General features: G+C 44.8%; 3 protein-coding genes across 5 annotated transcripts; 1 reads left to right on the top strand and 2 right to left on the bottom strand.

The window, feature by feature from the left end:
* The first annotated feature begins 3016 nt into the window (after nucleotides 1–3016).
* Nucleotides 3017–3817, top strand: C1H21orf140 (chromosome 1 C21orf140 homolog). The gene has a single exon (XM_065626843.1). The coding sequence runs from the start codon at nucleotides 3056–3058 to the stop codon at nucleotides 3815–3817; it is 762 nt and encodes a 253-aa protein (XP_065482915.1). The 5' UTR covers nucleotides 3017–3055.
* A 6629-nt stretch (nucleotides 3818–10446) lies between these two features.
* Nucleotides 10447–20061, bottom strand: SMIM11 (small integral membrane protein 11). Of its 3 annotated transcripts, XM_065652029.1 has the most exons (6): nucleotides 20009–20061; nucleotides 18307–18368; nucleotides 17578–17633; nucleotides 14237–14352; nucleotides 12390–12569; nucleotides 10447–10638 (listed from the first exon to the last, which is right to left on the bottom strand). In XM_065652029.1, the coding sequence occupies exons 4-5, from the start codon at nucleotides 14255–14257 to the stop codon at nucleotides 12402–12404; spliced, it is 189 nt and encodes a 62-aa protein (XP_065508101.1). In that variant the 5' UTR covers nucleotides 14258–14352; nucleotides 17578–17633; nucleotides 18307–18368; nucleotides 20009–20061; the 3' UTR covers nucleotides 10447–10638; nucleotides 12390–12401. The 3 variants fall into 3 exon arrangements, with proteins under 3 accessions (XP_065508101.1, XP_065508084.1, XP_065508093.1); XM_065652012.1 differs by lacking the exon at nucleotides 17578–17633; XM_065652021.1 differs by lacking the exons at nucleotides 17578–17633; nucleotides 18307–18368; nucleotides 20009–20061 and having other exon boundaries at nucleotides 14237–14463.
* Nucleotides 20062–22430: 2369 nt separating this feature from the next.
* On the bottom strand, nucleotides 22431–22874 carry KCNE2 (potassium voltage-gated channel subfamily E regulatory subunit 2). The gene has a single exon (XM_065658555.1). The coding sequence runs from the start codon at nucleotides 22806–22808 to the stop codon at nucleotides 22431–22433; it is 378 nt and encodes a 125-aa protein (XP_065514627.1). The 5' UTR covers nucleotides 22809–22874.
* Nucleotides 22875–71617: the final 48743 nt, after the last annotated feature.

A 71617-nucleotide genomic window follows, 5' to 3' on the forward strand; every position in this document is an offset into this window, starting at 1 on the left:
GGTGAAGGGAAGCCCTACCTCACTCTTGTACCGAGGACCCTGCCTGGTTGCTACCATTGTTGCTCCCCTGCTCTGTTTCCTACTGGTGTCCATTCACAATCAGAAGGTAGCTACAAAGCAAGAGTAACAAAAGCAATGTGCCTTTTTTGTGCCTCTCTCAAAGATGTCATGCTCCAACTCATGCACAATTTAGTAAATCCTCTATGGGGAGAAGAAAAGGAAATGACACCTTCAATTTAGGTAACAGGGAATATGACCTGCAGTTCCAGTGGGTTTCATGGATGGCAGGCTGATCAAAGGCACCAACAAGAATTAGGGAATAAGATTCCTGTACAGGTAGTTCTTTTGACACTTTACATCCAGTTGCTGAACAGTGAAGTCTCTAAATCAGCATTCTGGGGGACCTCAGGCCCTAATCAGGCCTCTAAACATGTGCATTTTTCATAACCAATAAGCATCCAATAACTCCAGTAGGACTACTCATGTCAGCTTATGCTCCTGGTATACATTTATTAAGGACAAAAGCTGACACTAGAAGAGAAAGGTATACCACAGTGTGAAATACTAATAAACATGAGTCAGTAATATTTTATGTTGCATTCTCATATGAATATGTACTGCATATTCAAGTATTTTTCTTCATATGTGTACAGTCTGAATCTGCCATCATTTTGCATCTGGCTAACAGTTAAACCGTAAAGGCTTCTTTCTGGGAGTATATCCTTCTTCTTATATCAAATTTCCAGACTTCTGCTCTCCATGTGATGCTGCTAACATGATGTGCCCCATCAGTCATCTGCCTCAGCAAGGAGAGCATCCAGACAGTTGAGCTTTGACTTCAGTTTCCCACTGTGTTAGGGGGAAGAAAAACTGTTCCAGAGGGACACAGACCATGGAGTATCTCAGTTTCAAAGGTGGGCAAGGAAATGCATGCTGTCAGCACAGACTGCCATGTTTGTGCTGTTCAGCCTCATCTGGCAGGCTGACAATGCTGCCAGCATTTACTCCCAGCCTTGCGGGTTGTCGCGGTTTAACCCGAGCTAGCAATACAACCATGACAGCCACTCACTCACCCCACCCTCCACCCCCGCTCCAAATAGGGGAGAGAATCGAAAGGGAAGGGAGAAAGTTGGATTGAGATAAACACAGTTTAATAAAATAACAAAATTCTAATACACTACTAGTAAATATATATATAAAATAGAAATAAAATAAAATATATAAAATAAAAGATATTCAATGCAATTTCTCACAAACTCTGTCCGCACTGAGCAGCCAGTCCCAGGCAGCACCATCTGGTCCCAAACAGCTGATCCCAAAGAGAGAAAAGAGTAAAAAGGCAGAAAGGCCCAGAGGCCTCTGCAAAACAGTAAAAGGCTGAACTAAATGTCCTGAAATGAACTCTCCCAGCTCCGACAAAAAGAGCAATGAAGAACATGAGAGAGAGAGCACGAGAGCACCCGAGAAAGAGACCGGAAGATCCCGACTCCTCTTAAATATGAAGCATGACACTAGTGGGATGGAATACTCTTATTGATCAGTTTGGATGTCAGTTAAGCTCTGCCCATCTACGCCTCCGCTTTCTTGATGCCTCACACCTGTGGGCAGAGCTCAGAACATCCTTGGCTCTCAGACCAGAGCCATTAAAAACATTAACTCTCTCCCAGGGTGTTATCTCTTGTTCTCAAACTAAGTCCAAATAATGACCATGCTAGCTACGAAAGAGAAAGGTTTCTAACTGCATGAAGAAAATTAACTCTTTTTCAGTCAAACCAGCACACAGGTACAGCTCAGTGTGAACTATTTAACAGTCTTGCACTGACCAGCTTGTTCCTGCAGTAAAATTCTGCATGTGCATCTGCAGGGAGAAGGAGGAACAGGTGAAAAAGCAGATGGGTCAAAGTAGTCATAAATTTCTATTGTTCCACAACCTTCTCCAGCCAAACACTTGCCCTTGAGGGGACCGTGCACACTCACACACTTGCACACGCACATGTGCCCATCTTCTTCTGACTGTTCCCACCTCCCGAAGCTGGCTGCAGCCCTCACTTTGCCACGTGCCCCCGTGACCCCGTTTGACTCTCCATGGCAGCAGGGTGGTACCCGTCCACCCTTCTGCTCTGACCTTCCTTTCAGTCTGTGTGTTCACATAACACCACATGAGCAATCTTCTTTTTCCTCCCACAATCCCTTCTGTTTGTCTGAAGGTGTGCTCTTCCTTGGAGGGCGTGATGATGTTGGTGTCAGGCCACAGGTCCTTCATGGGTTCGTCGGTAGGTCCAGCACAAAACAGAGAAGTGGGTGCACAAAGTGGGAACCTAAGAGGACTCTACAAACCAAATTACTTCTAAAAATACCTGTCCGAGGCATCACTTATTTCTTCCCCATCCAAGGCCTTGAGCTGGGCAGGCTGAGCGTGGTGGACCTTGCAGAGGCTGCTTGTGCTGTTGGGTACCGGTCACCAGGAATCCCCTTGCAATGCTGCCAGGATTGGGCCTGCCCATCAGAGAGGCTTGTGTGGGGGTCCAGAGGTCTTCCTTCCCACCATAACAAGACACCTAGGGTTCAGCCCTCCTGGGGTTCAACCCTCCTCCACCCAGCGGTAGTTCAAGGCCACATCTTCCATGAGGCCAGATGCACACAAAGAAGGGAGGGAAATGTTTTCTACCACTAGTCTCAAAGCTCAGGTGTTAGCTCAGTCTCCATGCTGACTCTGGGCAGCTCTTGCCTCCACATCCCCATCCCTCTGGACCCTTTTCAGGCATGCCTGGCTGGCCCACACACATACACAGAGCCCAAACATCCACTCAGTGCTGTGAGAGAAAGAACCATGATGTTCAAGATGAGCAACATCCTGATGCCAGAAGCTGCTCGCTGCACGGTTGCAGCCTACAAAGCCTGATGGGACCTTTGTTTTCCAAGATGCCTTTCGATGAGCCCCCTGAAAGCCCCTAATGGTGCTGCCTCTGTTTGGGTTTGATGCCGCGGGTAACGCCGGGGCAACGGGTGCATTGTGAGCTCTGCAAGCGTCTCTCATCAGCCCCGAGATGCCAGCATGAAGCGCTTCACAAATCCGCTCCTCAGGCACATAATTCACAGGGGTGGCTTCGATGCTGCTTCTAAGAAGCAGTGCCTGCAGTATTTAAGATCTCTGAGGGCGCTGCAGCTTAATGGTTTCAACACCATTTTTTTAGGTGAAACAGATATTCCAGAAAGTCTTGTAACAGGAGAAAAAACGGGTGAGGTGTCCGGCCTGCGCTGGCCGGTATGGACACTTGTTCACGCTGGCAGCAGCCAAGGGTGGGTGCCCTGGAGGTACAGACTGCTGTTAAAAGGTGATCTACCCATCCATCCACAGAACGGTGTCTTTCAGGAGTTGTGTGACTCTCTGACCACCTCCTATGGGAAGTGTGTAATTGTGATGAGGGACCAAAAGCAGCTGATGCACATGGGGGCAAAAGACGGCAAGGAGCTGGAGATGGAAACTCAGCCACCGGTCCCACCAGTGATCTGCATGTCCGGCATCGAGTGTTGCCCTGAAGTTGCTAGAGCCAATGGCCATGAGCTTCTTGTTGTGCCTTCGTCTTACAACTATCTCTACCCTATGGATGTTGCCTGGTCTTCTTTGAAATGGTTTATTATAAACAACAGGAATGACTTTGGCCTGAGGTCTATTGAGCAGACCCACTCCTACAGGTGTATCCTCTTCAGTGACTTGATTGTTAAAGGAATAGAGAAGATGACTCCAAACAAATGGAGGATGGTGATTAACAGAGTGAAGCGATGGGAGAACTACTACCTTGGCACTCTTTCTTAAATGGTTCTTCCTGCAGTCAGGCTTCAAATGGTGTTGAATGAGTTACCCTGTTCCACCTCTGCTGAGCCCTTTCCTTCAAATGGCGTAAAGCTAAAAAAATGCATGTCAATAGCACCAATAAAAGAGATAATTCTAAATCCAAATGTTTCATTTTAGGTGTATTCCAGGATTAGTTTGATATGCGCTACGCTTGCACCAGGAAGGGGCAGTTAATTTGACTAATCACAAAAATGGGTCAAAGCATACCTCAGATCCAGTTTAGCCAGCCTTCTGTACAAATTCCTCTGTTACAACAGTCATGAGACCATGCCTCAGATGTAAATGCCCTCCATTTCAAGAAAGATTGGGCTGCAAAATGAATTCTGTAGGTCAGGCCTGTCTTTGACCCGCACGGGAGATCTGCTCCAGACCAGGGAATATGCAGCATTGTGACTGATGCCAAAGTCCATGACTTAAGAAGTCTGAATAATATAATGTGACTTTTGCATGATATACACATTAACATCTGATATCAGCTCAGTAGCTCATTACACTGAGTACCTTACTTCCAACAGTGGTCTGCAACAAACATTTCTGTGACAGGTAAAAAAAAAATCTTTCTAAAAGTGAAGTTCATTTCTGAAGCCTAACAATTAGCAGTTGGTTCAGGCTTTAAAGCATGAAGAGTTCAGTCTCTCAGGATAAAATATGGCACTTATAATTGGAGATTTTCTTTATCCATGACATCGATTACTGAGATGTAATGATTTCTCACAGAACTGAGTTCAAAAGATTATTTATGAGCGATGCAAAGCAGTATTTCTTAACAGCAGTTTTTTCAAGTTCATTGAACACTTTCTTGGTTTTTTGAAAGTGGCTCCCAATTTAAATTCTCTGTGTTGCTCATTACTGGTTATTTATTTATTGTGTACTTCTAAGAGAACTAAGATCATAAAAACATAAAAGAAGTAAGTTATGAGATGATTCACAGGTTCACTAAAACATTTCAATACTCTGAGGCAAATCTGTGCAGTTTTTCTTCTGTGTGTGGAAACCATCTAAATGAGCATTGTTAACTTGGTGTGGCAGAGAGGTATCTAAAAAAGGGAGTCTCGTCTACCTTCAGAAGAATCCTTGCATGTAATTCTTTAGAGCTGTGAATATACAGAGAAAAATAACCATATTTTCTCAGCTTCATATTAATCAGCAAAAACATCTGCTCATTTTTTACAAATATGGATGTAGCAGAGAAAGGAAAATTAGGTGCTTCAAGTGCAAGGAGGAAAGAGTGGGGGCAAAATGGGAGAGACTGGAGAGGGGCAAGAATTTTTTAATTGTCCTGGTGTTATAGCCCTGAACATAATTCCACATTGGCTTGAAGCACCAATTATTCCACTAAATATCAATGAATATTAAGTGGTATGAAATCATCCTGAGGAAAGAAACAGGTCCAGTGCCTCTTTACCAGAAGAATCAGCAGTAACTGCACATTAGCTCAGTTTTCTTAAGAAACAAATGATGCAGAAACCATTTTCCCAAGAACTGTTTACCTTCACCCGATGACACTGCACTATACTACTGGGGAGAGGTAACAGTGTGCTATAGGCAAACCAGCACAAACCCAGTGACTTCCTTGCTCTGTTCTGGATTCACATGAAGAAGGATGAAACCAAACCTGAAGGGAGCAGAGTCCCAGACTGCTGCCTCACCGCAGCTCAGCCTCACCGGTCCCTGATGCCGTGGCTGACGCAGCTGCAGGTTTAGGGCCACATTGCAAGACTTCATTTGTAGGGTGTGTCTTCTGCCATCCCTAATTCACAGTGGAGTCCATGCGACCAGGTGCAGAATCACCTGCTTTCCATCTATGTTAACAATGAGGAAGAATCAAAAGGAAGTCATTTCTGTCACAGGAATTTATCAGTCTTTGCTCTTTGTATTCTTTGGTAAAACGAGGGTGAAGCCTTTGTGAAGGGTTTCACGGAAATGAGCATGAGGAAAGAGGAAGTGTTTGGTGCCACATCTCCCAGAGTATCAGGGAAAAACATCCTTTCCCTCAGCAAAGGGCTGGGAAAGTCTCACTAAACACCTTCGCTCTTCCCAGCCTCCTCCTGGGAGGCTGAGAGCTGGCAAAACTTTTCTACCCAGTCCTATTTAATGTGTATGGAAATCTGTGGGCAGGAAAAAGAACTGAGTCTGGAATCAAATGAACTTTGGTATTTTATATAAAATCCTCTGAGATGAGTCCTTTCTTCCTCCCTCCCCCTTTGCTGCTGCATAAGGGTAATTACAACCCATGTTTTCTACAAAACGTTGTAGCCCTTTGTACCAAAGAAAAATATTGTGGCTCATGCAGTTCTGACTCAACTGGTAATTTAGGATGACAAGCAATTCCTTTAACATATGACTAAACAAGCTAATAGGAAGATGTTACCAAATAGTATGCACTTTATTCAAGAGCACTTGAAATAGCCTGCATGAGTCTAATATCTTCTTGGTAGGATTTTAAACACCTATTATTTTAATAGCTTTGCTAGCAATAGCTCTTGTAGTGGGGCTCAGTACACTTGACCATTGCAGGATGTCAAAGCAAATCTCTTTGTTCCCACTCACGACTCTCTCTGTGTAACTGAAATGCATCGGTACAATAAAATGATCAAAGTATCTTTGCATAAAGAGCAGAGGCAGATGCAAATGCAAATGTTGATGAAGAAGCTGTAACAGATGTGCCTCTACTCTAAGCTAGCTGGAATACAAATCACCTGAATTTTCATGATGTCTCATTGACTAATTACTTCTAAATCCTTTTCCAAGCCTCGTCTTCATGGAAAAAAACACTTCTTTTCCTCCAGCTCACGAAGCGGGCCTGTAATGACTGGCTCAACACATTTTTTTCCCCTTTTTTCAAGTCCTCTGTCCTAATAGCATGCTGCATCCTAGCGTACAGATGGGACAAACATGCTCAGAGTAAGAGCCTACAGAGGCCCAAGCCAGGGATGTAATGGTAGGACACAAGGTGTGACCTTCTATGACTGAGCAGGCAGAGTGGGGCCCATTTTCTGCCATGCCTGAGAACTGGGAGAAGACTGGCCAGGTAGTGGAAAGGCAACCAACATCGCTTGAAGCCCAGCCTCTGCTGCGGTGAACTCGTTCCTTGACATTTCCTTTGGCAGCAACCATGTGAAGGAGGTATGGAGAGAATGGCATAGAGGAAAGAAGGAAGCATATGGGGACAACAGTCTATGCAAAAAATGCAAAAGAAGAAAACTGTCTTGGAAAATAAGAGCTGGTGAAGGCTGAAACAAGAGAGGTTTGTTTCTGTTTAGTCCAGCGATTTCTCCCGTGACAGATCTGGGAGGGGGGCTATAAGAAATTTGCTGCAGTGCTCCTCTTTGGCCAGAGCTGAGGCCAGGGAGTTGATGCTGAGTGTCACAGGTTAGAGGTGGGATCAAGGAGAACCATGAAAGACTCTACCCCAGACAGAACATCTGCAGTGCCTTTACTGAGAAGGGCAAGAAAAAACATCTGGAATTGCTGATCCCCAAGAGGAAAACTGAGGAAGGAAATGTTGGAAATAGTTGTTTGCATGTGAGGCTCTTGGAAGAGCTCAAAAATATTTAGCTCCCTGACTGGCAGCACAATGGCTGGAGTGCAATCTCTCCTGCCCTGGGGCATTGCTCAGGGAGCTTTGCCTTCCTTCAGCACCAGTGCTGCTGTGTTTTTGGTAAAATTATTGTGGCCTTCAGCCTAAAAGCGTTCAGTGGTACTGAAATCAAGCTGAGTTCATTTCAGCCAAAGTCTAAAACAGATAATGAGAAAACAGTCCCGCTGAATGTGTCTTCACTTATTTTTCACTTGAAAGACCACAGATAGCCCACAGCCACTGAGCTCCTTCAGGCTGGAAGAGCCCTAATCCGGAAGCTGCTTAAGTCATCTCAGAACCTGTAAGAGACTTTTTTTTCCCTTAAAATCTCAGCAGCTCCTTTCTTTATTACTACACAAGGATTTCAGCTTTTGTTAAATAATATGCAGCCTTCACATCAAGTAAAAGTAAGCCCAGAGATGCAAACACTGGTAGTTTAAAAGCCAGTAATCCTTTTATTTTCTCAGTCTCCAACACCCAGCACTGGGGACAATGACATCTGATAGTGAAAGACCTGTGCAAGCGAGGTACTGCATAAGGTTAAGCTGCCCATCTATACAACATGAATGCTCTTTTCAAAAAGAGTAATTTTATGGAACAGGGGAGAAGGAGAGAATTTGTAGTTCTGCAGGCATCAGAAGAGTGTGACCCAGCTCATTTTCTGGGATGGGAACATATACAAGAGGAGATGTGTAGAACCCCTGCTGTCGAACAAGCTGCACATTGACACACACTGAGCAGTTCAAGGCTCTCTGTCCTTACTGCCTTCTCTCACTTGCAGAAACTCAATCAAACTGAATTCTCTGTTCCTCTTTTAAACTCACCAAAACTAATCTTATAACCCTTCTTTCGGTAAGAAACCAGATTTCAAGGTCTGCATCTGGTTTCTGAACAAGGAACTGAAACAAATCTGAGCTGCTGTCTCCCCCCAGTGTCAGTATATTCTCTTGTTCAGGGCTATAACTGCAGCAGTAAAAAAAAAAAAACCAGCTGTAGCCTACCCAGTGATAGACTAGGTCAAAACTCTGGTATGTCAGAGAACAGATACTGGCTCAGAGCTAGGAAAGATCTCTTCTCATTTTGGAAACTCTGGGACATCAGCCTGCTGTGACACCCATCACAAGCTCTACGGGTTGCCTGTGCTGTAGCACTACTCTGAAGTTAAGGAAAACAGCAGCAAGGTTGGACTAGATTCAAAGTCTTACACATATAAAGAGGTTTTCCAATCTGGCTGTAGAGACAAAAAGGTGGTGGTGTAGAGGACTTCTGAGGAGACTCCTCACAGCTGCTTTATCCCCCATGCAAGCCAGGAGATAAAAAGAGGGTTGATTTCCTTCTTGCACATGTTTGGCAAGGTAGGGCCCCCAGATTTGAACGCCAGTCTTGATTGCTTTGGGTGCTACCTGGTGCCCAATTGCTTTGATGCTACATGACTTGCTTTACAGAGAGATGGTGTACTTTCCATTCTGCTTACAGAGCAGTTCTACTGAAGGGGAGAAAACCTCTGCTTTGAGTTTAGAATAAAACCTAACAAAACAAAACAAACCCTCATTATTACTATTGGTCTAGAAAAAATCTACTCATGGTTGAGAGTCTAGAAAAATCTACTCTTGGCTGAGGATCAGAAAAAATCTAGATTGGGGCCAATATTCAAAGGCAACAGGTGACTGCACAGAGCCAAGGCATTGCTTACTTTTGAAGCTGATGGACACTATCCAAGCCTGACAATTTCCTGGTAAGGTCTGGGTGTGTGGCTTAGCTAAGTATCTTGGAGTGTTTCCCTCAATAGCTGTTTAATGGAGGTGGTTAGCAAAGTCTGTTCACACTGAAGACCGCAGAGCCATTTAATTAAATTACCACTCAATTCCATGGTTGCATAGACAGAAGACTGCTGAGACAGCAGAGGGAAGCTGCTGTTTTACAATGGCACTACAAATTCCCTTGCCTGGCAGTCCCGAGACTGCCACAGCAAGGATATTGCTCTGTCCCGGGAATGGGTTTCTCCAATACTTACATTCTCCAGCCACCAAGGTGACCACGTGAACTGCAAGATTTTAAAAATGGCTGCAGTTCCTGGTGAGTAACTCCACCACAGCAAGAGCTCTCTCAGCATCAGCTGCACACGGTCAGACAACGCTGGTGAGAGGGACACTGAAGCATCAGGCGCTGGTGCGGCCACCACGGGCACCTCAGCCCCCAGCCGCAGGGAGAGGGCGGGAGCAAGCCATCCCAGAGACCTCCGGCATCCAGATGGGCTCCCAAGGCTTCTCTAGGGGCCGTACACCTCTCCTCTTCCCTCCCCTCTACACTGACAGATTTCAGCTTCATCTTAACTTCTGGAAAGTACAAGGACCTAGGAAGTATTTCGCAATGGAAATAGGAAGGCAAATGTGAAGGCAAACATGCCTGTTGGCACTGCTATGCACACCTAAGCTTTCATTTGTATAAAAAAAAACCTGCTCTGTTGATTAACCTACCGTGCCCATGTTAGCTCACCCTCCAGGATCCAGGTGTTATGCACATGCAGGAACAGCTACAGATGGTAATGAAAACCTCTCTGCTTCATAGGCCAAGTAGTTAATAGAGAGGCAAACACAGTTCACAGATACTGTGCATAGCAAAATCACAGAATAAACCTCCTAGCATGAAACTTCCTCAAAGGTTTTCATACTGACACAGTGATTTGCATTACTGTAAGGAAGTCCTAGGTATGGAAAGCAGCTTGAGAAAGATCTGCCCGGAAAAGTTCCTCTCCTGGGTTTGTTCATCTGGATTCAATAAAGGCCCACAAGTCTCAGACTCGCACCCCTGCAAGAAGCCATTGCTATGAAGAAGCTCCAGAGCCCTCCTCATTTCTTCCTGTCTGTCCATGAATCTCGTACGCATCCAGGATTGATTCAGAGTCTTTTCCTCTTTAAAACCAGCCACCTCCTTGCAACTAATCTCTAAAAACTGCCTCCCCTGCAGCTCTAACTGTAGCATCTGAATAAGCAGTAACCAAGGCCATTACTTACTTTTTGTACAAAGGACTTTTTATTGCATAAATAGATGCTTAGATATTTTGCCGTATGTATAAAAAGTTGAGATACAGTTTAAGCGAATGTTACTCTTGGTTTTACTCCTTTGACGCATCCTTCATCTACGGGAAGGCTTCATTCTCCCAGGAAAGGAATCCAACACAAGCTGCCAAGTGTCAGAAAATCTGCAGGGTGGGGAAACAGCAGTGAGAACAGCAGGCAGGACATACTGGCAGCACATGGCCTAAATCTGCCTGCCCACGTGGCACGCTGCAATCGGAGCTAATCACAGCGCTGCAGTGCTGACACTGGAGAACATTTTTAGGGTAGGAGAATCCCCCCCTACTCACAATCCCATCACAGAAAGATATGGCTGGCAGTCCTAGAGATGGCAGAATTTAGGAAGGATTAGGCGGCTGGTGGGCAACACTTGGGTGACTGGGCAGCTGGGGTATTTTCTGCCAAATCAGAGATGCTTTAAGGCCAGTTGTTCAACAAGGTCAGCATCCCATGCCAGACCCAGAGGTCCTGTGGGATGAGCTCGTTACGCTGGCACAGCAATCGCTTGGGCTATGGATCCTGCCAAGAAGAACTCCCTGGGGCCCAGCGCCGCACACACCGCACGGTACGGTCGGCTCATTGCCCCCAGCCAGCTCGCTCACTTGCAGGGCAGCCCACCTCTCATTTGTTTAGCAACAAAACTCCAAGCAACTTAAGCTGACTTATTCTGCAAAAATGGAAAGAAGTGTTCTCATGGAATTTTCCAGTGGCTAGCAAAACTTATTGAAAATAAAAATTTAAAATGGCACAAGTCTGCCCAGAGACAAGCCCTCAATCTGATGGAGGTAGGTGACTGAAAAACACCTTTGTTTTTGTTGGTTTTTTCCTATGCGAATGAACCACTTCGTTCCCATGGTAATTTCCAGGGCTTCATTTCTAGTCACAATTTCCAATCCTTGTTGCGTGATAGGTTTAAAATCAAAACTAGTAAACGTTTCTAAAAATTGAAATTCTCTTCATATGTGAGGTGATGACCTCAAAAGGGGAAAGTAAGTTTTGTAGCTTAATAAAAAGTAACATTACATCAAACTCCCACTGAGCTCACCAAGGGCAGGCAGGAATAGAATTCCCATTTTGTTGCAGAACAGAGAGATGTGAAATGAATTGATACAAAAATCAAGTCAGGCAATATAATCTTAGCACTAGGCAGTACTCATTTTGCTAATGGACTTGATCTAATACAGCAATGCTTGCTTAAACTTTTAAAGCAGAGGGAAGGAATTTGGCACATGGGAAATGAAAACCCAAAACTTTAAGGAATTTTGTAATGTTCATTTTGCTCTTTTATGCGGAAAGATGTCCATTTTTCTCAGTGAAGGATATATGGTAGACATTACATAGCATAACCTGTAGCATTTCTGTTTCCTTAGGAAGTTCCATGGCATGAGATTTAGTGCTTTCAGCTAAACTACTTACAACTTGTCAGGTATTTAACTCATATGGAATGGCTGATTCTTTTCTATCTTAATTATGTGATTTAAGACCAAGAGGTCTTATTGCATCATCCTGTCTGGCATGCCTCTCATGCATTTTCTGCCCAATTTAACCATCTCCTTATGCATCGGGACTTCCTGTGCAATTGATTGGGCATAAAAATTCAGGGAAATTGAGAGCAGAGAAGGAATACTGTGCTAAAAACTCCTAAATCGCTAACCATGGCTGCCAAGTTTTCTGGTGGTAACTGCAATTCCTACAGAGAATGGGCATGATGCAGGTGTGCAAATATGCTGAAACATCACAGGAGACAAATACTACAAGAACTCAGATAATGGTGACAGTTCTAATTGCACAATCCAAATGCATCCAAGCCAAAACGTAATGGGATTAATATGTCAACGTTGTTATCGAACACCAGTATGCCGAACAAATTCTATACCTGAGAGACTCTTCAATCATCCTTCTTCTCTGCTTCTTTTTTCAATCTCACTTCATGTTCCCTCTTCAGTTTTTCTTCAATTCTTTTTCTCTGGTACATTTTTGCTGCAGCAAATGCTAAGCAAAGAATCAATGTTTTAGCTGCCAAAATGTACATCAGCAATGGGAAATTCTCCAAAGCCTGAAATGTAAAATAATCTATTTAGACAGTTACTGGAACACTTGGACAATTAAAAATGAATCTACAGGGATGCTTATACAGCTTCCTACAGCAACAGTATTATTCAAAACAATGGTAATGCTCCTCTGTTCATGCTTTTTTTTTTCTGTAGGAAACTTTAAACTGGGCAGATCAACATCTAGGGGAAAGGCAAAACCAAGTTCACTCCAGTTTGTTTATGAAGACCCTTTGAACAGGTCTTTGCTGCTTCTATTTGCTTTACAGAAAACTGAATATTGGGATGATCTGGAGCCAAAAAAGGGGAGAACTTAATATCTTTGGATAACTGTAAAAGTGGAAACGTTTCTCAACAATTATCATACAAGCAATGGATCTGTGCATACCAGTTATCAGATGTGATCCCCAAAGACACTTTTATGCTCCTATAAATTTTAATATGTGGTAGCTTTGCAATTAACTTGCCCAGATCTGCAAGGTATAGATAAATGCCTTTAAACCAGAAGAAAAGTAAAAAACCCACAGCCTCCAATGATTCAGTGTCAGGAGTTTTTAATGCCTGGAATGACCAAAATTGCACAACATTTTTGAATGTTGTAAAATCATGCTATCATAAAGTGCACATGGAGTGGAAAAGAAAATGCAAATGGGTAACACTGTGAACTGAGAATACAAACATAACGAAAATCGCACAGGCACTCAGCAAAAGACATCAATTTCAGAAAGATATTGAAGGTACATGAACTTCCCAGCCTACTGTTTCAAAGAGCTACACAGCCAGCACGATTGGTCTGTTTTTTCAGTGGTGCACAGTAGGTTCACAGTGCCAGCTCCCCCTTAGCAAGCCTCCCAGTACCCCTGTGTACCCTTAGCAGCATCTCATAAAGCTGTTTGGCCATTGTCAAACTGCTGAATTTAGAAAAAGCCTTGTATCCATACATCATTAGCAAGTCCCCTTAAAGTGCACAAATCAGAGGCTCAAGTGGGGCCTTTTATAACACTGATCTCAACAAGCTGCATGTTACCTTTAACATCAGGCCACTCCCCTCTAATTTTGCAAAAAAAAAAAAATCACCCTCTGTCAGTCTCTCCAGACATTAAAAGTGGCAATCTCTTTAAACCACAGCTCTGCAACACCAGAAGGGTAAAGCCAAGGCTTGGGCTTAGCATTGCTTTCTTGATAAATTGTTTGATTTAACATGTTAAAATTGTTAATGCATGAGGTACTTACTCAAATATTTCTGTGCCTTACACACATGCCCTGCAGAATGTTTATGGCCCCAATACCCTAAAAGACACAGTGGAGAAAACACCCTCTAGTAACAAAAGGAGCTGAGGAACAAGCAGTGGGAAAAAGGCCTGGAAAAACAAAAGCCAGGAGGCGCACAGGGAGCAGAGCAGAGCTTGCCTACCAGCGCTGTGCTCAGGACTAAAGTACAAGGCCCTGAGAGCAAGCCCTGGGGCCAGCCCACAAGGTGCAGACACATATGGCAGGAAAGGACTGTAACGACGAGTCCTCTGTCCCTAAGGTGCAGCGAGTGTGGTGGTTAAACAACCTTCACCTGGGCAAGGAAACCATCTTTCAATCCAGGATCCACTCAACCACATCTTACATGCATCTGCTTGAAAGAGCAGAAAATCACTGCTTTACGAATGCGAAACATCCTCACCTTCCAGTTAAATGCCACCATCTTGGCTGCGTAATAATGTCGTCCGTCCTGCAGCAGGCTGTGTCCAGCACTGACGAGCGTCACGCTTCTAAAGGCAGAGACCAGGGCAGAAGCATCTTCAAGAAATGGAAATTTAAAAAGAATTAGCCAATCTGTTTCTACTCAGCATGTCCAACCTGCACCTCTCTAGCAAGCTCATCTGCTGCACAGCGCCCAGCAGCATATCAGTGCCACATGGTTCAGAAATGACCTATGGGGGCCTTTTTTGGAGCTGAGTGACAGGAGCAGCGTCAGTGCTGCTAAAGGACAGGGGTTTGACAGGCCCCGGGCAGGTGCCACGCATGCGCAGAGCAGAGGCTGCGCTTCCACCATGCGCTGCACATCCCAGCAGCTGCCCAACCAAAACCACAACCCTGGCTGCTTTTGAAAGCTTGACACGTGCGCACATCACACCGCCTGGCTGTCTGAGATGCAGAGGAAGTGCACCCAGAAAAGCTGTCTTGTGGTTTTTAAGCCCACCTGCCCTGTTTGGAGCCTGAATACCTAATGAATCCTAGTATCTAACGTCATTTACCAGTTCTCTCTGATTTACTAATAAATTAAATTATCCATGTAGCCCATAATAACACAGAAGCGAGCCAACCACTCACTGGATCCCTTGAGTGGTCAATTTATGTTTCGGAGCTGAACTTCGAGGCTGAGAAATGCCTGAGGGGATGCTAGAGGCTGCAGCACAGGGTCACAACACTGCCCTCCAGTCTCTGCTTGCTGCTCCACCAGCGCTGACACAGTTTCAGCTGCTGGATTCCAAATTAAGCACATTTCCCTGCCTGACCCTTTCAAGGTGTTTCCTGTATGTGTAACAACAGAGTCATGGTTGAAAAGCAGGAGAAAGCCCTACAGCTTAGTCCAAATCTTTACCAACAGCTGGGCTGAATAAATCACCACCAGGCCACAACAGCTGCTGCTGACCTTTCTTCAGAAACAAGGAGTCAAGTAAATGTTCTTGCAGCTCCTGCACTGCTCAGCCAGCTTCTTCATAGATGCCCCTATTTCTCCAGCCCGGCCAACCTCTTGTCTTCTCCCAGTTACAAATTCTTTACCCTGCAGAGACTACCCATGGAAAGACACCACCAGAGATCTCTGTTACCAAGATCAAACTATACCAAAGCAGTGGAACGGCCAACTCGTCTGTCATTCAGTATTTATTTACTGTGTTGATCCTGAGTTGTGCAGCTCCCTTCTCCTGTTGATAAAATGTCAGGGCAGCTGTGAACTAATGAGTCAGTAGTGTTACACATTTTAAAAAAAAAAAAGACATTTTAACTTCTGATATTTCCTTCAGAATTTCAGTGACCATTAAGATTTGATGTCCCCTGCCAGGCCACAGCAAAAGTCCCACATCAGAGCAGAATCTGGTTCTCCATGCATGGCTCACGTGGCTGCATGCTTCTCTATGCAACGCAAATTACAGAAGCCTGGCCTGATCTGAAGGGACTGCACTGCCTAGCTGCGGTGTCCACATCTCAGAACGCTGACTTGGGTGGGGGCTTCATCAGACACAGTCTCCACTCTTCTCCTAAATTGCTGTAAATTCCGTGCTTCAGTCAGAATCAATTTTGCAATATGTTGTAAAATGGCAAGAACTCAGCCATTCAAACACTCACTAGCATCTGGCATACAATGCTGAAAATGGGGTCTTAGTAATTTTTTATGTACAGAAAAAGTTTTAGACTCAGCAAATGTGCATTTCAGACTGTTATGTGAGCCCATCTGTCAGGTGTGATAGTAGGGTACTGTCCCACGAGAAAGAAGCAGCATTTAATGTGTATCAGTGTGCACTTCTGCAAACATTCTTGGTTGCAAGTCAATTATTTAAGCATTCAGTCCAACACTTCTGTAATATTTCTGCTCTGCTGAGACATGAGCCTGAATCTGCCTGAATTGTGTATCCACCAGGAGTAGCTGCACTGAAGTCAAAAAGGACGGGAAGTAAAGAAACTCCCTCTTTGTTCTGAAGAGTGCTGTTTTAATCCACAATGTTTCCCATGACAGCTGATACTTCTGATGGTCTGTCCTCACAGTGTCTTCTGCAGTTGGAACTGAGCAGGGAAGCCACCAGTCTCTCCACATTGCATTCCCACATCTTGTCACCAGCCTCTGGTGGTCAAGCACTTCCTCCCAATTTGCCTCTTGACCCTTCCAGTCTCCATCTTGATCCAGACCTTATTAAATACAGCTGAAACCCCAGCACAGAAAAAATAGGTGGAGCTGGGGCATGGGGCAGGGAGAAGAAAGAGGGAAAAGGAGAGAAAATGGCAGGATTCACTTTAAATTTGAAAAACAATACTTGTTAGCGCTGACATTGTCAATTCAAAAGCAAAAAGCTCAGACACTGTACTTTCAAGGTTGTGATATCTTAAAAGCAAGCAGGCAAATAAACAGCTGAAGTTTCATGTTTGCCTTTTCAGAAGCAGATAAGGCACAGATAGGAGTTCAGAACACATCTACAGTCAGGCATTGTTCGTTCCCTAGGAAAATGCAAGCTCCCTTAACAAACACAGCGCTACTGGGAACAGAGACTGGGCCCCACAGAAGGTCACTATTACCTTCACTGACAAGCAAGAAGGTCTCGTGTTGAGCCACGTGAGAAAGAAACAAGAGCACTAGTCTCTGCCTGAAGCCCTAGCAGAGATTCTGTGACAGATACTCCATAAACTATCCATCATGTAACTGTAGACTCTTCTGCAGGGTAGGGATAAAATGATATCACTCTCACATATATCGGTGGCTCTTCTCCACCGCGATTACACCTCGCAATCACTATCCTATTTACACTCAGACCTCCCCTATAGAGCAGATCAAACTACTGCAGATGGGAAAAAAAGGGAGAGTCTGCCCGCATCTCACACCTCAGCCCTGTATGAGCAACTCTCCAAGTGCTGTGAGGTCTTCTGGGTCCAGAGCAGGCAGAGAGAATCACCAACACAGCCCCAGAGGCTCATGTCCTCAGCAGGGCTATACAGCCATCAGGGAGGGCTGCACCAAGTTCCCGAGCTACACTTCAGCTGATACCAGTCCCAGGATGTCTGCACAATGTTGTGTTGTGCAACACAGACCACCCCAGATAGACTAAGGAGTTGGGCACCAGTCAGATGGGAAGTCTGCGGTGGAGCACAGAATTAAATCCAGGTCTCTCACCCACAGAATTACAGCTCCAGTCCACCAGAGCAACCACAACACAGTCCAGCCACTCGCACCATTGTTTGCTCGTGCAGCAGCAGAGTATCGACTGGCCTGCACACAGCAGCAAACTTATACACAGACATCTGGATACTCACAAACCGACTTGAGTTGTCTTGGCTGAAAGGCTCACTCATACTGCCAGTAACTCCATCTATGCAACAAAATGAGACTCGAGATATTCTTTTGTCTGCTGGGGATTTCTGAGCAACTCAATTTTATCCACTTTGTCAAAAGCCAGAAAAGTTACTGGCCACAAGGTCTTGGAAAGTAGCAAGTTACTAGAGTTATTTGACTGCATTTAAAATGGAATGATGGCTGAGTATGTCCTGAGCCAGAAAAGGAGTTTCATTCCACCCGTCTCTTATTGCTGATTTCTTCAATGCACATATTTGGGGAAGCAAAATGCATGCTTTCCACCTGAACAGTCACTGGAAGATCCACCACTACATGTGACCTGCTGTGTCATGCATCAGCCTAAACATCTGCAAGACAAGATCAGGCCTCCTCAAAAAAAAGACTACTGGATCATGGGAAAACATGGTAATATGGCAAAGCCCAAAGGCTGCAGAGAAACACAGCGGAAGCAACTGTGAGCCAGAACTGCTGCAGTAAGAATCCATCACAAATCACTGCCACAAGATTAATTAAGTCAGAAGCACTCAGACCTGTGCACATTTACAGCCCGTATATGTAGGCAAAACATCACTCCATAGAAAGACCTGCGTAATCAGTTTATACTAGTGACATCAATAAGGTAATTCCTAAGCTAACACCAGCTCAAGGAACATCAAAAACATAAAGCCATATAAGATCTTTCTTCATACCTGAAGACGCAGAAATGAAAATATTAGTGATTCCTCTGGCAGATCCTCACATGCTCCAGACTCTGGAAAATAAGAATAAAGCAGATGGTATGAATCAATCATGGTGCCTGGATCAAAATCCAACGAAATCAAACCCAAAAATGTCAGTGGCACATCAGACTGTTCCACCGTGGGTCCCAGAGCATCATTTCAGACATGTCCCAGCATTTCAGCCATGTCCCAGGGTCCTTGCAAGCTGCAGACCCCTGCTTGCTCCCACCACCTTGCCTTAGGAGGGTCTCCTGGGCTGGCAGCCTCCCCTACCTCCATACCAACCCCAGCTCTGCCCCTGTCACCCCTCCTGGTCCCTGCAGCACCACGGCCTGGCATAGCCAGCAACCTTTGAGAAAGCAACTTTTTTTCAAAAAATAATAACTTCAGATCCCTCTTTCTTACTTTTGCTTAATTTCTGTTTAAGAAAACAACAACACTTGAAGATTCATGGAACTCTTTCACAGAAAGGGTTGTCAGCCAGTGGAACAGGCTGCCCAGGGAAGTGGTGGAGTCACCATCCCTGGAAATGTTTAAAAGGCATTTAGACAAGGTTCTTAGGGACATGGCTTAGTGCTAGAGTTAGGTTAGGTTATGGTTGGACTCAGTGATCCTGAGGGTTTCTCCCAACCAAAAGGATTCTATGATTCTACGAGTACAGCGCAATGCCAGGTAGCCGCACGCTATGCCCTGCAGCTACACGGTCGGGAGATACCCAGCCCAGGCCTGCCCGTGCCAGAGCGTCTCCAGCAGCCGCTGAACCTCAGGCTCCCTCTGCCCAGAGGGAGAGGCGACCGAGAGGCTGCAGGCTATTGCAAGGGAGCTTCTGTGGGGGTCAGGCAGGCAAGGCAGCAGGTGTAGGAAACTATTACCTTGCCAATATAATAGACCCAGGCAGGATCTCTCAGCAAAGCGTATTTTATTAACAATTTTGCAAGACTGGGTGTTCTACCTAGTGGCAGGCACGCGGAATAGGGTAAAAAGCCCCTGCGTATATCCTCCCCAAATCCCGGGCGCAAATCCCCTCCCCTGCTCCCCACTGGTTGGTACTGCAGGGTTTACAGACTGGCTGACACCTGCCTCAGTTTGCCTCTCTCATTCATCTCATTCTAACAACCCCCTCCCCCTTATCGATTTAAAGCATGGGTTCCAGGCTCTCTGGCTACCCCTCCCCCTAGCTTAGCTTTTTAAATACAGGAATCAGTCTGCATTCCGGGATTAGTTTGAAGAGACTTTATTTTACATTAAGGATTCATAGCCTGATGTCTCTCAGTCCTTCCCCCCGCCTGGGGCCAGGCGCCAGATCAGTTGTAAATACAACATCCCTCCTTCAATGGCTCCTTACAGCGGGCAGGGCGGCAGGCAGGACAGCAAGGAAGCAGGGCAGGAGAACGGGCACAGGCAGGCAGGCTGGTCAGGAGTGGGCAGGCAGGGGGGCAGGAGAAGGCTGAGGGGCAGCCGGGGGCGCTGGAGCTGGCAGGCAGCAGGCAGGCAGGAGGGCAGGCCGGAGGCCCGGCAGCACCGCCGGCTGAGCAGGCCGGGGCGCGGGGAGGCCGCCCCGCTCCTGCCGGACCTGGACCCGCCGCCCCCGCTTTCACTCCCCGCCCCGTCCCCCGCCGGCGGCCACGCCAAGGATGGGCGTGGGGGAAAGCCCACGAAACGCGTGTCCTACCTCACGGGGCGGCCATGGCTCCGGGCCGGAGGCCGCGACAAACTACATCTCCCGGCAGCGGCAGCGGCAGCGGCGGGGCCGGGCAGGAGCGGCCGGGTGCCCCCGCCTCGCCCGGGTGCCTCGCCAGCCAGCCCGCTGTGTGGCGCCTGAGGCCCGAGCCGAAAGTAACCGCCTGTTTCTTCCACGAAAATAATAATAATAATAATAATAATAATAATAATAATAATAATAATAATAATAATAATAATAATAATAGTAATTTTGAGGTGAAGCAGTTCTCCCATGTCCTAGGGGTGAAGGTCTGAGGGCAGAGCAGCCCGGGTCCGTCTGCCAGGCCCCGGGACGTCTGCCAGGCCCCGGGAGCGGGGCCGGGCGAGACGCGGCAGCTGCCGCCTGGTTGTGGCGGGCAGCGGGGCCTGAGCGGGTCGAGCAGCCCCTGGGGATGCTGGTGCACCGGGACAAGTTCTCCAGGGGTGCTCCTCCACCGGTGCCTTTGCCAAAAGAGGCTCTCTGTGACCATGGCCGTAGCGCCAGGCCCAGGTGGCCACAGGGTTCCTCCAGCTGCTTGGTGCAGCACAATATATGTGCCCCAAGGGAAAGGAAGGTCATAGAATCACAGAGCAGTTTGGGTTGGAATGGATCTTCGAAGGTCATCTACTCCAATCCCGTGCCATGAGCAGGGACATCTTCAGACAGATCAGGTTGCTCAGAGCCCCGTCCAGCCTGGCCTGGAATGTCTCCAGGGATGGGGCATCTACCACCTCTCTGGGCAACCTGGGCCAGTGTTTCACCACCCCCAGTGTAAAAAATTTCTTCCTCATGTCTTGCTTGAATCTCTCCTCCTTTAGTTTAACACCGTTGCCCCTTGTCGTATCGCAACAGGCCCTGCTAAAGAGTCTGGGCCCAGATCCCACAGCCTGGACATGGAGCACAGCCATGGCAAGAGCAGTGGGGCTGGCAGACATCCACAGGCCACCCAGGGACAGTGGGAGGAAAGGGGGCACGCTGGGTGGGGAGAGGCTCACCAGAAGGCTGTGCTGGGACCTGACAAGCCTTCAAGGTTATTCAAAGTTATTCAAAGGCTTATTACTACGCCAGCAAAAGGCACATCTGGACCATGACAGCAGCTGCTGTGCCAAATCTCGGGACCAGTCTCCAAAACAAGCCAAAGCTTCCCAACAAAGAAGCCATTTTCTTTTTCATTTCTTTTTAACATGAGCAAACCAAAATTGTCAGAAATGCTGGTGCCAGACATGGCTGAAGTGTTTCAGCCAAAACTTTCTAAAAACAAACAACAAGCCCCCACGATAGACAGCCAGCATGGGAACTTTTAGGTTAAGTGATTTAAGTCTGGCAACATGAATAGGAGATAAACTCAGAGTCTTACAAAAGGATGCACATTTTAATCCTAGAAGCATCACCAGTTCTGCTTCTGATTATTCCCTGAGAGCCAGTGCTGTGGTACTTTAGCAGCACAGGAGAAGATAAACTATCCTGAAGACCCATTTGCCAGCCAGCACAAACCAGTACCAAACATGGGAAACACTTAGGAAGCACAGCAATGGGACAGCCTTGATAGCTGGCTATAGAAGTCCCTCCTCTGAAAGCCACAAGGCAGGATCTCAGTGGTTTACACTGAGCCCTGGCTGATGGGATGTAACCAGCGCCTCCATCACCCAGCTTGCATCCCAGATAGACAGATTGCTCTGGAGAACCAAGTAGCAGGAGAAGAGACAGCTTGGCCAGCTATGGGCTTGAAGACAGATGATGAACCTCTGGAAGCTGCCCTGGACAGCCAGGACAAGCTCCTAGATGAGACTTCTGGTTTAGCAGCTCTTCTGCTATAAAACAGTCCTTGGTAGACAACCATAAGTCAGTCTTTGCTGCCAATAAATAACGAAATCAAAATGAGAGCCATATCATAAAAAAAATAGTTTGGCATGAATGTGTGTAGGTATAGGTCACCTCCTATGATTCATACCATAACACATTGTTCAGTCAGATAGAGATTTTGATATTTTACTGTACATTTTCAAGTTATTTTTAAGATGGGCTTAAGTCATACAGTTTGGATCTAAATAAGCACTTTAAACCACTAATTCACAGTTATTCTGAGGTGGAAACACCCAGATCTACTTCTGGATTTCAAAAATGCTAAAAAAATCAAGTTATTCATTCTCTCAGTTTTATTTTCCTGAAGAACTGAATATCAAAGCAAAGCACAATTACGCGTTTTTCTCAGGTGTTCCTCAAGCAGCTGTGACGAAGTCCTCATGGGCAACAGTAATGTTGATTTCCTCAGCACTGTGTTCCACATTGGCCTCTCCGTTAACTAAATGAGCGGTTTCACAGCTACTTGTAATTCCGGTGAGTTCCCTACATGTGGCCTAATGATTTCTTCATTACTGGTGTTCCCAAAAAGTTAAGGTGATCCAGGGCTTGTTTTGTCCCTTGCACCAAAGTTTTCATGAATCACACACTTCAGGTCGTCTCGATTCAGGACCTGGCTTTTATACTTCTCACCCCAGTCCTCAACAATATACTGATGATAGGGGTCATTGGAGTGCTCTCGCCTCTTGGATTTCACAGTACTCACCAAGATCGCCACAATAATGAAGGAGAACATCCCAATCATCACCATCAAATAAAGGATAACGTAGTCAAAGTTTTCAGCATTAACCTTGGCTTGCAATTCATCTGCTGCTTCCGTCATGTTTTTCCTCCAGCCATTCATGTAATTGAGGAAGGTTTCCTTGAAAATATCTTCTACTGCCCAAGTGAAGTTTTGCATTTCAGCCATCCTTGCAAGTTATGGTTACTAAAGACAAAATGATGCTTATTTTTATCTAATATCTCTACTAAAACATTTACATTGGTTTCTTTAGTCTGCATTATGACAATTAACACCTGCCACTTGCCGGTGAAAATGTGATACCAATTTTAGATCAGCTCAGAATCCCCATCTCCGAGTGGTTCAGTATGTTCAGAGACCCAAGGAGGTCTTACTCATATCCTCACCCAGGTCACTTTTGGTCTGTGGGAAGCCAGATAGACTTTGGTGAAGGGCAGTGAGCATGGGGTCCCATGCGCTATGTTACAAGGGTCGAGACATCCTGCCTTCCCCACTGAGGCAGGAGCTCTCAAGAAGCTCAGAGAAAAGCCACTGTCCTTTTCTGCCTTTCCTAGGTAGAGGAGGGTGTGAGTGGATTGCAGCCTGCCAGCCTGCGAAAAACAAAGGGTCTGCTACAGCATGCCACTCTGATGCTCCTGTATGACACCTGTCCTTCAACGCTTCAGGCCAACCAAGCCCTACAACGTGTTGTGAAGTTTCCACTAAAAAATCACTCAATCTCTGTGCAGTCTTCAAGCAAAGATGAGCTCACTGCAGCCTGTGGGAAATTGTAGTGTCTTTCCAACAGGAGTTCGGCAAACTACTTTCCTCTGCTTGTTGGACCAGCCTTGTGATATCAGTGTGCACAGAAAAGGCACGCACACACAGAAGGATGCAGGTACACGCGCGTGTACATCTGTGTGCAATTATACACTTGCACACACTCACACACAGGGGATAAAGGTAATCTAATGAAATTAAGCAAGCTGTGAGAAGAACCAAATACAAACTGCCTTAATTCTTTTTGTGTGTAAAGTCTCTCTGCTTTTTCTTTGATTCAGAACAAAAATGACTATGCTTTTTCATTAGGAAGTAAAGAATTGCCAACAGAAACTTACCTCTCCTGTGCCCTTCTGCAACGAGATTCACGGTAACGTGCAGGATTTTAAAACTCCACTGGATAATATGATGATACTCTCAAGGAGCAGAGATATCTTAAACTTTAAGTTGCCTCCAGCCTACACAAGTCTATAAGCAGTTGTCTGTTAAATGAGTGCCTTGTGCTGCACGCCTTATGTTTATCTTAAATTTAAAGCTAAATCTAATCTCACCTGGAAAGTCAAATATTGGCTGACAGCTTACATCAGTCATCCTGTCAGATGCTGAGTACTACTCTTTATGCTTCTTACTGCAATTTCATATATTGTAAAAGAGCCCTGTAGTGCTTTTTAGGGGTGAACATTGATGCAGCTTGATCTTTGTTGACCAAGACAGAAGGAGAGTAAAGGTGAGCTCTACAAAATAATGGTGACAATAATAATGACAATAATTCCCTTGGCTGATACGAGCACGAGAGGCTGAGCACTGAGCAGGCAGTGCAAAAGGCCTGCCAGGCTGCTCAGCACCCAAAGGGAAGAATTTTCTGCTCCTTCACTTCCCCTGGGAGGTTGGCAATATATGTCTTCTGTGTCTTTCTCTGTTCTTCCTCTTTCCTGCATTTCATATTTGCCCTGTCCTTTGCCATAAGCTCAGCCTTTCTCTCCCTTTCCCCTGGATTCCCCACATGATTTTCCTTTCATTTCTTCCACCAAGAACATGCTTGTTAGTAACCAACCCTTCCATGAAGCCCTTGCTGTGAGGAGCAGGTCCTCAGACATGGCCAGGACTAGCTTCTCTGAGCTCTGCTCTGTGTACACCTCACTCATGAGCTGGAGCAGGAAAAGGCAAAAAAGTCATTTTAAAAAAAGGCAGAATTAATTAATGTTGATTTTATTTCTAGCAAATAGCACATGCTGACACCTAACTGAAAGGCTCTGAGTCACAGCTTAGAAAACAGCAGTGTGCTCAGTGAAATTAAACAGCAGCAGTTCCTGGCTATGATGGGGACATCCAAGGGAGGGAGACTGGGGTGGGATTGTGATGCAGAGTGCTCCACAAGCACATGGGCTGGGGCAGACTCTCTGTAGAACATATTTTCATATTACAGGTAGTCCTGCCTAAGCAATTTGCAGGGAAAGCAATTTCTCAGATAGCTCTGCCTTGAGGAAGATAAAGTGAACGTGGACTAACCACTGAATTGACAGCACACATCACAAAAAAGGGAGGTATGCTCATGGTACAGAGAAGTCTTAATCCCTGAGGAAGTCCTTCTAGTGCCGTGCTGCTGACATTGTCATGGTTACTGCTGTCATCTCTTCTGGATGTTTTTCTGTGCTTGAACACCACCCAGCACGGGGGCGAGTTGGTAGCAGCATTTCCTCTCTGATCCCCTGCTTCTTTCTGGTGGTTTCCCACGCACCCTCAGCTCAGTCCCTGGAAGTCGAGGTACCTGACAAGCTGCTTCTCTTTGCTTTGATGAAATCTGAAGGCCAGAGGGACCACAGCAAGTCCAGCCTCTTGCATTGCACAGCCAGAGGCATGCCCTGGTTGGTCCTGGCTGGATAAAGTCAGCTGGAGCCACTGGAGGAGCTCCCAACTGCAGGGCTGTGAGCCTGGCTGTGAAAATACGGCAGGAGACATAGTCCTGGAGATCCCCAAGCAGAGTAGCTTGGGAACTGCTGCTCTGGCCTGCCAATTACCGGGTGAAAGGATTTACCCCTCCTCCAACCAACCTCTTCTACCGTCTGTTCCTGGCCAGTCCTGTTTGCTCAATACTTGCCAGCATGCACGCACACACACAGGCATACCTACATGCATAAGAGAGCCATATGTCAAGCAGCCATTAAATTTAATTGTCGACTCTGTTCTCAACCACACCAGAAGTGTCCTTGAATAATCCCATTCTGCTGCGTGTCCCCCTGAAGGTCACATTTGCCCAGGGTTTGCTTAGTCTTTATAGCAATGTGTTGATCAAGGACAGACAGCGTGGAACTGGTTAAAAAGAAGGAGGGGCAGTCTTGGGCAGGAAAGGTGACTGCCTTAATATTAGTCTCCCAAATGGAGACTGGTATTAAGCAAAATGCTCCTGATCTCAGTGGAGAGAGGTAGGAATGGCTGGTTGAGCCTCCTGTCTCTAATCCAAGAGTGGCAATGAAGATCCAGGAGCTGAGGCAGGGTCAACCACACCCCAAACCGTGTGACGATTAAGGGACAAACCCTTCTGGGAGCCATTATCGGGCATGTGGAAAACAAAAGGTGATTTGAAATAGTCAGCATAGATTTACCAACAGCAAATTGTGCCTGACCAAGCTGATTCCTTTCTATTTTGAGATGATGGCAGGACTCATTCAATGGGTGAAGGCAGAGTGGTAGTGGTGGTTTACTTTTGCTTTAGCAAGGTTTCAGCATGGTCCCTCAAAATATCCTTGTAGCCAGGTTGGAGAGATATGGACCAGATGTGTGGACTCCAGAACTAGCTGGACCACTGTCATGGGCAAGAGAGTAAATGGCAACCCATAGCAGATCTAGATACTGGGCTTTATGTGAGAACCAAGGAAATGAGTGTCAGCTCCATCGCAGCACCTGACCATTCACTGATGAGGCAGTGCTGTGGCAACATCTGCTCTTGCCTCCCAGGTGTTGTGGAGCAGGTGGGTCCATCCCGTGACAGGGTGTTGTCATCAGCAGGATGTACACCACATGTAGACATACACAGCGTTTAACAATTAGTATTAACAACCTTACGATTGGATGTATTCTTACATGTAATAGCCCTGTGGTCTTGAATGCACCATTCAAGGAGAATGTTTTCTTTTTAGAGGTACAATAGGCTCAGAACAGAACAATATTCCATTGTTCATAACCTTCATGGTTGATAACACTTCTGTGACTGTTTAGCGTTGTTGACTATGTTACAAATCCCTTGTTAGTGTTACTGGTGAGATGGTGAAGAAGGTAGCAGACATACTGAAGATCTTGTGATTAAACCCAGATCTCATAGGAGTGTTTGTGTGAGTTCATTACAAAGTCATCCCAACATTTTGCAATATCTATTGTAAACACATCGAGGGATAGTCATAAATAAACACAAATATGCATACACACAACATACATAGATCAGTATCTATAGGACTGGAGTGGGGTGCTCAATTGTCTGTTTCCTTCAGAAGATAATATTAACAGAAGAATGTTACTAATAGTGATCTTTGTTCCCCAGACTTTTCCCCTCATAGGAGCTTCCAGTATACCCAGTCACTTTTTTCCAATCTTCCATCAGTTTTTTCCCATATTCTCTACAGTAAACAGACAGACTTTACATTTTCTTTTGAATCAGCAGCTGATATATTTACACACAGATTTTGCCATCTTCTTATTCCTTCCTTTTCTTTCGAGTAAGGAAACTAACTGTACATAATCCATGAATTATAGGGTTCATTACTTAGTATGATGAATTTTATACAGTTAATTCTTGGAAACAAAAGAATATAGCTGCTGAGTGTGGTTATTGGAAACTAGTATCCTCTTATATGTACCTATGTAATTTTCCTTCTGTATTTCTTCTGGTTGAATCATAATATATTATTCAGTGTGCCTTACAGACATAAACCTTTATACACACAGACTTAACCCACAATCTTCTCAGCCTTTAACTACTGATATGCTATACTGCTAACTACTGATACTTAGAGTGCTGATAGCATTTAATTGGTTTCCCCACTGCTTTAAACTTTTTACCTTCTTGATAGCCCTCCTAGATTCCTTCTGGTATTTACACATTTGCTTAAAAGAACGTAAGTGCAATCAACTGTTCTATCCCTGGGTCTGGCTGCTGTTTTTCAAGTTGTTGTCTGTCAGTGAATCACCCTGTAAAACAAAAAGACCTACCAAGGCCATTAGGTTTTTATAGTTTGGCTTTAACTGTGGCTGCTGAAACCTTTCCTCTTAAGATTACTCAAGATTACATCTATTAATTAAGTTTGAACTGTTTCTTTACGTTGATTTTTATTATCAAATTTTTACTGCATCTTGGGACACTTTCCAGCTCCTTCTGGTTTCTCATAACAGTGTTGGTAACTAAAGATACTGCCTCTTTATTTTTCATTTTGCAGCTGTGCTTCCAGGTCTCTTACCCATTTCTTGCATTCATATGCCAAGCCTCTGCAGAGTGTCAGCCTGTGTAAGCTACCACCTCTCCAGGAGCTTTGACTTCCACCTCTCGAACATTTAACTCTTTTGCATCTGCTTGCCATTCCTCTAAGCAAATTGTAATGGTTTCATTTTCTTTCTGCATTCATCCCTTGCATGATGGATGTTATTTTCCTTCCCAGGATAAGGGAGTCAGGTTTTGTATATCATTTCGTCTCAAGGGTATGGTTTTCAGCACGACTGGGAGTTTTGATATCTTGCCCTGTACAGGCTGGGTTTTCTTTTTAAGTGAGGGAATCCTGTTGCAATTGTTTATTTCTTGTGTGACTGTTCTTCCATCTTCCAGGAAGCAGCATTTAAAGGTTTCATTCTTAGCCTATTTTCTTGGTCGTTTGTCTTCTCAATGGTAAATATATTTGGTGGTTCAATGGTTAGGGTGTTCTGTTTTTCTGAGAGATACTGGGAGTTAATTGCATGTTATACAGTTTGATCACATAATATAAGATTTTTGGTACATTTGCAAAAGTATTAACCCCCATCCCTTCATATAGGGTCTGGCATGGGAACCAGCTGAGAGGAATGGCTGTTCTGCTGGGAGGTTGGCTGCTATTCAGAGGAATCTTGACAGGCTGTCCCTAAAAATGTTCACAGTTGGTAAAAAACTATCTAAATATTAGAATAACCCTGTGTTTGAAGATCACTCCCTCATCACATCAGAGACCCACACCAGGATGCATGGTCCTTGATAGCTGGTATAGAAGCAATGAAAAGAGTGCGGACAGTGGAGAGGGACACCTAGAATGGTCCTTTGTGACTAAATAAAAATGTTTGACAAAACAATATTTTCCAGTCATCATTGAAGTGAGAGGAAAAGCATTCAGAAAGAAAGTGAATTTTAGCCATATTTTGTTAAGTAGTACAAGCATAGCAAGTTTGTGAGGAAAACCCCTTTGTGCCCCTGAGAAAAGAGTGTATCAGCATGCATTCGACAGCGAGAGACTCCAGCCTAAGCAGTTTCTTAACCCTGAATGCTTGACGAAAACCAACCCGGCAGAACAAGTCGGGTCCTGAACTCCGACTGTGTCCAGTGCTGGGACTGCACTGCAACTGAGATACTGACACCTGCCACCCTGCCAAAAAATGCACTGCTCTCCTCAGCCCAAGCTGCAGGGATGGAGAAATCAGGCAGAAACAGGAGAAGTTGCAGGCAGAGACTGCAATCATTCAGCTTTGTTGCTATGGTTTTACATGCTGCTGTTGCAAAAGCTTTAGAGGATAAATAAGGGTGTTGCCTGCACATAGCATTTCAATGAAAGAGCAAACACTAATATTTCACCATGTCCGATGCTTAGCTTCTAGTGACTTAAGGAAATTCACTCCTCAGCCTCTTTGAGATCACCCTTCTGAGAGCAAGATGGCAAAAAACCCCACCTTTTCAAGAAATGACCACAGGGACAGCTTTTGCTGGGGACAGATAGCTCTGAGGGAAGCGTCCAACATGCTGCAGGTAAAAGCCATCCCCTGGAGAACATGAGCGCTGAGTGACCTCCACTCGCAGCACAGGCAGTGGGGATAGCACCTACATGCACCGCTGATAAACCTCGCAGCAGCTGGTGGCAGTGCATCCCTCCTGCCTGCTAACAATAGGGTAGGGCAAACAAGGGCTACATGCTATGTCCATATGCCCATTACCACCATGGTGTGTCCCTGGGCACAGGCAGGTCAGCTCTCATGTGGAAACCCCATCCTCACTGAAGCCCAGGCAGCCTAAGAGCTCCTGAAAGGCAGATCAAGCTGTCAGCTCCCAGCCTGACCTCTTCACACTGCCACAGCACAAGGACAGCATCCATCTGGCTGGGAAGATAAGATGTGGCACCTCGAATGCATGTATGTGTGTCCCTCAGAGAAGAAGAGAAACCTGAAGTGCTCACACAGGTTCCCTCCTAAATATGAAGTGGATTTTCACCATACTTTCACATGTAATTAAAATATTGTTGCCTGTGTCTAAACTGCTGTGCATCACCTGTGGCTGTCTAAAGTCAAGGTCCTGCTCAAGGCCAGTGTCATGAAAGGTAAAATTAATGGTAATAACTGACAGCAGCAGTTTTGCTCTTAACAAGAGTAATCTGAATCTATCCTTTGGTTGGGAAGCTGCAGGTCACTTGTTTGATGGGTTGTAGATAGGTACCACAAAGCTCTGTAGACATACACACACCCCTCCTGCATGCACAAGCACACTCGGTACCACCCAACATAGCTGCCCTCTGCTCCTCGCCCACGCTTGCCAGGCCTTCATGGAGAAATGCAATCAGTAGCTCAGCCAGAGCAGTTAAGGCGTTGGACAGATGGTAGTAAAGAGTTGGATGGGGAGTATAATTGTCACCCAGGGCAGCGTACACAGTGAGATACCGGCTGTACCTGCCTGCCCTCTGCTTCCACAGAGTGTCTCTGAAAACCACAGGTCATTTGCCATCAGTGGTTTGAATGAGCACTAACAGTGGTATGGTGGTACCACTGGCCCTCATGTCCCCACCTAGCCTGGGATCTGGGTCTTTTGTGCTGCGAGCCCCTGTACAGCTCTGATACTTACACATTGGACAGCTACACTCCTGGTCCTGGAAGTAAAATGGCATCATGATCTATCAGCCTCAAATGTTGGTGTTGTTTTGTTTTGGTTTTGTGCTGGGATTTGCTCCTATAAACACTATCTGTGTAGCTAAAGACTGACTAAAGATTGTGCTGTGCACTTCAATTAACAGACAGAATAAGTCAGCCCAGCGTAAGATATAGACCTCAATTTGACTCCCAGTGGTGTCCACAGCTGAACATGATGACAGATGAACATTTCTTTCGGAGTGTGTTGACTCTTTAGGTGCCTGGGCTGTGGAAATTAAGCAGCTCTTTACATGTTCTCCCCACTTCCCTGCAAGGCATCCAGAGATAGGCTAGGCAGACCTCTGGTGGTGTGAGAGGGCTGAAGGTGTGTGTGCTTTAGCCACAAGCTGACCTGAGGTTTTGTTTAGGATTGCAGTTGACAGAAATTGTAGCACAGATGTACAATGGTAGCAGGCATCATGCCACACCTGCTCTCTAGCAAAAAGCTGTTTCTCACAACCAAATTCACTGGACCCCAGAGTCTCCTTGAGAATGAGCTGCTAGTATTGGGGATTTTCTGGGGAATGGAAACAAGGAGAGGCACCCTTGCTGAAGCCATGTTTTATTGCAAAGTTCTGCCCTCATAAAGCAGAGGGAAGGGAGAGTAGTAGTTACAGCAACAGGCCATGGGTTTGGCAGGGCATCGTCACACTGACAGAGGTCGCTGATTGCAACAGCTCCTCTGGGCAGGGCAGCTCACAGCTTCTGGTGGGGCTGAATGTCCACAGTAACACTGGTGTCTTCAAGTCTTGCTCCTTCTCCTTTCATATCCTAATGGCAGAGCATGGCCTGTAAGCTGGATCCAGATCCTGACAGAGTCTCTGAGTCTTTACCAAAGGAACTTGTCCCTTCTTTCTTCACACAGTGCACTGCTAAGCTGTGGACCTTCTTGCCACAGGACGCTATAGATGCTACTAGCTGGCAAGCATTCAAAAGTGATTAGATTGATTCAGAAAAGAAAAATGTATCAAGAGCAGTTGAGTAAAAAGATGTCATGCCCTGTCACAGCAGACTCCTGAGGATTATCCTGGGGAAGCATGACTACATGCTTGCCCCACTTTTACGTTCTTTCTTAGGCTTCCAGGTTTGTCCATGATTTCTTCACTCAATAAAACCTGCCCACTTTGTCTGGTTAGGGGGAAGGAGAGGCAGAAAAGAGGACAGTGAGAAAAGAAAATAAAGCATATAGGAATCAAACTATTCAGTGGACAACAGAGGAAACAAAGGGAAGGATGTAAAGATGACCAGAACGCTCCTGTCAAACCTCCCCTTCTGGGGTCAAGGGTGCCATGACTTGATGGAGCTTCAGATAGGATGATGTGAAACAAAAGAGGCGAGCAGGTGAGCACTCTAGGTGCCTTTCTAGGAGGCTTTTCAGGGATCAGAAGAGAGATCACAACCTGCCACCCTCAGGGTGGTTGTGTGCCAGGGTGTGCCTCTTGCCACAGAAGGCTAGGTGCACTCATGGCTGGCCCAGGACAGACATCCTTACATTTTTGTAGCCCACTGATGCTCCAGAGTGGGCTTCAGCCCCAAGTTTGATGGCAGCAGCATAGAACCACAGCTGAGGGGTGGATCAGGACAGAGATGCAGGGGTACTCAGGCCAGCTTTGGTACCTGGCCTCCCATGGGCTGCCTCTCCAGCACAGCCCAGACTGTGAGCAAGCCAGTTCTGCATTCCTGGCTCAAGTGAAGTCCACAGAGGCCAGTGGAGAATTTGGATGGAATGGAGCAAGGAGATCCTGAACTGGAACTGGAGTTACTGCCAATACTCACTTTTGCAGGGCCTGGTGTTGTTAATTCATGTCTGCAGACTTAGAGACTTGTTGCTGAAAAGTGGCACATATGAGTGAATCATCTGTTTTCATAACTCCTCAGCAAAACAAGTGGTCTGATTCACACAAGCAGGAGAGTTCAACTATTTATCCAGGAGTACTGCTGCGACTCCTTAGCAAGTATATGTATCAAGACACGTTTTAAAGCAATGCTGTTTAGAAGACAGAGGGACTGAAGTCAGGGATTAAATTCTAGCCCCCTCTGGTCTCTGAAAAATTACAAGACACTTCTGGGCCTTTCAAGTTATGTCGGAAGAATATCCTCTTATTACTGAGCACTGCAGATCCTTACAGCAGACCTGTTACGCATCCAGTGGATTTATCTACACAGACGACTTCACCTGCTCCAGGACAGCAAGCTGTGCTTTAAACCAGCTTGCAGCCATGTGTAGAAGACTCTGCCTCACCTCACACTTGATCTCTCCCCTACCAGGCGCACTTAGCCAGTGCCTCCTGAACAGCCATGAGATGCTTCTGCTCAAGACAGACCTCCTTTGAAAGTCTGGCAGGTAGCTACCTACCCCTGCCCTGTTTCTTGGAGGCTGTGAGAGGAAGCACTGGCGGAGCAGTGTGCCTTCCCAGCAGGTACTCTTGGGAGTCGATGACTGGCAGAAGCTGGGAATCGAAGTGCTTGCCAAATAGCATGCCTGTCTCCCCCTGTCCAGAGTCTAGTGCAAAATAGTCCCTTTTGCGCGGGAGCTGAATGAAAGTGCTTGCAACCAGCATAGTCTCATGTTAAACAACTTTATGTTTAGAAGTCCACCTTTGTCCGTATGACTACATGCAAATGCATGCCTACATACAAACACACATGCTTATGTATTTTAATCCCTTCTGTTTGTAAAGGCTGTTAGAGTGCTTTACTAAGAAGCTGGGAGGAGAAATGGATTGGAGACCCCAAGATACAGCCTGAGGCTTGCAGAGACTGAGCTTAAGCTGGGAAGCCTGATAAGAGAGCAAGTCAGGGTGCAAATCTGTGATATTTAGTGCAGGAACAGAACAAAGCTCAACTCACTGCTTCATCTGATGCAGCACTCAGTGCGAGCTCAGCTTTCACTGCACTTCTTCCAGGAGTGCACCAGGGCCTCTTCCGACCCATGTACCTGGTGGGCAAATGCTGCTGGGCTGCTGGAGCTACCCCTGGCCCTGGAGCTCACACCAGAGGAAGGCTACTGGCCGGTGGTGTGCTACCTGGTAGGGCCCTATGTTCAAAACCTTGGTGCTAGTGAGCAAGCACACCGCTTGAGCGTAGCAGCCGCTCCTCAGCCACACGAGTCCATGTGGCTCTGCCTCCTGTGTTGGGAAAGAAGAGATCTGAGAGCTGGTCTTCTTGTCTTGTGGCACTTGAGCAGCTTTGTTACTGATGGGGTCCAGACACCAACAACCCCTATGGAGTGTCTGTGCCACATTACGCTGCACAGGTGGGAAGAGGAGGAGAGGACCCAGCATAGGTCATGCCAGTATTAGCTGATATGAGCACATGGTCAGTGTGGCTGGGTGCAGCCTGTTGAGGACCTCAGCGTTTTGCAGAAATCTCAAGTCAGTACTAGAACTGCTATGTATTTTTGGGTTTAATGCAATCCATCATTGCACATTAAAAAAAGTGCTCTTTATTTTTCCCAACCTGTAGATGTGGATACAGCCTAGTAGAGATGCTCATTGCTCATACTTCGGACTTAGATGGAGTTCTGTGATCATGGAACCAGTTGATACTCTTCCCACAGTGAGAGTGAAAGGGTAAGCACAGGCCAGCTCACAACATTTTATCGAAATAGAAAACCAGAGCAAGCACCCTACACAACCTCATGCAATGGCATCTTCTAAGCCCAACTCCACTGTCAGAGAAAGTTACATTACACTGATATTTATTTTGGCAGAAAAAATCTATGTTTTACGCACAACTATCCATAGAGGTGATTGAGGCTAAAACATATCCTGAGGCCCCAAATCACCCTGAGAACTCAAAAAGTAAAGTGATCATTTCAAGCCCACTGACAAGGAAGGAAAACAAGTATGTCAGCACATGAGTTAAGAAATAATTGCTTATTTAACCCGATATATGTTGCGTGAGCCCAGGCACATTTCCTCAGCCTTTCTTGACCTTGGGCCCATTTGCTTATATGGCTGCAATTCAGTTGCGCAAACTGGCCTTGCAATCTGCCCACATTCAGCTCCTGCTTCCAGCAGAAACCCCATTGCCTCTGGAGCGGCAGACGCCACCCACACGCATGCACCTTCCCTGTGCCAGTGTCTCTCCTGCTCCTTCCCTGATACCCAGCCTGGGCACCACGTAGCAGCCACTGGCTCAGGGTGGGGGTAGGTGACATGCAGAGGGACCCAGCACCCCACCCCGGCACCAGCCTGCATGGGATCCAGTGCTGACCCCTCTCCCAGTAGGGCTGCGTCCCTCTCATCCCCTGTCTGGCACTAGCTCCCCCAGGAATGCGCTGGGAGTCGAGACGAGCTCCTCTTGCTGATCCACTGGACCACACATCTTCACAGACCCCCGGAGGGCTCCCAGGCCCAAAAGAATGTGTGATTTTAGATGTACCATGCGGTACATAACTCTGTGAGTATTCCCATGGTCAAGAAGCACAGCGACTCTGTGGAGAAGGCAGCAGCATCCTTCCAGCTTTCCAAAATCAGCTGGAACCTTCCCATTGACATTAATCTCAATTTAGGAAGGCAACGACGGTGCAATTAACTACAGCCTCGTTGGAAGTGGCTCTTACATACTCGCCTAACTTTAAGCAAATGCTTAAGTGCTATTCTGAATAAAGACGATTTCCTGAACTAGAGCCTCTGCTGGGAGCTGGAGTGGATCCAGAGGAAGGTTATTCTGGGTAAGCTGCCTGAGGGATTTCAACAGATAATTTTGTGCATCTATATAACGCCCTATCTGGAGAATGAGAGAGTAATCTTTTAATTGGATTCCATCTGATTAATTACCCTCCTGGATCTGCTAGTGTCCCGCACTCTAGAAACTGTATTCTGGCATCTCCATTGAAGGCTCCAGTAAAAGCTAAAGTAAATAGCTGTGGATTTCTGATTCACCTTAGATTTCAAAAATACTGTGAATTTGGCGGCCAAGAATATACACTGCAAGTATTGTGGCATGGCATGTACATTTATCCCACAAAAGTCATGGAAGTGTGTTTTAGTTCTGCTTTCTTTTAGCTCCAGAACGATATAATGTACTCACTGCGCCTTCTTTGAGAAGGATAAGTTTAGCATTTCTGCTGCTGCCTTTCACTGGACATTTCTGAGATAGAACAAAGAGGAGAAAATACCATTTTCATAAAAATTCAGTCACTTTTAAAATAAATCTGATTTTTCATAGCGCCGAATAGCAGACTTGCACAATTGGAGTGCACACACCTTTTTGTGTGCATAAGTGTGTGATTGTTGTGGTTTGTGTAAGAATGTGTTCACAAAATTTCCATCTCATCTTGGTACCTCGCCCTGCTTCTGCATTGACCCAGATCGTTCAGATTGGGTCTCATTGTCTCAGTGGGGCAATCACAGTCCCCATGCTGGTATCTCCTGGATGGGGATGAAGCTGCCCAGAGCAGCATGGAGGCAGCAGAGCACAGCAGTCTGTGTACAGGCTGCCAAAGGCAGCTCTGGATATCAATGTCAAGAGCTTTCGAGGACAAGGGGAGTCTTTGTATTCCAGTCTAACATGTTAAATCAAACTCCTGGTTTATGCTCTTCTGCGGGGATTACCGTACCTCATGCACTTGCAGTGCAGAGATTTACCATTACCATCACTCCTCCATCACAATCCAGTGTTTAGGGCATCCTTCCAGCCCAAAAGCAGCACTGTGCCTGACCTTGGACCCTGGTACATTCAACAATGCACTAGGCCCACACACTGGTTGTGAACTAAAGGGCCAGATGTACTGACCATCAAGGTATCTGTATGATGGAGAAGTCTTGAGACACTTACTTGGGTGCAGTGTGACTATGTATTATGTAATTCTGTGAGGGTGATCCTGGATCTTTATTTTAAAGTACTTACTGCTATTGTAATCGCAGAAAAAAACATTACAAGGTTCCTAATATAAATTAGTTATAATAGGCACAATCAGATTTCAGCTAAAATGTAGCAGTTTGGTCCCACAAACATTAAAGAGAATAGTTTGCAGTCAGGTGGGTGTTTATTTGTCTGTTTGTCTCCTCATCTGCTCCAGGTGCTTTCAGAGCCAAAGAACTCCAGCTTGTTGTCCTTGGGAAGCTGGGAGTTGGTAGACTACAAGGGACAGACTGCATGCCTGGTTTTGTGCATCTGCACTGAAGTTAGCTTGACAGATACCCTGAGCAAAAGAAACATCACTCATCTCTCTTTTTCCTACCATTGAAGTTCTTCAGTCTAGTATCACATCTGCTAAACAAGGACCATCTATAGGATATTTTTTAAAAGGGAAATTGTCCATTTAATCAAAGGTCCTTTAAAGAAAAGCAACATTGGAGGTAAGGGAAGAGTAGACAGAAAGGCATACATAGGACCAGTCTAAACGATGGAATCTATACAATCTAAAGGACAATGTTTTGCCTTGTATCTTTTACAGTGATGATGGGAGAAGCTGTCTGTTTTAATGGTCATGAAAGAAAACAATTCTCGGGCAGAAGCACCATCTGCTGGTGGACTCCAATTCTATTACTTCACTTCGAAAGTCTACAGTAAAACTAGCTTAAGAAACCACCTCAGAGAGTATTAGAGGTGCTTAAGGGGCATCTTTGAGGCCTTACTCCAAATCCTAAATGTGATATTCATCCATTTTTCACACCAAATCCCTCATGGCACTGCGTTACTCCAGCCGCTAGCTAAGAAGTTTCACAAGCAGATATTTGCTTTGATATAAGTGAAAGGTTTCCTATGTTTAGAAAAGGATCAGGCTTTCAGCCTCCACTCACTAAAGCCAATACAAGAACTTTCACGGCCTTCTGAGTACCACAAGTGTTTCTTCAGTGACAGCAGGAAATGCTTCTTAACGTTGAGCTGCAAAGGCTGCATGTGTTCCCTTTGTCTATCACAGTCTTGGTTTTCAGTAAATGGAGATTTTTCTCTGCACAGAAACGTGGATTAAAGGCAGTGTATCCTGAAGGCTTTCAAGAAAAGGTTAAGATACAAGACTGAAAGGGTGACTACATTTCACCCACTGGATATGCTTAATGATTAAAAATTTCCTTGCGTTTCAATCTGAAAGGACAGTGGAAAATACTGTCCTATATGTCACCCAGGAAATGGTTAGTGAGCTTAAAAAGGCATGATGTTGAATAAGCTTCCTATGTTCCCTCAATAAAAATTTACTCCAGTGACATAATTCAAGAGCCTTGCTTGACAAGGATGCAGAGCTGACCTTTCTGACCTCAATTCCCTCAGCTCAGGCAGGGTTCAACATATGAATCCAGACCTGGATTCAAATACTGCAGATCATTCATACATCTGCATATCTCTATAAGAAGCTAAACTTCAACTGTGCATATTCCTCCCTGTTAATACAGTCACATTTGATCTCAGATCTCACTGCTGATCCTAGCCTGCAGTGAAAAATGGGGAGGTTTCTTATAGCAAACTGATCCTCCTCCAGAAGGACCCCAAATGTTCAAAATATAATAATGTGGATGGGTTGGCTCAAGAAAAAAAAGCATTAATTGGAGGGGTCGCCATTTCTGGGGTTTGATTTTGCCAGCCCTCACTCAGAAATATATTATGCATAATTAAAATAAAAACAGTTTCTGTAGCTCAGGGCTCACCTGGAGTAATTTCGTCTTCTCAGAAGGGAAGTCTCAAACCTCTCAGCAAAGACAGACTTTCTCTTAAAAACTAATCTGTAAAACTTACTTATTTTTTTCTGCTTTCTCTATTCAGATTTTTGTTACAATGAGTAAGTATTCCCTTCATTGCTGAGAATTACCATAAAGCTAACACACCAGTGAAGTGCTCAAGAATTGGGCTGAAGAGTGATGTGTCAGTTGTGCATCTCCTTATCAAGAGGACCAAGACTGTGGGGAGAAGATTGCTCACATTTCTTACTTCAAAGGTTCCATATCAGTCTGCATTTGGCACACATCACAAAGCTGTTTGCTTGACCTGCAACTCTGGCTAAACATCATGAGAAATGGAGAGGAACCTTATTAGGTATAAAAATATCTGGGTCACTTTTGACAGTTAAGTAAAAGCACATTTAATCTCCTCCAGAGACATATTTTTTTCCATAAATCAAGACAATGGGACGTCCTTGTTTTTTTCTCGTGGAGCACATGCACCACAGAGGATCCAGGTTGCACCACAGAGCATCCAGGTTCCACCACCTCCAACTGGCATTGTTGCTCTAAATACCATTCCCTATTTGAAGCGCCAAACTGACGTCTTGTTAAAGAAGCAAAATGTTTATCTTTTGCTTCAGATATCAGTCCAGTAACAAAAGTCCAGGTCAGCACCCTACGGTGACCCAAAATGGGTTCCTCCTAGTTTGTTAATGTATGCAGCTGAAAACTGTGAAACAAACAGGCAGGACGTGAAGAAATGGCCAAATAGGAATAAGTGATGCTCTAATCTGGTAAGTTACAGGCATTTTGCTTATTTGTCTTGTACTGATAGATATACTTCTGTCTTGAAGTCTCAAAGGTGCTTTAACCACAACATCAGCTCCATCTTACAGTGACCACTCTTTTTTGCTGGCATCTTTCGACAACCCCAATGTATTTTAAAGCTCACATTTTTAGAAGATATTGTCTGAAAATACAGATACAGTTTTGCTCATGTAAATTTAAACAATGTGGGAGCTTCCAGACGCACTGCATGTGGTGTGAGATTTTCTTTAACAAGTTGGAACTTTGAAGGGAGCCTTATCTCACCAGGCGGGAACAGCATGAGCCGTACCTTGCAGCGTCCTGCAGCTGACACGAGCCTAAGGAAGCGTGAGAACATTGTTTCTGGAGGACACAGACACATGCTGCCCTGAGATAGAGCTTGGCTACTGGCACAGAGCTGCCTCTAGGTGTGCCATCCCAGGAGGTTTGCATTTGGAGGACTGCATGCAGTGCTCTGTCCTAGCATCTGTGGGCCTTTTTCTGTAACAGGACCACCATGGACTTGAGCAGTTCAAATGAAAACATGGATTTGATGACTGTCTTTTGGGAAAGCAACTGAAAGTGTAGACCTTCAAGGATATTGTGGTAATAATAATTGAAATCAATTGGAGCTAGGAACCAAAATAGTTTTGAGAAGCAGAGTGGTTTGTCTTGTCACTGAATGACTCTGTGGTGGGACAAGAAGCTGAACCTAGGTCTTCTCAGCTGTGGCTGTCTCTGCTGACCCACTGACATCTTTGATGTAGAGACTGATTTATGAACCCCATCCTCCACAGAACATGTATCAACATTCTCGTTGTTATACAAAGCCCTACCTTACACCTAACATCCATGCTACGTGCATGATGTAAGTCTGCTTGAGAGTCCCCACAAATCTGACAGTGTCCTAAAATTGCACTTGCTCTTTTCAACAAGGATTCTTATTATTAATTCATAGATGAGTGGTATTTTTAATTGGTCATTAATATAACATCGTGGGTGGCTGAAGCTCACATTATGAGATGAGTAAGGACCAAAGGCTCATCTGAACAGTCCTGAACTTTGTGGAACTGGAGATCAAATGCTGTGTCAGGCATCATGAATAATGGATTGAAACCAACTATCCCATTTAACAGGAGGAATTCAGGAGCTCAGAGCCATCTTTGCAATAGAACCTGATCCTGATTTGTAACACTGTGTATCTGAGTTCTTCCTAGTTTAACCAGAGCCTCAGAACAATGGGGTTCCTCTAATCAGGGACATGCATGAAATGTGTGTGCAGCACCTGGATCAAGATTCACAGCCTGCATGGTATTGCAATGAGAACTAGGCAGTAAACAATAATCCCTTTATGAAATCTAGTTACCTTCCACCCCAGAATAGAACTCGAACAACTCATCTTCCTCTTGGAAAAGGAATGCAGTCTTGGGCAGGGGGGTGGGGAAGGGAGGAGGAGACCCAGGGCCAGCCTGCACAGTGCCTGGGCTACTGAAGAGTTGTGAGATGGGTCTGTCAGCACCTCATCCAAACATCAAATTCTTAAGTTTTGACAGGCCGGTGAACTCCTTGTTTTGTTCTGTTTCTTCAGCCAGCTGTTGCGGTGATGGATCCAGTCTACAGAGACAGTGCTGAGGAAATATTGCTGTCGTGTTCTGGAGAGCACAGCACACTCCAGCGCAACACTCTCCCTCTGCCCCTACCACACAAGGCTTGACAGGAGCCCCTGGCTGTGCATGTGAACAAGTTCAGAGGCAGATTAACCCAGAGGTTAGCCCATGGACATCAAAACCTTGTGCTTCCTCAGGGTTTGCTCTGATTTCAAAATCGGGATAGCAGAACCTGCAGCAGAATAGCATGCATCTGAGCTTGGCCTAGTTGAGTTAATGAAGAATTGTTTGCTGACACAGTAACACACAGCGACCGCTCCAGTTAGATGATAAATCATAGGGAAGGAGGAATCAGTTGTCCAACTTCTGGTTTAACTTATGTGTAATCTATGTGTGAGTTATCTATTGAAGTTGGGGTCTGAATCTAGGAGAGTCCAACAGACTGTTGAGGAAATTCCCCTGGAAGGGCAGCCGCAGCTGTACAAGCCTGCTGGGAACACTGAGGTGTTTGAAGGGGGATAGCTTGCATGGGAATAATTCTCCCGATTAGGCTAATGCTCAGAGAGACGCTTGCACACGTGGGGTTACTCTGGAGGCAAACACTGAGCCTAGGCTGGTGTCATGTACAGATTGAGCCAGGCAGAAGGAGGCATGATTTACACTGGCTGGAGACACACTTAGCCTTTCCTCGGAATCCGGCTGGGCAGATCGAGGGCAGAGCTACCAGGATTGAAAGTGCAGAAAAGTGAATCAGTATTTTTTCTCTTTGCAAGCTGGTCAGCATGGGAGTTTGGCCACCCAAAAGGCTGGCGCCTACGGCCAGATAACCCTGTGAGTTGGCACTTTTATTTACTCGCCCACGGTGACAAGCAGATGGGTCTTCACTCTTGCTCTCTGCCTACATCCAGCTAAGGAAGAATGCAAGCCAGAAGCTCTGTTCGTCCACGCTGGGTGCCGTTTCGGGAGCGACCACACCGTGTCCCCACAGAGCTGTGCTTCCATCCCTCCACCTACCAGCAAAAACACGTCCAAATCGTAGCTCATCTGCATGCCCATAAATATACCCCCCTCCAGCGCTGCTCTACCCCCTACTTACATGGTTAGAGCTGGCAGGAAAATGATTCTGACCTTCAATTGCGACCAGTCCACTCAGTTCAGGCCTGGTCAGGCGAGTACAAATAGTTGTAAAAACAAATAAATAAATAAATAAACCAAACCAAAAAAAATCCCACACCGACAACATGCAAAGGTCAAAATTCAAGGTCTGCTGCTTGTTACTAAGATATAATACCAGAAACCTTCCTTGTTTGCATAATACATTTTGTGCTAAGACCTGAAATGTCCTGAAAACAAAAGTAAGCACTACTCACCCTATTTCACAGACGCACAAGCAAGCCGATTGCCAAGCCCACCCAGAGACCTGCTGCAGACCTAAACCCGATTAGGCTCATGTCTGTCTAGGCTCATCCCAAACCCACGTGATAAAGTGACAATGTGTTGGGTTTTTTTTTTTCCCCTCTGCTCTTAAAGGTTATGTCCCCCTGGATAAGGGATGGAGGTGAAGCAGCTCCCACCTTGACACCAAGCTGTGCCTGTTGTGTCCTGTTCGGCTGGCCCTGCAAGGTGGGAGCGAGCAGCCTCCCTGACCTCCCCAGGCACACACACCTGAGAGCACCCCAGCACATATGAAATGGGCATTTCAGAAGGACCCAGCCCACTATAGCAACCTTTAGGAGACCTCCACATCTGTGTAACCGGTCTCACAGAGGACTGCAGCATTTCTGGAAGACCAGAGTTTGCCAACAGGAGGGCAGAGCGATGTGAGCAATGACACCCTCCCCTCGCTTCTTGTCACTTCAAACACACCATGTCTCTTCAAAAACTGGGCACTGCAGGTAGGACATGGGGTCCCGTCATCTACATCTCTGCAGCCAGGCATATCAACAACCTGACACCCAAGCGTGGGGCTCTAGGGCCAGATAAGGCCCGCCCAGTCCCTACTAAATGGGTAGGAGAGGTTGAGGGGAATGAGGGAAAGAAATATATGCAAGGCTGTGATCTCACAGAGCAGAGCTGCAGTGGCCATGGGATACACAGGGATCCCTGGCTAGATCAGCAGCTGGGAGAAATGCAAATTAGAGGGCAGTTCCAAAGAAGGGGGAGAAAGTTAAAGGATGCTTTTGAGGCCAGGAGCAGGAGCAGCCACAGGGAAAGACACTTCTGCCTCAAGTATGAAGACTTTCAGGAAACCCACAGACAAGAAAGCCTTTGGATGAGAGGATAGCTCCTTACCTGCCAGCAGGTTGCAGCAGATCTGAAGGAAAACAGCTCTCAGAGAGGATGGCAGTGACATGTCCGTACATCCATGTGACAGTGGGCCTCATCTTGCTACAGGTGCACCACCAGCCTGGCAGCAATAGTCACTCCTTGGCTAGGATCATTGTTTCCTAGCAGCAAGCTATCCGCCCTTCGGGCCAGACCACGAGCCCTGGCTCAGCCAAACACCCATGCTATGCTTCCACCTACCAAGGTCACACCACCAGCCCTTCCATCAGTCAGTCCGTTTGGCATCAAGGACTCTTCCACTAAGGACTCACCAGGTGACACTGTCATCTTTGTTGCCCCAGCATAACTTGCTGGGAACTCCCCTGTTCCCCAGGATGACCCGCGAAAATATGCCCTAAGCAGCAAAAGAAGAGAAACAGTGAGTCTAGTTTTGAGCAATGTAATTTTACACTGGTGAGTCATGGTGGAGGAGCCCAAGAGAGAGCCATGGGACGCATCCCCACAGCACTAGCTGCACAAGTGGAAAGCTCCTGGGATCAGACCCAAACACAAATGTTCGCTCCCTCCTTCACCACATAGGTTTAAAGTCATAGCAAAGCACGGACTCCTGTTCTGCATGTGCCATCCTAGTGGAAAGGATTGTGTTACTCAGGAAAATCATAGCTGCCCTTGTCTCCCTCACCCAGTGCAGGCAAGTTGCCTCACAGTTTTACCACTCGTGGCGCAGTCTGCTCACGTGAGCAGTACATGTGCGTCCAGGCCTGAATTGTGGAAAAACCCTGCATCCTATCCTCCCCAGCAGACCAGCAGGCAAAAGCTTGACTGCCAGAAGATCTGCATCTGCGTTAGGAAGGCCATGGAGTGAATTAGGGAGAGCAAATGGTCCTGAGGTCAAGTGGTACCTCTTGCAGGAACAGTGACCATACAGAGCTGGAGGACTGCTACCACAGAAAATGCCTGCCGGAAATTGAACAGCAGCACTGAGAGTCCTCCCAGTAAAAGGCAAGGAATGGGCTCTAGCTAGCAAATCCAATGGGGTTTCTTCTTTCAGGTCACCCCACTCCTCTGTGGATCAGCCTCTTTCTGCTTTGGTCAGGTCAGTCCAACAGTGTGCTCCTTGAGGACCCATAAACATGGGTCCAGAAAATCATCCAGGCAAAGTGGTAGGAGGCTCAACCCTAGGTTTTCAACTTCAAGGCTGAGCCCTTAAACCAGAGGCAATCAGATCATCAGAATTGAGGAACTCCTTCAAATGGGACCAGCAGGGTAATTGAGGGTCCTGGGGCTCTGTTTCAGGTCTGTTTTTTCTCAGTCATCTTGATTTTTATCATCTTTAGGGAGAGATGCCTTGTGCACCTTCTTTTATAGGCTCTGATGCCACAGACTTCAGCAAGCAGAAGAGCAGATAGCCCTTAGCCTGGAGTCACTGCCATTAATAGCTGACAGAGGGATCTGAGGTCTGACTTACAGCTTGTTTAAGAAAAAAGGCCAGGCCAGCATGTGGCTTGCGATTATGCTCCCAGCCTTTCCCTCAGTATCGTGACCCATCTCTTCTGGGTACAATGAATATGAATGACCTCCAGGATTGCACATTGCCCCGGTGATTAACAAGGAGCTTTTTTTCTCTGCGTGATGCCTCAAGTGAGCTTCCTCGGCCCCTTCCTCTCTGGTTAAGCAAGGTCTGCATGGTGTGTGTGAGGTGGTGGGATCTTTATGGCAAGCCTGTCACTGCTATCGGTCCTCTCTCCACCTTCTCCCTCCCTGTATTGAGCCTGGACTACAATACTTGCAGCTGGAGTTTGTCACCACTACGAGCCGGACCCCAGCATAAGGGGAGGTGTAGCAGGCATAGGACTGACCAGCCTGTATTTCTTCCCTGGGATTGTGCTTCCTCCACAGAGCTGGCGGTCCCAGTCGTGGCTTTCAGAAATGACTTCTTGCCAGAAGCTTCTCTGTGTGAGGCCGATGAAGATTGCTGGCACTTGACCACAGGAAAAGGCTTTCCACTTGACAACAAGCAAGTATTTTTACAACACATGCCTTTCTCCGGACTCGTTGACCTGTAGGAGGGTCCTTACCTCTGTCCCTTGGTGTCTCGCCCCATGCACAAAGCACGTCCACGATGTCCCATCCCTGTCTCTAGTTGAGCAGGACAGCTGCTTACTGCTGGGGCAGGCTGGCGAGGAAGGTGCCCCTGGCCTTGTGCTCAGCTGATCTCCCAGGCAGGGCTCAGGTGCCCAGAGACACATTTGGCAGGAGCTCAGGATGTGACTGAACTCCCCATGGCCATCCGGGTGGAGGCTACGGAGAGTCACACAGCAATGATAAAGATGAAAGTGGAGATAATCACATAATGGAGGCTGATATCTCATGTCAACAGCCAAAAGAGTAAACACTTGGCACGAGTGGTGGGCAGAGGACTTCCAGGAAGCACAGCACAACACACGCAGTCGGCGCTTCTGACTGGGGTGTGCCAGGGCCACCTGCGGTGACAAGAGAGGCCCGGCGGCAACCAAACCTTTTGTGATTCCCTTATTTGTGGGACAGCATAGGGCAACACACATCCTGCCTGTGAGCTGAAAAAGCAGGGAGATGCTTTGCTGTGTCCTGGGCAGTGGGAACAAGAGAGTAGTCTATCCAGTGTATGGCCTTCCTGACCTTCACAGTGACACTGGCCACACTGCAGTGACCTCCTGTGCCACATGGATGTGGCAGCCTCACTCTCCTCACTGAGCTGCATGGAAAAATCAGACAGCAGGCCTGCTCTGCAATGCGGCCAGGGGGTCACAGGATCATTCAGGTTGGAGGTGACTTCAGGAGGTCATCTAGTCTAGCCTCGCACTCGAGCATGGTCAGCTAAAAGGGTGTGCATGGGGCAGATAAATTGAGACTGAGGATAAGTGTTAAGGGGACTTGACTGAAATACTGTGGGGATTTGTGAGAGAAATGCCATACACTGTGGGTTGTCATACAGGGAGACAGATAGGGTGCTCTAGTGCTTCACTGGAGCACCTCAAAGAGCAATGCAGGTACATCGAGGGATACCTATGTCTGTTCATTTGCTGCTTTTGCTCTGGAATTACTGCTGGAATGACTTAACCTTACTGAAAGCATGTGGCTTTCATGGCTGCAGGACCACTCTCCTCTCCAGTCTCACCGAGCACATGCTAGTGTCAAACTTCCTACCAGAGCTCCTACCTGCAACGTCTTAGCATTTCCACTGCTGCTAGAATCTACTAATTTCTTGCTAATTGCTTATGACTGCTCATTAATGCAGGCAACCTAAAAGTGTCTTCTCAGCAGTAGAAGCATGAGATTTAATTTTAAAGCTTCAAACATTGTCCATGCATGTCTGTCTCCCCAAAATAATGAAAAAACTGCACCTTTATCTCACCTAGAACTTGTAATTGCTCTCAGTCCTGAGCAAGCCTGGCTTGCTTAGCCTCCTGTGTGGTGTTTGCCAGTGAGATCTCTGTGACTGCAGTCTGCACTTCCAGCAAAAATTGTGATCTTCCTGGCTTTTTTGACTTACCCATTGTGTGGATGTAGCCTCTTCACAGCTTGTAGCTCAGGGTTTATTTCTTAGAAGTTCCTGATATGTCAGCTAAGAAAATACTCTTGTGGAATGATTGTATTTCTTTTCTTCTTTTTTCTTTTTTTCTTAATGTCTTTGCTATTAAACTAAGACAACTTCTTCATGCAGATAGTAATCCAATAACCATAATGTAGTCACACAATAATTATCTCCGTAGCCAGATTTCATGTAGGATTCATAAGCTACTACAGGCCAGCTCTAAGCTGCCCCCCACAGATCAGGTAGATGTTTTAAGCAGGAAAAAGAAGAGTAACAGCACAAGAAAGATACCAGTTCTTTTAATACCACTCAGTTCTCCTTGTTCAACAAAAAGCTCCTTTACACACAAACTTATTCTACACGTTCCGAGAGACTGACTTAACATGATTAGAAATTTAACTTCAGCATTTCTGGATCCCTCAGGACAGAGCTGTTAATACAGCTCCAAATTTTGTGTTTCAAGGACAAAAAGAGACAGAAATTAGTTGCCAGAAGTTGGAGAGACCAGTCATTTGTGGTCTGATCCTGCAGGCTGTTGAACACAAACAGTCCTCTATAGACACCAGGAGACACAGAGATGAGTTCAAAAAGCAGGATCCGTAACATATGACTGGACTCTCTACTGATTGTGCCTGTCAAATTTCAACCTTCAGCAGATTTGCTGTTGCCCTTCTTAGAAATGTGGTCAGATATTTTTCTTCCCAAGCCAGAAAAAATGTAGGGGTTTTTTTCCACTCTCCCATAATGTAAAAGTGACTAGACATCTTTGCTAAAACTTCCACTCACACAGGCAAATTTAACCTCCAGGCAAACACCAACAATGGAAAACTCCAACTCCAAAGGTGAGTGTTTTGGAAAGTTAGGAGAGTGTGAAAAATAGAGGCCATAATGGAAACAATTCCTGCAACAGTAGGCAAATGATTGTATTACCATATTGGATTCCTTCTCCACAGTGTTTCATGTTTCAAGCCAACCCCGTAACGTACAGTGCACTGAAGACAAACAAAGCCAATAATGAACTGACCAAAATTCAGTGTTGTTCCAAGAAACATAGTTGAGGTGAAGTAAGTTATGTGGAATGGAAGCTGAGGTTAAGTGAACACAAAGACAAAGGAATTTGTGCAGTTTGGGGAATGTGTAGTAAATATCTTTGCCTTTGCATCTGGTACAAATTGGAGATTGCCATGCAGAAAGTGCGTACCCTGGGCCAAAACAGTGGTTGGTCTTAAAAATATTTCAATTGTCTTCAAAAACTAAATATTGTTTCTCTAGGATTTGTGTTTGTGTAGCTTCAAGATATTCCATAGGGAACTCTGTAGAGTGCCAATGTTAAGATAAAATTACCCTACTATCTGGGCCAGAGCTGAAAAATTTAAAAGAAAGGCTCATATACCCTGAGCCAAGGTCCCTGATGAGACTCATGGAGATGGCACTTCCAGAGAAAGGTGTCGGTTGAGGAGGAGTAAGTGCTCCCCATTCTACCTTTCTAACTGACCCTCTTCTTGTCAGTTGTCTGCTTGACAGCTTTTTTTCTTTAAACCATGCTCTCTGCAATTTGTTAGTTTGCCCTTTCCTCTGCACTCCTCCACTGAATGGGAAAGGACAGAGAATGAGATCCATAAGCAAACTGCAAATCCCATTTAGGTGCACAGCTGAACTGAGTAACTTTTTCTTCCCCTGGGCTGGGCACTCCTGACTCTGCTGTTAGTTGTCCTCTCTGATTTTGAAATATTTTAATTCACAGCATGAGCTGCCTTATGGTCAGTAGCCGAAGAGATGCTTGGAGCCAACAATGCTGGGCTTGTACTTGAGACAGCGACATGGGGAGATGAATCCTGTTAACTTTAGTAAATACAGTATGGACACCTGCATTAAACTGGTCACACTAGGCAAGAACAAAACAAGTGATTTTAGGGTGTGACTCATCTGGCCTAAAGTAGTGATTGATTGAGGATAAGATGAAATGTGTTCTGCAAGTGCTTACTTGTCCTTATTGACTGTAGAAGGTTACACAGGGTGACTAGACCTACTGGAAATGCCTACGTTGTCAATATCTGCACGCGACCAGACAGATCCTAGTGCTGCTTTCTGGTGGAGGCAGGACACTGACTGCATCTCACAGACACTGTCCTGATTTTCAGTGTCATCAACCAGTGTATTACCATTACTGACTTCTGTTCCTCCTTCGAATGCAGGAAAAACTTTGAAGCAGAGGAAGGCTGTGACAGCTGGAAAACATCTGCTGGTTTCTAAATGAAACTGTGGGGCATTTCAAAATCATAATTTTTTGGTGATTTCTTCAGCATGACACGTATCAACATAACCTGATAAAATGACCACACTCCTTGTTCTAGGAACCTGGGCTCTGAGCTTTGTGTGAGATAGGAAAATCTGAGCCCAGGAAGGAAAAAGAACATGTACAGAACAAGAGCATAAAAAAGGAGAGACAGGAGGAAGAAAGAAGAGATACATGTATGCAAATAAATCAAGAGAGGCAGGAATGAAACAGAAAACCACAGAGAAATATGAAAGGACTGTCTCTGCGTAAGCCTTCCCTAGTCCCAGACATCTGGTATTTCCAGGAGGAGTAACATCACACCCTGTCTGAGGAGAATGGCAGTGTGCTCCTAAAATGTAGTAGGGTCATTAGAGATCAGAGGGTTTCCCATTTGCTACTGCTCCTCACCGTCTTTATCAAACACACCGGATGGCAACGTCCTCTGAGATCCAGATGATCTTCTCTCCTTCTCACCCTATCCATTACAGCTCTTTCTTCCTATTTTTCTGGGTTTAAAATTTTCCTCTTTCCTCTGCACTTCATGGGTCCCAAAACCCACCAGATTTGAACCTATGCCTACAGCAGGTCCCTCTGTCTTATACAATGCTAAACTCCCTAAATCCTCCGTGACAGAAGGCCAGGCCGTGCTTCCTTTCTGACCCTGGCAGCTTCCTTGTGCCCTCACAAGCCTGGGCATCAGGCTTATAGGTACTGTACATCCAACAAGTCTTGTTTCTCTCTGCCTCCAATAATTAAACAGCCCTGCCATTGCTAAAGAAGTGGGTGCAGGAGGAAGTGTCTCCTCACAGTCTGGGGATGCAGGATAGCAAAGGATGAAACTGTTTCTTTGTCTCACATTAATTACACAGCTGCTTATTTCTAGGTCATTGCAGCCCCTTACATGTCCTGTTCCCTTCTTCAGCTGCTCTTTTGTTCTGCCTTTGGTTTCTACATCTCTCTGTGGTGAGAGTTGTGCTAACACAGAGGTCTCACCTCACACTCTCAAGCCTTCAGCCCATGCTGCAGCGCCTCGAGGTGGGTGTACACCAGTGCAGCTGTTCAAACAGTGTGTCACCACCACAAGGATGGGGACAAGGAGGTTTGGGAAACCAGTAGAGGTTTGGGAGTCTATTGGAAGTTTGAGAGGCCTCTGTCTCTTTCTCATTAATTTGTCTGTCCTCTCTTCCCAGCACATGTGACTTTCTTGAAGGACCTGCACAGGAAGGACTCCACCATGCAATGATGGTACAAGTTACTGCTGGCCTAGATCCCATTGTAGCGGAAGGATGGGACACGGGGCACAAGAAAAGGGTCACTTGGGGGATCTGCTTTTACAATTGCCCATTTACACTCCTTCCTCTTTCAATTCACTGGGAACACGGGACTCTGTCCCCAGGCTGCTCCTCTTTTGACCTCTTTGCTCCATGTGTGCACACCCTGACATTTTCTGGTCTAATCATACTCCTCTGCATGAACTGCTGTCACCACAGTCTAGTTTAGGCCCATCATTTCCCATCCGCTCTCCCTGTACTGTCTTTCAGGGTTGATGCTGCTCCCTTCACACAGAGTGCCTGCTGTTTCAGTGGTTCCCAGAGCACAGCACACGGGTAATAATGGCTGGGAATGGCTGACATTTCCTCCACTAGTCTTCACATGGATTTAAGACGTGTGTCTTTCTCCTTGCAGAGGCCAAGATCTTGACTCACAGTTGAGTGTGGCTGCAACAGGTCACTGTCCTGCAGGCCAGTGGACTGGCTGTACAGAAGAGAAACCAGGATCAGATACCATATATAGCTTGTGTTTCACCTTTTTCCTCTTGGACCAAAGCTCCTGTGTCCTGACTAGCAGCCAAATGCACTTTTGCATTCCCTCAGCCACTCAAGGGGCCCCTTGTTTCCATGAGCAGATAACATCCCAAGGCCTCAGGAAAGCCATGCTGGCTGGTTGAGGAGCAGAACAGCAGAAGCCTTCCCCATGGACAAAGTTGTGAAAGACTGGAAGGAAAAAGGGCTGATTCAGCTTCACAGTTTGTTGGTCAAGGCTAAATTCTGCCTACTTACATCCATGCAGGTTTGTAGGATCCATGAAATTTGGCACAGCACTCTGCTTTGGTGAAGCGCAGGATATAAATGTCTTGGGTTAGGACTGGAAAGACAGACAGACAGATAGAGGGTTTCAGCGCTGCAACATGAGCTTCCCCAAGGAGCCTGTCGGAACCTAGAAGAGTTGTTGGCTATTGCACTGAAAGATACAACAGTGAAGAACTACCATGGCTTATAATGATTTGACTGAACCCAGATGAGAATTTAAATGCTGGTTTCCTCTGAGACCAGCTGCAGGGGACTGCTGGGATGCAGCACATCAACTTTGGCCCATCAACACTAAAGTTCTTCTGAGGCTATCTGGCCCACATTCAGTCACTGGTTAGCTCAGCCATTTCTGAGCCCAGGAAAATGCCAACCCACCTCTGCCTCTAATTCTCAGAAATGTTAGCTAAACAAGACTGAGAGAGCATTAAATTTAGAGCAAAACGAAAACAGAACAGGGCAGAGAAAGGAGTTTGTTGTTCCAAACAAACAAGGCAAGGAAAGCTTGATTTTTGTAAGTGTCTACATTTATTATTAAAATTGCTTGTGATAATGTATGAGTTTTAAGATTATAATGGGTATGCTTCTGGTAGATTAAAAACAAATGCAGGCCCTGCTTCTGACACAGTGACTCATGGTGCCAATTGCATGCCATTGAATTCCAGAGCAATATTTGCACAGATAATGGTAAGGAACAGCAATGGAAGTAGGGCCATCACAGGAAACCCACCATGCAAGAATACTGGGTTCACCTAGTTCAAGTTTGCTCACTTGCAGCCCAGCCCAGTCATCCAGTGACACTGCATGTGCTGATCAGAGTCTCACCTGAATCATTCTTTACTACATCTTTACATTGTGAGCACCAACAATCACTACTGTTCTACCTACCATATAGTTACAAATATACCAATGCCACACCTACCATAGGTAGATAAAATCATGGCAGCCATAATATGCTAGCACTTTTCAATGCCACCACTATCAGGTAAAAACTTAATTCCTTCTCATTTTCTTGCTAGATTTTAAGCCAAACATCTCTGTGTGCCTTGGAGAATCTTCACTGACACTGCTGCTACTACAAGAAGAAAAAACAAGGAGACAAAGACAGGCAGACATCTTTGCATATGCATCTTTACCTCCACACATCTACCTTGTGTTGAAGGCCAGAAGAATGTGTTGGAAATATAAAGGTCTGAGGTGCATATGGATTGCACTTTATGTTCACCTTCGGGAAATCTCTGCTGCCCTGGAGCCAAAAATAATTATTTTCCTCCATTATTTCCCACCAGTTTTATTAGACTTACAGTGGTTCTACAGCTGGCACAATTTAAAATAATACCATTTCCAGGGCATGACAATGGCTGTGGCAATTCATTGCTGCATTTGTAATCATCTCATTTTGCCCTGCATCTACATGATTTAGAAATCTTTATGGTGCTCTATAAATGGGTCTCCATTAAGTAAGCCATAAAAATCTTTTAACCTAAGGTCAATGTTTGGCTTACAGTGACTATATTTAAATATGATTAGTGGAACTCTGCATTCTGATTAAGCAATTCCATATAAAGTAAATTCACGATAATTTAATTTCTTTTAACTGTAGGCAGACTATGAGATTCACATTTATTTAGTAAAACTGAGGGGATGGGAATTTGATTTGATTACAAGAGTAAATATAGGATCATAGGACTGAAGAATTAATAGCTTCCCTTATTCCTATTTAATCTGTTAAAATAACTTTAGAAAAGGCTCAAGGCCTGAAATATTTTACTACTATTCAGTAAACCAACCAAACAGCTTAGCAGAGTCCCTCATTGAAAATCCTTGATTGACATTCTGCATGATAACTGAATGCTTAGGTTTTCAACCAGTAGCTTTATGCAGCATTTTCTTACACATTTTGAACAGCTGAGAATTTTGGGGGCTTTTTCCTGTTGAAAAAACTCTTGTGGATATTTCAATGGAAAGTTTACTGTTAACTGAATTCAGACTCTAGGGACAACTAATGTTTTCAGTCCTAAATAAATCCACACTGATAGCTGAACAACTGAGTCCTGTCAAGTAGATCACAATAGGTCGTTCACATTTGGTGAGGAAAGATTGGTCCAAGGAAGTCTTGAGTTAGAAGAATATAACACAGTAGACAACTAGTGAAAAATATAAAGCACATTTCCATGCCCTATCCCCGCCTCCCACAAAAAAAAAAAAAAAAAGGAAGAAAAAAAAGTAATATGTGCTAGATCTATTGAAAACTTGGCTTGAAAACCTTTGTTGTGTGCGTGCAGAACATCTAAATTATTTGGAGTGTTTGCTGATGGGAGATGGAATGCTATTCCACTGAGATATCAAATAAAAACTATTCTAGGTCACTCCTGAAAATGACTCCTGACTAAAAGAGCTGAAGAACGCCATTCAAAAGAGCCAATAGTTTGAAGTTTAGTTGCCTCAACTCCTGTATGGCTCTCTGTACTCCTTCACGTGCTGTTCCCATGTAAGTAATAATGATGATGTATCCTACTGCAGGAGACTGAGTTAAGTCTTTAATGATTTCTTCTGGTAGAGCCTCATGCCTCAAAAGACCATGGGCAATGCAGGACTCTGGATTGCATTTGATCAGAGCTGAACACACTGAAGGGCTGTGGAGAAACTTGTGTGGCCGTCCCAAAAGCATGCCTGTTTGAAGAAAGTCTCCAATATTATCAGTCAAACACATCTTCTTACATTTAAACATGCTTTAACAAATTACCAGAAATTCTGAGGTGTTTCTCGATAGTCTTTATGCATTTAAGCCCTGGAGACTACAGTAATAACATTGATTGTAATGGGAACAAGCCACTGTCAGAGAATGAGGATACATTGAGAGTTAGGGTAAGGTCTCTCCAGTGCTGTAGAAGACAGAAACACGCAGAAACAAACACAAAAACTCCAGTCATTGTTCAGCCTTGTTATTGTGATTCCTTCAGGATTCTTTAACACCTAGCAGCTAATAAGATGTATTACCCCAGGCTGAGGTAGAACTCCTTGTGGGCACAGCCATTTGATGCAAAGAAAAACGACAGCATGAACAGGTATTGGCAGAAAATCTTATATGTAATGAAGATACACACTGCAGTAGAATCTCTGATGAGGTTTTAATGTGAGTCTTATTGCCATGAGGGCTGCCTCGATAGTAGCGACAACAAGCTGTGTTTGTCCATACAGAGGGGTTCAATTACAGCCCGTTCCCCATTTGCAAGACATCCAGATGTATTTCCTGTAAAGTAAGTAGATAAACCTTTAGTTAATGTTCAACTTGTCCGATATCAAAATGGGTAAAGGACTGTGATTATTTCTCCAGTTCACTCCATGTTGATTTCACGCAAACCACAGATGGCAGAGCCGTGAGCTTCCCTGCTACGCAGCCCAGGACATAGGTTATGGATATAGGTTTACCTGTTTTAAGCTGATCAAAAAGGAAATCCAAGAAACCTGCAGACACATACACAACCACTCAAACAATGGTGGAGTCCTCAAGAATGGTAGCTTTGCCTCAGGTATTGACCTGAACCTTCCTTTCAAACACCTGCTTTTCAAATGCAGAGCCTGCTCTCTCTTAGACAGCTGCCTTGTCACAGTTTGCCAAGGGCAGGGCTCAGGATCCATCCCTCCACTAGATATCCACAGCCTGAGGAATCCCTTCCCCAAAAGCTGGAAACATTTTGTCGTGACTTGCAGGTACTTTTTGTGACGTACACACTATTCAGAGTTCCCCTCCCAGAAGGTCTCCCTGTGGCATGGAGCAGGCAGTGTGCCAGGAGGTAGATTCAGACTACCCGCGGCTCCTGAAATAGTCTTTCATTTCCTGCTTCGGTTGCACGTCTTCAAACTAATTTATACAGAAGGTCAAAATAGATGTCTGCAAGAGGTGGAGAAGGAAAATACCACCTCCTAAAACTCTCCTACACTGACTACTTCTCTTCTTCACACCAACTTGAATTCAAACAGAATACATATGTTTTGCTGGATCTGAGCAGCTTGCTACTCCAATGGTGTCAGAGGTTCATCTGTGGAAAGAGTGTAAGGAACAGGGCCCATAACACACTATTTCCCCTGACACACCTTCTGCATTTCTAGCAATCAGTGATTTACCATTTGGGATGGAGGCTGTAGCCAGTGTTTACTAGCTACAAACAAACCTATCCTACATGAATTTGTCTAATCTGTCTTCTAACTGATTTAAACTTTTGGCCTCCACAATATGTTGTGTTTAAAGGTTTCATGACTTAGATACACATCGAATTAAAAAGTCCTTCCTTCGGCCTGTTTTTAAATCTCTGCCTGATACTTTTATTAGCTTCTCCTTATTTCTTTTATTACCAGAAATGATGAGTAATCCTTCCCTGTTCCTCATTCTTTGTGATTTTATGGACCTACATTACCATTCATCTCTTTTTCAATCTATTAATATTAGTCTTTTCTCCTACAGAAACCATTCTGTATTTATCATCAGCTTTATTTAATTCCCTTCTATCTTTTTCTAGCTGTGGTAAACAGAACTGCACATAATGGATTTGAACAGAGGCATAATCTATTGCATTTTTTGTTTAGTTCCTTTCTAACCATTGCTACCTGCCTTTCTCTCTTTTCGACCATCACTGAACACAGAGCTGACTTTTCAGGGAATTATCCAGTGGTTCCCAGACCACTTTTCTGAATAGCAACAGCTCAGTTAGATCCCCACTCTGTTCATAGCTAGGGTAGTTTCCCACCCCCCATATGTATTATCTTACATATGTGAACATTGTACTTCATGTGTCATTATGTCACTTGGTTATGCAGTATTGTCAGTGCCTTCTGAAACTCTTTGCAGTTCTCTTTAGACTGTGTAAAGTATAATTTTTGGAGGATTTGTGTAGGAAAAAACGTGGAATTTCACAAGCAGTCACTGCTAAGCGTGATGAGCAGCACTGGTCCCAGCTGACATCCCGGTGGGGTCCCACTGATGAGCTCCTTCCATTTTTCCCTCTGTCCATTTTACCCAATGAACCATTTGTTTATTTAACAGCCTGTGGTGAGTGGCCTCATTGAAAGCTTTTCAGAAATCACTGTTATCCATATGGTTCTTTATTCAATCACGTGTGGTGGCTGATGTAGGTGACAGAGAGCACACTGTAAGCATCAGTTCAACTGTATCCAATTGTTTCCCTTTGTACTCTAGGGTCTAAGCCATCTAGTCCTGATAATTCATTACTAATAATTTCATCAGCTGGTTGTTCAGCTCCTTCTCCTGATGTTTCACCTTCATACAGTTCCTCAGGTTGTCCCCTGTAAAGATATTCTTCTACATGGGAACTTCCGTATGGTTCTCTATAGAAAACACTAGCATGATAAAGTTCAATGCTAGAGCTGTTGTGAAACACCTCTCCCTGTTTTTTCAGGTAGTTGTATACATTGGTTATCATAGCCCTCTGCTTGCCACTGGAACTGTAAAGGCAACAGCAAAAGGATTGCTGTCCCTACAGCCACTCGTTCCTCATGAGACACCCAAGCCTGTTTTTCTCTGTCCCTGCATTAGCAGACAACCTGATGTGCAACCTTGCTCTCTTTCACTGGCTTTTGCTCAAAAGAACAGTCAGAAATTTATTTAAGCACTCTGCTTCTGTTATCATCTAGACAAGTTGTAAGGAGCACATTTTTTTTTCCAGGGAATCTTTTAAGCATTTTCCAAGCCTTAGCCATGAAGAAATAGTTACCCCCTATCTGCTGGCCAAACAGCTGCTGTAATTTGATTCCTGCTTTTTTTCTTTTTGGTTCCTATTCTCCTGGAGAATTGCTAGCTATTGCTGAAATTTGTATTGTGCCTGTTTTTATTAATTCATCAAATGCCAATGAACTGGTTCCTCATTCTGTTTGACCAGCTGTTTCATATAATCTGTTGTTACAGTTGGCTTTAAAAATCTCCCAGGAGAAGAACAATAACTCAAATTTGCCAGATCTGCAGTAATTCATGAAAGATGGTTAGTATGTAGAAATCCTTGTCTTAAATGCAAGTATCAAGATATGAGTCCTATTGTTGAAACCAGGATGGCACTTCCAATATAACCCACTTGTCATTTACAATTCCCCAACCCCCCTTCATATTACTGCGTAGCCTGAAATTTTCTGTGCTTGGTCTTAGTCCAGAGTTCAATGTATTTCCTTCTAAGAGGGAAGAAAATCTGTTCAGATTAGTACTGAATACTCTGAAAAATTAAGAAAATTACTTAGATGCTCCTTGTACTCGGATAACTCAAGAAACGTTTTCTTTAAAGCTTCACATTTGGCATGTGTCTAAGAAGAATGTGTGGTTTGCCTTGATAAAAGAAATATGGTAATGAATGTTCAAACATTTTCTACTTTGTAATTTGTAATTGTCCTTACTGGTTTAGCAATAAGTATATAAGTATAATGTTCAGAGAGTTTTTAGTTATGGTTATTTGACTGCAACACAGATCTTTTTGTTATCTTATTTGACTCAGGAATTACGTAAGATGTCATTTGGAAACCACTGTCTGGCATTATACGATGTAAAATATATAACCCCTGAAGAGATCCTCAAGAATTTCTTTACAAAAACTGTCACTCAATTTTTTTTTCCAGCAGCACCTTCTCACCTGCACAACAATTTTGTATAAAACGGTTCAAGCTCACAGGCATAAACTCCCAAGTGAAATAACAGATTTTTAAATCTATTCTGGTATTTATGGGAAGTGTGGTTAAATGCAATTAGAGAGGCAGCAACAAGTTTTTTCATAAAAGTTAAATTCCCTGACAGCAGAAAGCAACATAGCATCAATGAATAACTAACTATATCAGTTTAGGCCTCATCTTCAGATGCAACTGGTCTCAATGTGTTTGGTATCATCCAGCACACACAGCCTGATAGCATGAGGGCAGTTATGTCTATTTGGAGATCTACAAGCTGCCTAAGGTCATCCCTACACTGCAAAGTAAGGTGAACATAAAAGCTGCCTTCAAGCACACTTCTCATCCACACTACATGGCCTATGGATCCATGTCCTCCTTGGAGAAGGCGTACTTGGGCTACCCTTTGGACATCTGGCATCATCCCTCTTTCCTGCATGCAGCTGTCTGGAAAGAAGAACCTGGGCTCCAGCTCTGGCCACTGAACTTCAAACTCCTCTGCTCCAGAGAGTCAGAAGTCCTCCTGGCCACCGGTCCTCTGGCACATGCATGCAAAGAGTGTGTGAGGGCAAGCCTGGACTTCAGAGCGTGTTCAGAGCCGGAGTGCAACACAGAAGCTGATGCTGGCTCCACAGCCTTATGGGCAATGGCAGGTAAGGGCCAGGAGTGATGTCTCCAAGGTCAGGACTGGAACAAGCAGTCTTAGACTGCCCACCTCACATGGCTGAGAAGCAGCGTGTTAACAGCTGGCAGTGGAAAAAAGATCAGCTATGGGCAGAGGAGCTTCTGTCCTGTTGGGTACCCCAGGAGCAGCTCATCAAAGAAACAAAAGGGCATGTCCTTTCCACTCTATGCTTCCAACAGCTCTTCCAATCTCCACAATTTCAACCCATGCAGCAGCCTGAAATACAGAAGATGCAGAACTGGACATACTGTCCTTTAGCTCTGATGTCTAATCCTGTGTGTCCTAAGGAGACAGGCTCTTCAAAGCACCCAGCTGCTGCTCTGGGATCTTGTACATAACTTACTGCTCAGAGAACAAGGAACATCTTTTAGTTTCATTACTAGTAGGTAACCCTGCTGACTATAGATGCAGTGAGATCCCTGGTTAGCTTCCTTGTGGGAATGACTGCTGACAAATAAAACATAACCAACTTGTGGTTAAAGCACAGGATCTTTGCTCTATTCCTGGAATTGCAGCAGATTTCCTGTGTGGCTTTGGACAAGTCACGTAAGCCAAAGTATTCAAACCTGGGGCCAAGCCACTGGGTGCTCAGCAGCTCGAAAATCAGGTGTCTGTTTATTTGTCTAAGTATAGACTTAGGACCCTTATTTTCAGCATCCTTTTTTTTTTTTTTAAGTCTTTGGCCCACGTGTCTCAGATTGAACATCTACGTGGCCATGTTGCACAGCCAGACAAATCTGTTGAATTCAGGGGGAGCACTGTGTTCCCTGGCTGTCAGGCCAATTATCTACATACAAATTTATGTGCCTGTCTTTAGTTTACAAGGCTGATCATGTGGGGATTCACCTCTCTGAGCCAATAACTTCCACCTACGGATGAAGAGGACCCATGAGCACACTTCTACCTCTTCAGGCCTTTCAGAGGCTCAGCATGTTATAGGTGGAAATGTTCTAATACCTTATCCAAACAGAGAAATGCAGAAATTATCCATTTGTACTGGTGTTTATTATGCCTCTGTAATTACACTTGATTTGGACAGTCATTAAATATCCCTTTTGCATTCTCAGTGGTGAAAAACTCAACACTTGCTGGGCAGAAAAGTCTAGCAGTTGTTCTTATCTTGTAAATGAACTGGATTTTCATTCCTGAAAAAGGAACCCCAGAACTTGCCTGCTGGTTTTTCGTTCCCACTTCTCCCCAAGATATAAACCTTCTGTCAGGATGCAATCACCAGAAAATATAATCTAAGACCTTTTTAAACAGAAAAATGCAAGGTAGAAGTCCAAAACCACTAATTATTTGTCATTCCCTGTTTTAAATAACCTGTCAAAATAAACAAATACCTTCTAGGTTGAGACTTTCTATGGCAATTTTTAGTCCTGGCTGAATTTTAACAGTCAACTTTTAACAACAATACACCCTTATTGGTAGTGGCATGTATGCTACCACAGTAAAAATATTTTCAATGTGCAGACACTGTATGGTATTTAAATAGAAATACCCTTTTTATTTTTGCTGACAGACTCCTCGAGTAAAGCTGGCTGTTTGGAGAAGCAGGACTTTTATTAGCATACCCAGGGGCTGGCTGGCTGGGTGCTGTGTTCAACACGCTGCTCTCACACAGAAGGGGGTTATCAGGAAGGAGGAATAGGGTAGCTAATCTTAGTCCCCATTAAGAGCTGCATATAGAGCCTAACAGAAGACACCAATGATGTATTTCATACCCCCGAGGATGGAGGACAAGTTTTATTTTCCCAATGTGCAGTAGACCTATGGGATATATGGCAAGAAGCAGGTACAAAAGCAGATGAAGTCTCTAAAAATACTAGTGGCGAGTGAGATTTCCTAGCAAAGTGATTTAAAAATCCAAGGGAATCTTTAAACCAAATATTGGCTTTTGTAGAACAACAAAACCAGGATAGTGTTTCCACTCAGCCATAAAAGTTACTGTGGTTGTGTAATCATGTTGAGTTGTGGCTTTAGGAGAAGTTATAAAGCAGCTGCAGCAAATTAACTTTTCAAAAGTTATTATGGATTGGATGGAATCTAGAAAATTCCCTCATGTTAGTTTTTTTAATAGAACTGTAAAATGAACAACCGTGGATGAGATCTCATCTCAAGCCTCTCACCCTGCGCAAGTATGAACCTGAAGACTTCAAGGGAAAATGTATAGCCAGCAACTCCTCTCCCCTCAAAACAGACACCCCCCCTCCCAAAAAATGGATGGCAATATTTTTTCTTCTCTAAAGGCCTGATCCATACCCCACAGAATTCGGCCAAAGGGGTCGCGCTATAGGGGCCTGGTAGACCTTAAACAGGGTATAAATTTATGGGGTTGATCTCCAATGACTGCCTTCTTGCCAAACACCCGGGGATCCTGATGCCTGAGAAGGGGTTGTGCGACAGCAGAGGGAAAAGCATGGAAGGGTTGCCACAGCTGGCATGGGGGAAAATTCTGAATTCAGTAGGATTTTGTAAATGGGAAATCACTGGTTCTCAGGTCTTCTGGCTCCCAGCAAGCCCAAAGCTCAGCCAGAACAACACCCTCTGACCTCATGTGGGAAGAAGTTCCTGTCACTCAACTAATAGGAAGCACCTTGACTTTCCAGGAGGAGGCAGCTGCCTACCTTAACCAAAGTGTAATTTGGGAAAGAACAACACAGCCTTGCAGAGCACCTTGAGGCTGCTGAGCGCAGGGAGTAAGTGGAAGACAGAGGGTCCAGACAACAGCAGGAAAAGAAACCAACAGTATTGCGTAAGAATATGTGAAGAAAAAGAAAAGAAGATGTTGGTGTCATTGTCACCGCAGACACCACATATTAGGTCTAGAAAATTTGTCATTAGGGAGATGAACAGGCTTGGAGACTCCTGGACTGAGCTGTGAGAAAACCGCAGAGTAATAGTCAGAAACATGGCGGGGGCGGGGGGGGGCAGACATAGTAGAAAAGAGCAGCATGACCTGATGTTTGAGAAGAAATCCATACTGCAACTGTTTTAGAACAAATGCCCTACATCTTAACCCACAAAAGTTCTTGAATTAGACATTAAAGCAGCAAGTCAGTCAGTAGAAATCCATTACCTCTTGACTTTTTTCCATATTCTCTGACCCAGTCAGCAGTCTGAAATGCACATACCTGTCATTTGATTCATCATGTATAACAAAATGTGAAGCACTGGATTTGACTCTAGCATCTGGAGATCCATGTTATTGTGGCTGCAGAAGGTGACAGTCTCAGAGCATTTGGGTTCACATCAGGTCTAAACACAATAGAGGTCAGTGCTTCCAATGTATGCACACTCTGAGTATTTAGAAACAAAACTGAATTAACGATGCCTATACTACCCTTCAAAACAGGGTACATGGCATTTCCATGCCTGTTCAAAGCCGGCTAGTGTACCAAATCTGAAGGATCTGGCCCAGTATAGTAGTAATATCTGACTTGTACAATGTTTTAGACCTTCAAAGTATTCTCTCAGCATGAATTAATGACTTCTCACCAACACTTGTGAGACGGGTGAGTATTTACACAAATAGGGAAAACAAGGCCCCATTCAGAATATGTTTATAGAGTGACCTAATTACATTTGGGCATGTTAGACTGTGCTCTTGCCTGAGGACAGTTTTTAGGTATGACACAATTTGCAAGTCATTGAACTATAGAGAGAGTGTTGTAGATGGCCAGACGGCCAAGTTCCGCTGTGATCAACTTTCCCACATTCAATCAGAAGGGTTGCTTCAAATATTTTCAAGTATTTACCCCAACCATTCTGGATGGAGGAAGCTGGGTTTATCTACCAAAGAACTTGAAACAGAACACACAGATGCCTTCATAGAGATGCCTTTCCATACAAAAAAGCTCTTGGCAAAATGTGGGCTACTTTTAATATCCACAGATGTGTTTCTCTAGAGGCAAGTAATGATAAAGGTGGACTGAGGGACTAACAGAAACTAGTGGCACTGTTCTTTGCAAATTAGTTTCATAAAATGTCAAATTTGGGGCAATCATTAAAGAGTTCAAAGCCTCTTCCCTCCTTGTGTTTCATAACTCAGATCTTGTCTAACTTGCCAGTTGTCTGGGGCAGTGGTTGTCTCTTTCAGTGACTCTTTACACTGCCTAAGGGCAAAAGCCCTAAAGGAGCCTCTGAATTAGTGACGGCCATCCTCTGGCCTATGGGCCCGTGGTAGCATGTGAACTACTTACAAGTGACCTGGGAGAACTGACTGAGGAGAAGAGTTGTTGCTATGGTTATGCTATGCTTCAACTCTGTTAAAAATTTCATAGGGATACACTAACTGGGAAACACTGGAAAATGCTGTTCTAAATGAGATTGTAATGACATTTATTGAAATATCAGCTGACCTATTGAAGGATACAAGATCTCCTTATAGGCCTTGCTCCTCATACTACAAAAAAAAATACTATGGCAAAAATAGTTTCCTGGTAGACTTAGGAGTTAGGATGTCTAATATCTCAAGTACCAAAAAAAGCACGAGATGAAAAAGGATCACCTTAGGGTAATCTAAACAACTCTACCTCAAATTAGAAGATAGGGACAAATAAACCTGAAGGATGGATGGATCATCCCCACATGGCACAGCATCCCCTTTAAAGTCAGCTTTTGACTATTCTGCACCTCTGCTGGAAGGATTTCCCTCTGAGATCCTAATAAACACCCACCACACACCTCCACACCGCATCATTTGGTCTTCACTTGGTTGCATACACTTCCTATTGCTTCTGGCCCAGAAATGGGGACAGAAATGAATTCAGCTGCAGGATCTGGTTTGTATTGTTTGCTCTTGATTTTTTTGGTGTGCAGAGGGCAGTATTTTCCAAAAGCCTCCGTGACACTATAACTGTTCTCTAATGAAATATCAGTGGGAAGTTTACCACTGACTTCATTGGGAACAGCTTTAGGTTAATGCTAGGCTCTTTCTGGAAAAAAAAAAAAAAAAGTCCCCCCTCTCTCCCGTCCCCCCTAAAAGCTCTCAATCTTTGTTTTCCTTAAAATGATGCCTTGTGAGTGTATTATATTATACAGAGATGCCAGTCCAAGGGAGGCAGAAAAGAATGCTGAGAGAAGAAATGCAGAGTCTCCTCTAAATATCAAGTGCAGACATCAGCCAGTGACTTGCCATTTTTACAGTGTATAATCGGCAGGAAGCTGTCACAGATGCCCTACATTCTCCAAACAATGTTTCAGTTTCTCTTTCCCTTCAGAATGTTTTCCGAGAGTCCCGCTCGTGGGCTGTCTCATCAGTCCGCTGGTATTTTTCCCTGGGGCCTTCATTTCCTCATCTGACTGTACCCGGTTACATACATCCTTTTTAACACATCTAGGTCTCCTTTCACCCTTCTCACTTTCTTTCACACCATCACAGTTTTAATTCGGGTGACTTCGTTTTTTCCTCTCAGTGTTGGCATGTAATTGTGTTTAAGAATCTGTATTATCCTCGTTGGTATGAATGATGGTTCTCATTTCTACAGTAGGCCAAAAAGGATGAAATCTTTCCAATAAAAAGCCTTCCCCAAAGTGAACACCATTTCCCAGTCACTTTATTGAAAGAAAATAGATGATGCCATTGCAAGGACCTGGATCTCTTGTAATGTTCAGTTTGTACTTACCATAGACCCCATCCAAACCTTGTTCATAATTAGTGGCAGTTTTTGCGTCACCTCCAAAAACTTAGGATTGCATTATAGCTTGTTACAGGATAATTTTGTTTTCTCCTACATGAACAGTCTTGTTCCCGCTTACGCCTGCATCTTTCTGCTGGGTGTTGTATTCTCACAAGGGGTGTTGCAGAGTAACAAGAATTTTAGCTGTCAAATATACCTTGCTTAAAGCCCAGTAATTAGTTTTGGGAAGTGCTCAGTTCCTCCAGTTGTTTTCCTATCAATAAACTTTCACCCATTAATATGTTCTCCATGCTTGTGGCAGGTTTTACCTTTAGAGCGGGCAAACAGAAAGTTAGTTGGATCATGCGTCCTCAACTGCTGCTTAGCTTTGTGCTAGCATGAATGAAAGATGTTATGGGTGCCACACTGTTCACTTCTGGCACTGAACGGCTCCATAGCTGAGATGGTAAAACCAGCTGCTCTTCCAGGTGGCATGTTCATTGTCCCTATAGGAACACTCTGCATCCAAAACCTATGCAAACACACTGTGGGGAACAAAGCTGGCTCATCTCCATAAAACATTCACAGGACTGGAACAGGAAGCTGATGTATTGTGTGCTATATTTTTTCATCTGCGTTCCAGAGAAAAATGTCAGAAAAGCAGGCATATAGGAGGCATTAAATCTGCAGTTCAACCAGACTGTAGTCATGAACTGAGAACAGGAGCTGGTCTCCAGGTTCTTGAAGACGTGGCAGTAAATGGGAAAAATAATTTTTAAAAAATCAATGGCTATGGCCTCAGTCTTCATAGCCACATTTCCATCCAGTATGAATTTGGGCTGCTCCAGCAGAACCAGTATAGATCAGTAGGGGTCTGGCTATAGGCCTCCTAAGTCCAGACTTGCTTCAGGGCATTTCCATGAATAACAGCATACACAGTCTGCCATTTTCTGGGTGACTTAAGGCTGCCCAATACCTGAATCAATCTGAAAATCCTAGCCCAAATATCTTCAGTGGCAGCATAAAATGACTCTCTGCTTCTTATACACATTATCTGTTTTAATAAACAGAGTTCCTACAAAATAAACCCCTTGTGTCTCCAAAGAAAATCCACACACTCTTCTAAGGTGACTTTGTTATTAATGAATGGTACCTGCATGCAGCCAGAGTTCTCTGCTTATTACAAATAGCTCCTAAGCCACATACATTAAAAGCAGGTTTAAAGCAAGAAAATAGCTTGAACGGAATCAATGCTTAAGCCGAACACTATCTAAAGAATCATGCATGCCAGCTCAACAGCTTTATAACCCCCTGGTCCGCTTTATTGCAGATTCAAAGGAGTGGAAGATATGGATAATAGCCACTCATACCTTGAATTTCACCCTCAATCAAATAGCTTCTGTCTGTTTTCCACTTTTCATGGAACAGCCAAGCCACTTATGTACTTGATGAAGAGAATTGCCCACTTCTTACAGAAACCCTATGAAGATGCAGTGGTGATGCAGTCGTACATAAACAATATCTTGTTTTACAGAAGAACTGTTCATTATATGCTGTTTATAAATGAGTCCCAGACATGTACATGTACATCTGCATATAGTCATCCGTTTTGGCAAGGACAGCATGGAGCATGGTAAATCAGCACTGAGCAGGCTCACACACTCTACTACTGGAATTTGTCATTCCAAAGAGCTATTTGACATGGCTTTGACCAATAAAAGTAGAAAAGCAATACTTCTGCTATTTAAGTTTAGTCCATTTTGAAGCATGCCAGCTAGACTTCTGGGCTGTGAAGACTGGCTCTTCAAAGGAGGTGTTTTCAACCTGCTTACCAAAGACCAGTCATAAAGTTTCAGAAAATCAGTGCAACACGGGCTTGTAATTAGTCTTTTTGTTTATGTACCCCATCCACAGATGCAACCAAAGGAACCAAAAAATGGGGGGAGAGTGGATCAAATCTGCAAGAGTAGTCCTCTTCTAATTTCATTTTAGATTGATTTCAAGTGTAAACCATCAACAGTAATAGACCAGAAGATGCTGTTTCTTAAAGAAAGGATTGGTGACCTTCAGTGGACCAGGTTGACAGGCACTACCCTGGCATTTCCTGGTTATCTTGGCCTTGCAGAATAATTAGTACCTTAGACATGTTCTTCTCATTCTCTTGCACTTTCCCATCTGCACAAAGGATCCCAATGCATCATTCCTCTGCTGGGAAATGTCTGTATTTCTTACTACTGTTGCCCATGGAATGTTATTATTTACTGTTGTACTATGTTGCCTAAGAAATTCAGTCTTCAGGTTAGTATCTCATTGCAGTAGGAGCCAGCAAACCCCCTGACTAAACTTTGGTCCAGGGACTTTATGGACAGTGACTGAAGACAATAAATGGATGCAGATTAGGGATGTCAGGAAGTAAGGAGAAAATACTGCAGAGCACGGTCGGCAGCAGTCATAGCGTACCACTCTTGTCACAGCCAAGCTGCTGTTGCAGAAGCCCAGCAAAGGGGAACCTGAAAGCAAATAATGAAGTAACTTTGCAGGTTTTCCTGGGAAGCTCCCTCACCAGAGATACTATGTAAGAAAGCAGGAAGAACTCAGATTAAAGCTCTGACGTTGACATTAGATGCTGGCAACAAGGCAGGTGAGAGATGACATCACCAAATATGCCACGATAATGAGGGAGGGAGGCACCTCTCCATCAGGACAGTGTAGACAAGTGTTTTACATATAGTAGGGAATAAGACTCAGTGTACAGGTTGAACAGAGAGGATTGGCACAGTGAGCACAATATTCCCCAGATGATGTTCTCAATAAAAAGTTATTGGTTGGGGTGGTGAGTAGAGTAAGGACAGAAAAACTGTGTTGCAGCACTTTGTGGGGTGGAAGAGCAGGAACTTGACTAGCAGATTTTGGCCTCACTTCCTAAGAAAGAATTCCAAGATGGTCCTGGTACCCATGTGTTAATGTCTGTCTCTTATTTCATAATTTTTTAATCCATTGACTAAATTCAGCCACATCTGGCAGGTGAACAGGCATCTCAAAATATGAAACTCCTACACAGTTCATGAAAATAGAGGGCAGGCAGAAGACAGAGACACTAGAAGAATCTTTGCCTTGAACACATCATCCATGGACTGCGGTATGAATTCTCTCTGTATTAAACATGATATGGGATAGAAAGAGGACATATAAATAATCCCAATGACATAAGAGCTTCCATCGGATACTGCATTTTCCTGCATACCAAAGTCAGCCTCCTGATACAAATCCTTCAGAAAACAGGATGTATAAGTTCAAATATTCATGGAACGGGGTAAAGAAGTCTGTACATTAAAGACAGCTTACATTAAAGATGGCTTTGTTCCCATGTGCTCATATTTTCCTGAACACGTGCATTTCTTCCCCCTAGAAATTCTGCCTATTTTTAGCATATTTCAGGACACTTTCCAGACTTCCTATGTTTGTTTGGATTTCCAGACCTCTGGCAGATGCAGGGAGACCTGGGCAGCAGAGCTGACAGACTTTTGTACATCCCAGATACTCTCACTATATGAGCATACACTACCATACAGCAATGGTGCCTGACCAGTATCTATCATCGTGAAAGACACTTACCTGGCAGGTAGACCGCTGTTTTCTGAGTCATATCAGGGATGCCTGAACAAGAGTTTCATAGGTGGTCTTCACACAGAATAAAAGTCCCACATGTTCTGGAAATGTTGGCTTTGCTAAGCATGTGCAGAATATCACATGTATTGTGTGCTTCCATGCTCCCAGCCTGTAACTGTAATGTCCATATTATCGCATCCAGAAAATCTCAAGAGAAAACACGGAAGACCTATATATGGCTAACAAGGACATTCTGGAAGATTTTTACATAATCCAGAAATGAAAAATTATGTAGAAACTTAAGCAACAGATGAGTAGAGGCAGAAAGTGATGAAGGCAGAGATGAGGGGGCAGGAGGGCTGCAGGAGTTGTGATGAGGACAGTCAGAGTGTGGGCCCAGCAGTGATGGAGGTGAGGTGGAGGAGACATCAGCAAGGCAGGCAGAGAATTAGTTTGGGCAAAAGAATTTGTCCTACTGTTGAATCTCCACTTCCTCCAGTGAACATGTTTTATGCAGCATGTAAAGCAATAAGGGAAAATCAAAGGATGGGTATGTCATAAGCCACTTTTTAAAGCCTTTTTAAGAAAAGGATGTTTGAGCTGCAGGGCCTCGCAGCGCTTCTGCACCACTGTGCTGGCATTTCCACCTGGCAGCAGCACTACCAGCCACAACCAGGCAAGCAAACAAACAAACAAACAAAGAGTTGCCATGTTGTTTGCATTGCAATTAGCTGGCATGCAGCTGTTAAATTAAATCCTTTACTGTCCAGCTAGTAGAGCACTGAACTGGGGCTTAAGCTGCAGTAGCTGGATTCAAAGCAAGGGGTGCTGAAGAAGGGGTTAACGTTACACCTGTGTGCATGTTCATAATGTGTAATTTTTCCTGAACATATTGTTAGTCTGTTAGCTCATCTAGAGACCATAATGAAGTCATTATGATGCCACCAGTATATTTTGCCAGAAAGCTGGCAATCTTTAATCTGCTTCCTCTACAGCATCTCACAAAAGAAGGGAGAAACCAAAACACTGATTTCAACTAACAATGCATTTATTTGCAGTGCTGAGTCCCAGCACATGCTGAGAAGAAAATTATTTTGTTTATTCCCGCCCTCCTTCTGATGAGTTTTACATAACAAATAAGGCATAGAAGATCCCTCAATGCAGCACAAAGCCACTCCACCTTTTATATGCTTGTCGTTTTCTCTGCGTCTTCCTTTGACCTTTCCTTCAGCTGAGGCAACCAAAGATGAAGTTAAAAATGCTTTGTAAAAAATCTCTGGCTAATGAGTTGTCGTGCACATACGCGTTGCCTGTAACTGCTGGCTGCCACGTTCCTGTCTTCTTGGAGAGACAACAATATACGCTTAGGAGGGATTTCTAGGGGAATTGTGCTAGGAAACAACGGTTGGCATGCCAACAAACAGGCCTTTCTGTGGGAGTCAGGGGAAGGTAAGGGATGTGGATAACAACAAAGAGGAGCTAATCCAGTTTCACACTCACTAGTGCATGTGCATTTACAAAGGGGGTAAAAACTACCTTTGTCATTGCCTGTTCTTGTTCCGCAATGAAACAAATCCCTCTGATATATCCAGCTTACATGGGCAGCATGCAAGGCAGATGCCCAGAGGGGCTGAATGAGCTGAGTTTTCCTGTTAGCAATGGCTGGGATGTGACTGGGTCACACGGCAGGGGAATTTCTGAGCCACATCTATCCAGCCCTCCATGCATCAGGGAAAGTATATCTTGTATAAAAAACAGAGAGGTGAGCAGGTTGAAAAGCCGAGGGCAGATGAATACCATGACCACTGTGTTTTCTAAGGGCCTGATCCAAGGTCCAGTGAAACTTCCAACTATTCCTGCAACTAGAGCCCGCAAAGCACCATTCTTTTTTTGACAATACCCATGTGTTAAAATACTAGCAGAATGGCTAAACGCCAGCAGGGCTACTTGCTTTTGGTAGATGCTGCACTGCTACCAGCAGCGTGCTGGCACACCACAGCAATCTCAGCATCCCCTCCCAGCGTACCACTGTTTCACAGCCCTGAATTATGACTCCTGTGCTCTCCTCCAGTGCATTGATGGTGCACTGGCAAAAGAGTTATCCATGGGTCCTAAAGTGGGATAAAAATGAAGATACATGCTCATGCCAAGGGAGCAGAAAGCACTCAAGGGTAAGGAGGGCACTGTGAGCAAGTGTGGATTGAAAGAGGAAGAAGCAATGAGTATATCATGGGTTGCTTTTCAACAAAGCAAATTATTTATGTTCTCTGAATTTATATGTGGCATGTACTGCACAACTGGAGGACTGTGGTCAGATAAGGGGAAGAAGAACAGCGTTTGACTTAAAGCATATGAGCAGAACCAGACAATGTAACTCTCGTAAATGATTTTGACCACCCAGCTCACTGGCAGGGAGCTTCAGAAAGGCTACTCGAAGCTGCAGCCTCCAAGATACATGGGCACTCCAGTGTGGAGGAAAGGAGAAAGGCAAGGATGGGGAAATTTTCATCCTCGATCACTAGGGGCATTCAGTGCATCCTGTGCATGTTGCGGGTATGGCAAAATGCTGGCATTTTGCCACTCCCTGTGGTCACATCTAGGCCTGAGAGGCCCTGACAGCTTGTGGGCTCCCTCCTGCCGTGACCCCAGTGCCTGGGCATACAGGCTCCTTGCAGAGATCCTGGGGACAATTAGATGGCTCTGGGAGATGGCCTTGAAGGAAATTAACTGAGACTCAGAGGAACAAAGCTGAGAGCCTGGGCCTGAGCAGCTGACCAGGACACGAGTAGGACATCTGCACTCCCACTCTAGATGTTTTTCATGCTCTGTGCTTTGAACATGGTCCCAAAGCCACTGACCAATAATAGAGCTGTCAGCATTACTCTGGAGATGAAAACATCCGCTTTGTGCCTGATAGCAGGGAGTGCTGAAATTAGAACTTACATGCAGGACATAAGCACTAGATCCATCCGTTGTACCCTAAAGTGATTGAGATAAACTGCACAGCTTCCATGGAGTCAGTGCAGAAGGAAAACCAAAATATAACCATGGTTTCAACCCATAACACAAGGAGCTTTTGTGCTGATCTATCCTATGACCATACAGTCAAAATGAAGTAGTGCCATCTGTTTGTCAAGGCTGACAACCAGGCGACTGGAAACTCTCAGGAAAACTTAGAACCTGCCAAGTCACCATTTCCAGGTGGCAAAAGAAAAGGGCCATACCCAGGGGGGAATCGAATGACAAATAATAACAAAAATAACAGATGTATGGCAGTCCTTTAGAGAAGTGAGACCAAGACTCCTTTTGAGGAACTTTGGCTTGGGCTGGGGAGGGGAGCTGCCCCCAGCCGCAATATAGGAGAGATGCACAGCATCTTGGTTCACCTAAAATTGTCAGATGGTGGTGGAGGGGTAGATGAGAGAGAGAGTGGTGGCAAGGTGGCTTTTTCGTCACCAGTGCTGAATGCAGATTTAGGTACTTGAAGGTGAGCAACATCAACTTCTCTGGGCTAAATGCTCCGTAGTTACCTCAGCCCACAGTTTCGGAGAACCACTTGAATATTTTTCACTCCTGCACTCCCTGGCAACACCCCCAAACATTACCTGCCATTGATTTTAACAACAGTCAGATAACCAAATACTGAATTGATACTATCAGCAGTCAGTCAAGAAGAGTGCAGGGAAATGGAGAGAGCTTCTGAGGCCCAGGTTAGTCCCCTAATGCGTTAGTCAGCTTTCCACCATTAATACATACATATTACATTAACCATTATTTCTTAGCACTGTTGATTAAGAAGAAAATTTGCACCAATTTCTTGCTAATCTTGTTAATAATGAGGTAGGTTATTACTAGAAACACTCTTAAATACACTTATTTTTAATTTTGTATATGCTATGTATATATCCTATAGTTTGCAAATATCCAATGCAAATTACACTTTAATTTTATATCTGTATATATCCCTCTCATTCAAGATCACTTGAGTCCATGACATAGCCAAATGCCTCAGTAACTGCATCATCTGCAATGTTTCTAATGTTAGTACCTGTTAGGCTCGAAGCCAGACAGGTATACATGTATACTGGTAGTGGCACAAACATATAGGAAACAGCTATCCCTATCCCCAAACTGTGTATGTTGAAAAGACCAAACTTCAGTCTCGTCATGCTGCAAGCTTGGCTAAGAAAACTCTACATTTAAAAGAAGTAATAAATGCTGCTTGAAGAATTACTGAAATGTCAAGCAGCATATGAAAGGACTCTGTTTTCATGT

This window comes from Caloenas nicobarica, chromosome 1, assembly GCF_036013445.1.
Source record: "Caloenas nicobarica isolate bCalNic1 chromosome 1, bCalNic1.hap1, whole genome shotgun sequence".
Taxonomy (NCBI): domain Eukaryota; kingdom Metazoa; phylum Chordata; class Aves; order Columbiformes; family Columbidae; genus Caloenas; species Caloenas nicobarica.

What these genes read in the sequence shown, in the direction of transcription:
- C1H21orf140 (XM_065626843.1), top strand. Translation starts at nt 3,056, where the DNA reads ATGAAGCGCTTCACAAATCCGCTCCTCAGGCACATAATTCACAGGGGT.
- SMIM11 (XM_065652012.1), bottom strand. Translation starts at nt 14,257, where the DNA reads ATGGTGGCATTTAACTGGAAG. An exon ending in TGGTGGCATTTAACTGGAAG is followed by an intron (nt 12,570 to 14,236) that starts GTGAGGATGTTT and finishes TTTACATTTCAG; the next exon opens with GCTTTGGAGAATTTCCCATT.
- KCNE2 (XM_065658555.1), bottom strand. Translation starts at nt 22,808, where the DNA reads ATGGCTGAAATGCAAAACTTCACTTGGGCAGTAGAAGATATTTTCAAG.